We start from the raw sequence: 63,327 nt of genomic DNA on the forward strand, positions 1-63,327 counted from the left end.
GTTGAAGTGTCCAACAAAAATGGTAAAATATCAATTTTTGCTTTCAGCTCTGTTTCTGCTTCATGTTTTTGAAGCTTTGTTGTTAAGTGCGTGTACATTTAGGAATGTCTTTTTGGTGAAATGATCCTTTTATAGGTATGTAATATCCCTCTTTACTCCTGATAATTTTCTTTGTTCCAAATATATATTTACTTCCAGAAAAAGAGTACATATTTTGAGTGTCAGCTGCTGGATTGGGGAGTGTGTGTGGGGGGAAGTGCTGAATCAATCTGGTATGTACTTGTGTCTGGGCTTTGTTGCATCTCAGTTGACTTAGTTCACCACTGCCTTCAAACATTTTGAGGGAAGGATCAGGGCTTTTCCCTCAGCAGGGCCTGGGATCTGAGAATGAAAACGTTCTAGAGATCTGCTTGAGCTCACAGCCAAGCTACCAGCTTTCAGAACTGTGTGAAATCTCTCTGCTTTTAGCTTGACTGTTTTCTGGGTTGCTGGGGAGGTCACTTTGCTTTCCAGGTCTTCCTTCTGATTCCCAAGCTACCAGAGGCTGTGCGGTCCCTGGGTCTCCTGAGTACATTAGCACAGCCCTCTGTGAAGGATGTCATGGAGGGATTTGTCTCAGTTCTCCTAACCTTTCTCCCCTCTTCTGTAGTAGAAAGCCTCAAATGCCTTGGGGTGGTTTTCCAATATGTGTATGGTGGGGCCAGGGACAAAGAGTGGGTTCTCCCAATTCTCTACCCCTTCCTCAGCCTAAAAATAGATTGCTTATAATGATTTCTCTCACGTGTTGTCCTGCCAACCTCCCCCCTTCAGATAGTACCTGACTCGCACTTAGATGAAGACCTAGGCATCTTGGCAGGTTTGTTTTTGTAGATTTCTCTGCTGACATCACACATCATCCTACCTCCAAGCACTGCATAAGGACCTGTGGTAGAGTTGACTGGAAATTACTCTGCAGCAGGGGCTCCTTGGGATTCTAATCTATTATGCCAGTCCACAGGCAACTGTGAAGTTTATCAGCTCGTCTTGTTTCCCCTTACTGTATGTTGAATCTTTTTTCTGTGGTTTCAAGGATAAAAGCAGCAGCAATTCTCTATTCTTATATAAAACATTTCTTACTTTGTACGGTTTTGTTCATTTGGGTTTGTGTTCTCAGTTTTCTATTATGTCGTAGCTTATCCAGCTTATTTAACCAGAAGCAGAACACAACTGATTGTTGCAAATCTGTCATATATCTAGTAAGCTTGCTACTCTATTATTAGCAATTCAAAATATTTGTAGTTTATTTGGTGTTCCCAGAATAGACAATCACAGCTCCAAACAACGGCTGTATGGTTTTTGCCCCCATCCCTAATTTCTTAAATGTTTTGTTTTCACATATTAGCTAGAACTGCCATTACCTTGTACAGTAAGTGATGAGCATCCTTGCAATTTTCTTAACTTCAAGGAATATTTCCATTGTTTTACCATTAAGTATGACATTTGTGCTTTTGGAACACGCTTTTTACCGTTAAAAGAGTTAATTTCTATTCCTAAAGTCTTCTATGAGTATTAAATTTCATCAGATGACTTATCTGCACATAGAGATAATCATATAGCTTTTCTTATCTGGTACTGTGGCTAATTACATTAAAAGATTTCCTAATATTAAATCTTCCAAACATACTAATGTGCTTCAGTTAGTGTCAGGCTCACCTGCATTTAACAGAACCAACTCTCCTCCCACCCAGAAAATAGGAGGCTTAAACAAGATGGTTCAATCCAGATGTAGGCAGGTATCCAGAGCTGGTATGGCAGCTCCACAGTTATGAGAGCCAAGTTTTCACTTTAATCTTTCTGTTGCACCTTCTAGTACATGCTTTCCATCCTCAAGATGACTTTAGGCTCTAAGATGGCTGCTAAATCTCCAACCGTGTGTGTTGCAGATACAAATGAGGAAAAAGGGCTTTCACTAGTTGTGTTTCGCTTTTTAAGGAACCTTCCCAGTAGACCTTCTGCACAACATCCATTTCTCATTAGTCAGAAAATAGTAACATGGTCAAACTTAGCTACAAAGACAGTGTAGAATGTAGTTTAACTGGGCACATTGCCAGTATGAATAACAGTGATTCTGCTGGTGATGAAGATGGAATATTCAGTCTACTACTAGGAGTCTGCTAAACCTAGTTGTCATTTTTGTTGTTAGCTATGTTAGTTTGCTGTAATTCCACTGAAAATTTTAAAATCTATTTGCAAATATGATGTGCAAGTCATATTTCTCCCAAATGTCTATTTGATGGAAAAGCTTGTAAAATGTTGGAATTATCTTTCCTTGGCTTTTCCTTACAATTATTTATTCCCCAAAACTCTCTGAAACCTTTCTTTTCTGGGACTGGGGTAGGGGTAAAGGGATTATTTTTAAGCTAGTGATTCATCTATTTTGTTTACTGGTTGAAGACTGACTCATTTCTGTTAAGTTTCATTTATTTGATAACTTTTTACATTTAAGATTAGGACCTAATCCAACATTATTCTTTCCTATTGTATCTGATTGCTACCCTTGACATTATTTCAACATTTCTGGCTTTTGTTGGGCAAAGTTGCATGTGGACTTCCATCAGATAACACAGCACACTAAAATCTAACTAACCTTGGGCAGTAAAATGAATATAGACTTTCTCTTATGAGTTTATTCTATCTTCCTTGATACATCAGTTTCAAAATACTTTTACAATATTTCCAAGATTTAGGGGATATACTTTAGCAAATATATGAAATTCTTTCTTTATGCAAGCTTTCTCTTCCCTTCTGTGAATCACCATTCTTCACCTCAGGTATCTTGAGATTAGATTCTGTATAATGAGCAAAACACAATAAGGATTAGGCATTCAGAAATCATTAAATTTCTCCCCTTAAGGAAGAAACAATTTATCTGGGTAAGAGATAAGATTCCCTCCTCAAATAAAATACAAAGTGGAAGGTGTTTCAAATATACCTGTAGTGTTGAATCCTCATATTCCTCCAAGATAGCCCTAATTGCCAGGGTCCCACTCCTGCCAGATTAATGCCCATTTACATAAGAAATCTGATGAGGTTGTAAAGAAAACTGACTTTGTGAGTAAGCAACTGGCAGAATGATTTTATCACCCTGACTCTACAGCCACATATAAACATTTCAGCAATATCACTTAAAGTCCACTAGCTTGACATACCATCTTGAATTGAGGTTTTAAGCCCATTATTCTCGAGTTATCCATGACCATCAGGGGCAGTCACCTCTTGACCATAGTCAAGAACTAATATTTGAAATTTTCCAAAGGCAACTATTCCATTTCTACAGAACCTCAGTGAGCACATGATTCTAACAATGGGTTCACTACTTCATATCATGGGTCAATCTCCTGTCACAGAATATAAATAGGGACTTGAAAGTCTTCCATCCTGTCTTTGGAACCATTTCCAAATATCCACAAATCCTTGCAAGCTTCTATCTACACCTTGCTCTCTAGCACCCATTTCTGAGCAGTCTGAGTTATTAAGCTGTTAGCAATAGAAACATGTAATAGCTAACTTAATCAAACAAGAATGTATTAAAAGGGTTACAAATAGCTCAAATTAAAAGAGAGACAAGTGAACTAGGTTAAGAAAATGACAATGACTATAGCTATTCTGGGAAATCCATACAGAAAGAACTAATAATCACATCAAGATGCTACCATAGGACAAAAGCTGTTTGCTTTGCTGTGCTTGAGAAGTCCATCACAAACTTGAAGTTCTGAGCACCTCAGCCAACCTTGGTGATCATGCCAATTCCTTGGGAGGGCATCATGAATAGTGGTCCTATCATGACTGCAGACTGTGGAGGATTATTTCTCTGAAAGGAAATCAAGATGTTCTAACCAATGAGGACAGAATAGATTCCAGGCGACACAAACACAAAAAATGTGCACTATATTGTTTTCCGAGACTATAAAGATAGCTGCCAGAACTGTTTACAAATAGAAAATGGTAAAAAAAAGTCTGTAGCATTAAATTATGTTTTTAATTAGCAATATCAACTAGTAACAAGTTGTATTTGTTAAGAAGCACAGAAACAATGCTGGTATGCAGAGTAAAAATCCCTGGGAGATACTGTATCTATTTAATTTACATTTCATACATGGCACTCACAAATAAAATCTCAAACTATGCAAAATTCATGTTATGTAGTACATACAGGAAGATATCTAAATACCCTTGTAGGTCTCAGAATATATTTCTTGTTGTTATCCTATTACATTTGTTCACACACTAAAAAAATCATTACATTCTATTACCATTTATAGTTGACTATTTTCTCCAATCCTTTCCTAAAAGATTAGAATATTTGGAACATAATTTCCCTTAATATAACTTCTAAAGGAGAATTCTTTTTCCAAACTAATTAAAATTATAGGTATTTTAAAAATGAATCTGATATACAATGAGGTTAACCTTCCTACTGAGGCTTTATTTCATTTGGTACAATCATACATATTCAATCCTACATTATGTTTTTACTAGAGGCTTGTCAACCCTAGATGAACTCCCCTAATTTATAGCATGGTTACTCCATGGTATAAGCTTTCTGAAACCTAAAATGCAATTTTAATAATTCTGCCATTCATTAGTTCTATAATTTCTCATTAAAATCCTATGTTTAATAAACTATGAACTTCAAAGGAGTCTATTCCATATTTATTTAATTCACGGAGTTTCTCAATGTGAATTTTATGTTAATAAAATTACTTCCAATATTCATTTCATTCATATGGTTTTTCACCTGTATAAACTGTTTAAAAAGGTATGACTTGCTGCTGAATTTTTTTTTTTTTTTTTTTTTTTTTTGTCATGACTGGTCAGTACAGGGATCTGAACCCTTGACCTTAGTGTTATAACACTGGGCTTTAACCACTTGAGCTAACCAGCCAGCCCTGAAAACTTTTACAAGATTTGCTAAACTAATCATTTCCTGTGTTTTTGTTTGTGTTTTGCATATAAAACCCAGCTTTCTGTGGAGGTCCTTGCATTTGCTGTGCATTCATAAGGTTTCCATTCACTACAAGTTTTCTGGTGTTCAAGGAGATAATTCTATTTACAAAGTTTCGCTTCTATACGACTTTGTTGTTATCTCCTGTGAATGGACTTTTGAGAGAAAGTTCCTCACATTTAATTCATCAATATGTTTCTCATCTATGTGAGTTCTCTGATGCATAATGAGCTGTGACTTCCAACAAAAGGCCTTCCCACATTCAGTGCATTTACAGGGCTTCTCTCCTGTATGTGTCCTCTGATGTGCACTGAGAATTGATTTTTGAGAGAAGTTTTTTCCACATTCATTGCATGCATAGGGTTTCTCTCCTGAATGAATTCTCTGATGTACAATGAGCTGAGATTTCCTAAAGAAGGCTTTTTCACATTCACTACATCCATAGGGCTTCTCTCTTGTGTGCATTCTCTGATGTACAATGAGCCGTAATTTCCCACTGAAGGATTTCTCACACTGACTACATTTGTAAGGGTTTCCCCCTGCATGAGTTCGCTCATGTACAATGAGTAGTGACTTCCAAATAAAGGCTTTCCCACATTGGGTACATTCATATGGTTTCTCTTCTGAATGAGTTCTCATGTGTATAACGAGGTATGACTTGCTGCTAAAAGCTTTCCCACATTCAGTGCACCCATAAGGTTTTTCCCCAGCATGTGTTCGCTGATGTGAAATAAGCTGGTCTTTCCTATTAAAGGCTTTACTACATTCACTGCACTCATAGGGGTTTTCTCCAGTGTGAATCCTCTGATGCACAATGAGTTGTGAATTGAAACTGAAGGATTTCCCACATTCACGGCATTCATGCGGTTTCTCTCCTGTATGCGTTCTCATGTGTATAATGAGGTATGACTTGCTCCTGAAGGCCTTCCCACACTCACTGCATCCATATGGTTTTACTCCTGTGTGACTTCTCTGATGTACAATGAGCTGAGACTTCAAACTAAAGGCTTTTCCACACTGACTGCATCCATAGGGTTTTATTCCAGTGTGAGCTCCCAGATGTACCATGAGCTGTGATTTGAATGTAAAGGCTTTTCCACATTCACTACAACCATAGGGTTTCTCTCCTGTATGGGTTCTCTGATGTACAATAAGATTTGACTTTGTATTAAAGGCTTTGCAACATTCACTGCATTCAAATGGTTTCTCTCCTGTATGAGTTCTCTGATGTATAATAAGCTGTGATTTCAAACCAAAAGCTTTTCCACAGTCACTGCATGCATAGGGCTTTTCCCCTGCATGAGTTCTCTGGTGTGAAATGAGCTGGTATTTCCGACTGAAGGCTTTCCCACATTCATGACATTCATAGGGGCTCTCTCCTGTGTGAATCCTCTGATGCACAATGAGTTGTGAATTGAAACTAAAGGCTTTCCCACAATCACAACATTCATGAAGTTTCTCTCCTGTATGAGCTCGCATGTGTATAATGAGGTAAGACTTGCTCCTGAAAGCTTTGCCACATTCATCACATACATAAGGTCTCATTCCGGTGTGACTTCTCTGATGTACAATGAGCTGTGACTTTAAACTAAAGGCTTTTCCACACTGACTGCATCCATAGGGTTTTACTCCAGTGTGAGCACCCTGATGTACAATGAGTTGTGACTTGAATGTAAAGGCTTTCCCACATTCACTACAAACATAGGGCTTCTCTCCTGTGTGGGTTCTCTGATGTACCATAAGGTTTGACTTTGTATTAAAGGCTTTTTGACATTCACTGCATTCATATGGTTTCTCTCCTGTATGAATTCGTTGATGTATAATGAGCTGCGACTTCAAACTAAAAGCTTTCCCACATTCATTACACCCATAGGGTTTCTGTCCTGAATGAATTCTCTGGTGTGAACCAAGCTGGTCTCTCCTACTGAAGACTTTCCCACATTCACAGCATTCATAGGGATTCTCACCTGCATGAATTCTTTGATGTATAACAAGTTGTGAACTGAAACCAAATGTTTTCCCACATTCCTTGCACTGATGTAGTTTCTCTCCTGTATGAGTTCTCTGATGTACCATGAGGTATGATTTACTGCTGAAGTCTTTCCCACATTCATTGCATTCATAGGGCTTCCCTTCTGCATGAGTTTGTTGATGGACTACAAGATATGACTTGCTGCTGAAGGCTTTCTCACAGTAACTGCATTCAAAGGGTTTTTCTCCCGTGTGCATTTGTTCGCACATCAGTTGTGACTTCTTGTTGACAGTTTTTCCAGATTCATTAATTTCACAGTGGTTTATTCCAATAACAGTTTCCTCATGTTTAGAATGGAGGAATGATTCCCCATGTACATGAAACCCATTAGTATTCTTTCCAGCATAATTACTAGTGAGATCTGTATTATATTTCAAACTCTTTCTATGCATGCCGCATTTATGAGGGTTTTGTCTTGAAGAAACATAATTTGTACTAAGAAGACATAGTGTTCCAAGTTCAGTGCATTCAAAGCTTTTTGCTATGCTTCCTGGCTTGCCTTGATTTTCCTGATGCCATTCCATATGATCATCAATTTCCCAGACTTTGTCTAGAAATGAAAACAATTAGTCATATATTATTATAGTAACATGATCCTAGTATGGTATAAAATTGCCTTAAAAATACAATGTCATTAGGTTTTTCTTTTAGTTTCAGATATCTGATCTGAATTTAAATACTCTCAAGTGTAAATGCACCCAAACTACTGGGCACTGGGGAAAACAAAGCAAAACAAAAACTGAAGATAGGTATAGGTAACTGACAATAAATAAAGATGGTTTTGAGTTTTAAAAACTTTGTATAATGGCTAAAAAAGAAAAATAGGCACAAGGAACAAAGAGCATAATATAAACAGATTGTAAGGGATTTCTAAGCATTAGATTCATTCAACAAATAATTACTGAATACCTATTATGTGACAAAAACTGTGTTAACCTCTAGAGAAATAGCAGAGAACACTGCAGATTAGTTTCCAGTCCTCTTGGGAATAATTTCCCACTAAATACCTAGACAAATGGATGAAAACAGACTCAAAAAAAAAAACATCACAAAGAACATTATTCAGAACACTTAGGACAAAAAGCAGCTCTTAAAAGCTTCCAGAGGAACCAAAAATACAATGTTTCATATAATGGACCCAAAATTAGAATGGCATCAGACTTCATGTTAGCAACACTAGAAGACAGAAAATAGAGCAATGAGTAAAGTAAGAACACTTTCAGATGCACAGTTCTCAAAACTTATATCACATGTACCCTTTCACAGGTAGCTACTGGAGGAGGTGCTACAACAAAATAAACCCAGAAAAAAAGATGACAGAGGATACAGAAAATAAAATCAGAAAGAAGATCCCAGAATAAAAACTGTACAGCAGGCCTTGAGAAAAACTAAGCTACACTGGAGCATGTCAGAAGGACCTGGGAGTGATGTCACCAGGAAGGTGAAATGAATAGAACTGTTAATTTGGCTGACTATATCAAAAGAATATTTAGACATCAGAAGGCAAGTATGGGGTTATATTAATGATAAACACATTAATAACAATAACAGGTTATTAAACAGTAAATAACTTCAGAAAAAATAAAAATTTATAAACAAAAATGGTTCATTGTATACTTAAATGATTTATCCACAAATAGAAATTACATAGTCACAATAATGTAAAAACTGAACACTGATCTAACCAAAAATATGAAATAACTGTCTTACGATGATGGAGGCCTGGGAAGAAAAGTGTGTATATGGTGAGGAGGCATGGGGGAGAAGCTTGAAAGAGAATTAAATCACTCTTCCATACTGAGTAATCATTAGGGAGAAAAAGTCAAAGTGCAATAGAATATACTAGTTATTTAAAATGCGGAGGCAAATACCATAAGAAAGAGTTCTCTCTGGGGGAAATGAAAAAGAGGGTGCAGGATGAGCAGACTGCTGTTTTAACATAAAAACAAACAAAAAGTCAAAATACAAAGTAGATAGGGAATAAAACACAGGATCAAGTCCTCAGGCACAACAGCAAATGTTCTGAGCTTGAACAGAACAAAGAATACGTTGATTCAGTTAAGATGCCACAAATATGCTGACCAGGGAAATGAACAGAACAGGATATTAAAAAACACGGTAGTAAAACAAAAAAAAATAAGAAAAAACAAACAAAAAAAACCACAGTGGCAATTCAGGTTTGGAGATAGCTGATCAGAGAATCCTAACACCTTATTCCAGGTTTACTGTCATAAAATTATAAGTAGTTTTCCTATCTAACTCTGATTCCTCTTAATCATTTTGTACACAACCACCAAATTATATTTCTCAAATATCAATTCCCAACTGGGGCAATATCTTCACCTGGATGCAGTGAGAAATGAACATCGGCATGACTTGAGAAGGAGTGTTATACTCCTATATGAGACTGTTACATGGTCCTATAGTCTCCATCAAGAAGAAAACAGGCTGCTGAATAATCTTTGCCTTAGAATCAGATTTTCTCCTGTGTTTGGCTGTCCCTATTATCCCTGTGGACTTTCAGAATTCATGGATACTGAAGCTGTCCTAACCACCAAACAACACTTTAGCCTCCCAATCCTTCTGTTGCTGGTACCACATTCATTCCTTATTGTTGCTTGGTTCCCACATCTCTGACTTCCATCACCTGATTTCTAAAAAAATCTAACGCATCTCCTGTTGAACGTTCTTTCTGCATTAATAACAGCAAAAATAAGATTATGGTTGGTACTGCAAGGGAGAGTTCAAAGAATTCAAGAAATTGGGAAAGAATACCAAAGCCAGTGACTAGAAGACAGGAATTCTTAAACTTAAAGACTATTTAAACACATGATTAAAGACAATATTAAACATGATTACTGGCTACTTTCTGAAAGCAATCTATAGGAACCCAAACTTGCAACAACACAATTGAGATTCTGAAGCTACAGAAAAGCAAACTCCCCAATGACCACCTCAACTTCAACCACAGAAGACAGTGCAACACAAAATTGCACCCAAGGAGCAGAAACAAGGTCTCACACCAGGCAGCTTACTTCACTGATGCAGAAGGAATTCCTGGCAAAGCCCACCTGTGAAACACTGGCTACTCAGTGGTGCTCACTGCTGCTGTGCTCATGGAAAGGGGGTTCCTGTTGAACCCACTTGGGACTTCTCTCTACCACTCTGTATTTGGATGGTGTATGTGGATAATTTACCTTTAATTACAGGACTACTACCAGGTCTGACTAGAAGGAGGATCCTAGACTTGCATTAATGTGGTGCAAGAATGAAGACATGGGTTGCAGAATATTTTTGAAGATAGATGGCTGAGTAGAGAAGGGTGTGACTGGGTGCTGCCTAGCCAAGGAAGGAGACGAGGCAGACAGTGCTGCCTGCCCAGCGGTTCTTCTGCCCTTTTCCTGGAGGGCAGAAACCTGACTTTGTCCCCATCCCCATCCCCATCCTTACAGCCATGGGCTTCAGTCAGGGAAATGAGAACCCATCCCTATTCCTACCCCCACCTCCAAAAGGTGAAGAACAATTTATCTGAGCCAACAGTGATAGTCCCTTTTCCCATGCCAGAATCTTCTTTGGACATGTGATAAAAATGCAGCTGATAGGACATAAGTCTGCTGAGGGCTTCCTGGGATAGGTTTTACCACCTGATAGAGTTTGGATGTGTTGTCCCCCCAAAGCTCATGTCAAAATCTGATCCCCAATTTGGCAATATTGGGAGTAGTTTGGATCATGGGGGCAGATCCCTCATGAATAGATTAATGCCCTGGGGGTGGGGGTAGTGAGTGAGTTCTCAGCTCTATTAGTTCCCACGAGAGCTAGTTGTTTAAAGAACCCCTGGCACTTCCTCTCTCTCACTTCCTCTCACCATGTGATCTTGCACCCCCTGGCTGCCTGCCATTTTCTGCCATGAGTAGAAGCAGCCTGAGGCCCATGCCAGATGCAGCTGTCCCAGAATTGTAAGCCAAATAAACCTGTTCTTTATAAATTATCCAGTTTCAGGTATTCTAAGCATCAGAAATGGACTAATACAGAAAATTGGTAGCAATAGTGGGGTGCTGCCATACAGATACCTGAAAATGTGGAAGCAGCTCTGGAACTGGGTAATGGGTGAGGGTTGGAGGAGTTTGGAGGACTCAGAAGGCAAAAAGATAAGGGAAAGTTTGGAACTTCTTAGAGATTAGTTAAATCGTTGTAACCAGAATGCTGACAGAAAAGTGGACAGTAAGAGCCATGGTGATGATAAGGTCTCAGATAAAAATAAGGAACTTATGGGGAATTAGACAAAAGATCACTCTTGCTATACCATAGCAAGGAACTTGGCTGCATTGTGTCCATGCCCTAGAACTTTGTAGAAGGTGGGACTTAAGAGTTGTGAACAAGAATGTTTGGCAGAAGAATTTCCAAACAGCAAAGCATTCAGACAGCTGCATGGCTACTTCCAACAGCCTACGCTCAGTTATGGTGGCGAAGGCATGATATAATGCCAGAATTTATAATTAGAAGGAAAGCAGAGCATAAAGATCTGGAAAATTTGCTGCCAGGCCATATGGTGGAGGATGAGAAAGCACTTGCAGGAGAAGAATGCAAAGGTGCAGTAAGAGGGGCTGACTGCTAAAGACATTAGCATGGCTATGAGGCAGCCAGGTACTAACAGCTAAGACAGCGGGAGGAAGGCCCTGAAGGCATTTCAAAAGTCTGGAAGGGCGCCCTCCTGTTACAGGCCTAGAGGCCAAGGAGGACCGAGTTATTCTGGAGGACAGACCAGGGGAACTGCAGCCCTGCACTGCTTGGGGCACTGCTTTCTGCATCCTGGCTGCTCTAGGCGAAGCAACCCTGCCTCAAGTGGACCCAAGTGTGGTTCCTGCAGCAGCTCTGGAGAGCACAAGATGGAAACCTTGGTGGCATCTACATAGTGTTAAGTCTGCAGGCCAGGAGAAGATGAGAGCAGTGGAGGCGTGGCAGCCTCTTCACAGATTTCAAAGGATGTATTGAAAAGCCTGGTGGCCCAGGTAGAGACCTGCTGCAGGGGTGGAGCCAAGCAAAGGCCATCTACTAGAGCAATGCAGAGCAGAAATGTGGAGTCAGACCCCCCCACAGAGAGCCCCCACCAGGGCAATGTCTAGTGGAGCTAAGGGAACAGGGCCGCCACCAGGACCCCAGAACTGTAGGGTCACCAGCAATGTGCAATGCCTGCCTGGAAAAGCCGCAGGCACCAGTGCAACAGTGGGCTGCACCTGGCAGAGCCAAGGGGGTGGGGCTGCACAAGGCTTCGGGGGCCCAAACCTTCCACTGTGCCCAGGATGCAGGACTTGGAGTCAAAGAAGATTATTTTGGAGCTTTAAGATTTAACATCTGCCCTGCTGTGTTTTGGACTTGTTTGGGGCCTGTTTCTCCTTTCTTGTGGCCTATTCCTCCCTTTTGGAATGGGAATGTGTACCCAAGGTCTGTTCCACTATTGTATCTTGGAAGTAGATAATTTGTGTTTGATTTTTACAGGTTCAAAGCTAGCGGAAGTTTTGCCTTTGGTTTCAGATGAGACTTTGGACTTTGGAATTTTAAGTTGCTGAAACAAGCTAAGACTTTCGGGACTATTGGGATGGAATGATTATATTTTGTATGTTACAGAGACATGAGTTTTGGGAGGCCAGCAATGGAATAATAGAGTTTGGATATATTGTCCCCCAAAAGCTCATGTCAAAATCTGATCCTCAATTTGGCAATGTTGGTAGCGTTTGAGTCATAGGGGCAGATCCCTCATGAATAAATGAATGCTCTGGGGGTGGGGGTGATGAGTGAGTTCTCACTCAATTAGTTCCTACAAGAGCCGGTTGCTTAAAGGACCCTGGCACCCCCCACTCTCTCTCTTGCTTCCCCTCACCATGTGATCTTGCACCTGCTGACTGCCTGCTGTTTTCCACCATAAGTAGAAGCGGCCTGAGGCCCATACCAGATGCAGCTGTCCCAGAATCATAAGCCAGATAAACCTCCATTATTTATAAATTACCCAGTTTCAGGTATTGTTATAAGCAACAGAAATGGACTAATACACTATCTGATAGAAAGAGTCATGTGGGAAGAAACAGCCCTTCTTATTTTAGTGGTAACTGATATATATGCATGTATGGGGTGGAACTGTTACAGCCATGTGATAACCACAGGGGAGGTGGCCTGAGTAATGCTGACAGACTCAGAGCAGCAGAGAGACGAGCCCTTGGCAATTCACTAAGTCAATCACTTAGTCCACCTTGGAGTTGTCCTACTTCAGGACTTTTTGTGATGCACAGTAATAAACCACTTCTGCTTAAATTGGTTAGTTTAGGATTAATCAAAAATTGCAGGTGAAACAATGCTAATGATACAAGGACTAACAGATAATTTATCCTGTCATGCTAGTGAAAAATTAAACAAGATGCTTAGGAAAACATATATGACACTGACATCTAGGATGAATTAGTATAAAGAGTAAAATGAATACATCTGGCTTAAAAGTAAAATAATCCAGATATAAGATGATATTGGCTTCATTTTGGGTGGGAACTGAGAAGATGGGGGCTTTAAAAGACCCCTTTTCAAAGGACCAAAGTACTAACAGACTACAGCAAGACTAATAGGAGAGACCTGCACATAAAGGAGGTTCAAGCTGAATTCCTTTTTCCCCAGCACCAAGAGAAAGAACTAGAAACAGCAGAACAAACAATGAGAGGTGAGAAGGTGGTATGTGGCTATGGAGCAGTGCAAGAGAATTCCAGTTTCTGAAAATGAGGCCAGGGGTGGCACATGCAAAGATGCCAATGGCTCAGTCACATCCAGGACGCCAAAAGGCAGATGAAAGATGGTACATCTGTCAATTATCAGTAGAGGAAAAAAGAACTTACATCTCAAGGATGGAAGCTGCTATGGTTTGAATAAGCCCCCTACAAAATTCATGTTGAAATTTAATCTCCTCTGTGGTGGCGTAAGGGTTAGGACCTTTTGAGAAGTGACTAAATCACAAGAGCTCTGACCTCATGAATGGATTAGTACCTTTTAAAAGGGCTGGAGGGAGCTAGCTTTAGGCTCTTTTTGCCCCTCTTTAAGTCCCACAGCATTCCTCCCCTCTTGGAAGCAGAGACCAGCCCCTCACCAAACACCAAACCTGCCAGCACATTGGTTTTGGACTTCCCAGCCTTTAGAGCTGTAAGAAATAAATGTCTGTTCTTTATAAATGACCCAGACTATGATATTTTGTTATAGCAGCACAAATGGACTAAGAAATATTTTAAAAGTTACAACATACAAGGAAAATAGAGACATAAAAAAGAACCCTTTGGACTGATAAGAGGAAAAGAAGCCAGGAGAGTAGGAGGAGAACAAGCTCTGGGTCATGCAGTGTGACAGTAGGTCCAGTGGGGGTCACTGAAGCAGGGAGAGGGAGCAAAGGCTTCAGGAAGGATAATCAACACTATCAAGTGATGCATGAATGTGCTTAGAAGAAAAAGCAATGACATCAAAGCGATTAGCATGGAGAAGTACAGAAGAGCAGAATCTCCTAACAGGTTTCAAAGAGAAGAAAGGAAGTTGGGACTGTGGTTAAGTTTAAGTACAGTCATGCACCACATAAGGACATTTTGGTCAATGACAGCCCGCATACACAACAATGGTCCCAAAAGATTATAATGGCTGCACCATATAGCCTCAGTGTGTATTAGGCTGTACCATCTAGGTGTGTACAAGTTCACTCTGTGATGTTCACACAATGACAAAATTGCCTATCAACTCATTTCTCAGAAGATATCCCTGTAATTAAGTGTCGTCTGACTGTATACAGGATTTAAAAATATAATTTTTTTAAAAACCAGGAAGTAGAAGGGGCATGAAAGTCACATCAAGTGAGGAAAAGAGGAAAGGCTTGCTTAAATGCATGATAAAATGAGTCTATCACCAAGAAACAGTGAGAGGGAAACTGAGGATGCCAAGCAAGAGAGATTAACTAAGAGAGCATGGTAATAAATGAGACAAAAAAAAGCACAAATAAGAGGAACACATTGCATCAGAATTCACAACAGTTCTGAATAAGGAGGAAAAGAGCTAAATGTCTCCACCACTCACCCGGACACCCCTGACGTGGCATTTGGGCCTGTACCGTCTGCAGCTCTTCTTCTTGTTCTAACTTGACAATGATATCAGGTTTGGTTTGCTGGTAACCTGTACATGGAAAATCACAATCTGGACCCAAACTGCTTGGGATTCAGGGACTCTGAAGAATGGGGAAGATTATGGTTTAGACGTGGCATAAGGAAGCTGCCCTTTTGTACTTTGGCAAAGTAAAGAGACCGTTCAACTGGCATTCTCTGATGCCACTAGGGAAATAAGGGAATCTTGCCTTTAGTCCCAAATCACTAAGTCTTTTACAGAAGTCCCCCCCAGCTCTCAGCAATCAAGGAGGGGAAGCCTGGAGATTGTGCAGAGAGGCAGCACTCACCCAGTGACACCAGGTTGCTGTAGTTCTCCAACATCACACTCCTGTACAGGCACTTCTGTGCTGGGTCCAGCAGCTGCCACTCCTCCCAGGTAAAATCCACAAATACATCCATGAATGACAGTGGTCCCTGAAATAGAATATTCCCATCCAATCTCAAGTTATTTTACTGAGATTGTGGAAAACAACAGGCTGCTTTACGATGTTCATTATTTACATACTACTAAAGAAATGAAATTTGTAGTTAAATTCGTACTGATTAGAAAGGAATAAAATTGTCTTTTCTTGAAGATGACATAATTGTTATGCAGAAATCCCCAAACACTCTAAAAAATATTCCTAGAACCAACAAGGTCACAGGACACAAGGTCAATATTACAAAAGTTGGCTGTATGCCTACATAGCAGCAATGAAATAATTAGAATTTAAAATTTAAAAACTAATAATGTTTACAATAGCAACAACAAAATATAAAAAACTTAAGTAGAAATCTAAAAAATTATGTGCAGGATCTGTACATTCAAAACTACAAACACTGATTTCAAAAAATCAAAGAAGATCTAAATAATTGGGAGATACAGTTTATGGAGTGGAAAACTCAGTACTGTTAAGATGTAATTCTCCCCCATTTGATCTATAGATTCAATACACTTCCAATCAAAATCCCAGCAAGCTTTTTTGTTGCTATAATTTATATAGAAAGGCAAAGAAACTAGAATAGCCAAAACAGTTCTGAAGAAAAGCAAAGGTGGAAAACTCCCACTAATCAATTTTAAGACTTACTATAATATCAAGACAGTGTGCTACCAGATAAAGCTTAGACATATAATCAATGGAACAGAATAGAGAGCTTAGAAATAGAACCACACAGATATTGTCTCCTGATTATACATAGGCAATTCAATGGAGACAGAATAGTCCTTTCAACAAACAGTGCTGGAACACTTAGAAATCTATACACAAAAAAATGAACCTTGATACATACTCCATTCCTATATAAAAATTAACTCAAGGGCCAACCCCATGGCTCACTCGGGAGAGTGCAGCGCTGGGAGCACAGTGGCGCTCCCGCCGCGGGTTTGGATCCTATATAGAAATGGCCGGTGTGCTCACTGGCTGAGCACGGTGCAGATGACACCAAGCCAAGGGTTGTAATCCCCTTACTGGTTTAAAATAAATAAATAAATAAATAACTCAAAATGGATCAAAGACTTAAGTGTGAAAGCGAAAACTATACAAGTTCTAGAAAAACTAAGAGAAAATTCATGTACTTTGGGTTTGAGCAGTGAGATTTAGATATGACACCAAAAGCACAATCCAGTTTTAAAAATTAAAATCAAGAAAATGGACTATATCAAAATTAAAATACTTAATTCTGTGAAATAGGGTGTTACGAGAACGAAGAGAAGCCAGACACTGGAAGAAAATATTTATAAATCACTTTTCTGATGAAGGATTTCAATCCATAATGTTAAGAACTCTTAAAACCCAATGACTAGAAAACAACCCAATTAAAAACACAGGCAATTAATCTGAATAGACTCTTCACCAAAGACATACAAAGAGTAAAAACACATATGAAAAAATGCTCAACAACACCAGCCATTAGGGAAATTCAATTTAAAGCTCCAATCAAATACTACTACACACCTATTAGGAGGGCAAAATAGAAAATACCAAGCACTGGCAAGGACGCAGAGCAACAGGGACTCTCCTTCATTGCTGGTAGGAGTGCAAAATGGTACAGCAACTCTGGAAGATAGTTTCTTATAAAGCTAAACATAGTCTCACCGTATAACGCAGCAATCATACTCCATGTATTTACCAAACTGATTTGAAAACTCACGTCCACACAAAAACCCACATATAATAGTTGACAGCATTTATGATCACTATAAACTGAAAGCGACTGGATACAAAGTAGATCAATGGAACAGAACAAAAAGTCATGAAAGGTGCACCTCACACCAAACTTAACACTCAATCCCAAGTAAATCTAAATGTGAAAGTACAGTAATAAAATAACAAAGGAAAATATCCTTATGAGCTTAGGATAAGAAAAAAGTTATTAAATAGGACACAAAAAGTCTGGCTGGTTAGCTCAGTTGGTTAGAGCACAGTGTTGGTAACACCAAGGTCAAGGGTTTGGATCCCCAGACTGGCCAGCTACCTAAAAAACAAAAAACAAACAAATATTGAACACAAAAATTATTAGCAATAATAAAAGAAAACATTTTTAAACCAGAGTATGTTAAAGTTAGACATATCTGCTCATCAAAAGTAAGCATTAAAAATACTCAGCATCGCTAATCATCAGGGAAATGCAAATCAAAACCACAACGCGATATCTCATGCCAGTTAAGACTGGCCATTATCAAAAAGACAGAGAATAACAAATGCTGGTGAGAATGCAGAGAAAGGGGATCCCTCCTACACTGCTGGTGGGATTGTAAATTAGTGCAGCCATTCTGGAACATAGTATGGAGGTTCATCAAACTGCCATATGATCTAACAATTCCACTGCTGAGTGTACACCCAGAGGAATGGAAATCATGAAGCTGAAGCCCCATGTTTATCACAGTTCTATTTACAACAGCCAAGAGGCGAAACCAACCCAAATGTCCATCGACTGATGACTGGATAAGGAAAATGTGATATATATATATAGAACAGAATACTACTCTGCCATAAATAAGAATGAAATTCTGCCATTCACAGCAACATGGATGAACTTAGAGAAAATTATGTTAAGTGAAATAAGCCAGGCACAGAAAGAAACACCACATGTCCTCACTCATAAATGGGAGCTTAAAAAGTAAACAAATAAGTAAAAAAAAGAAAGAAAAATATAATAATCGTAATAATTCTCTGAACTTTCAAAAGGAGAGAGCAGAACTGGGGCCACCAGAGGAGGGAAAGGAGGAGGGCTAGCGAGAAATTGGTTAAGGGACACAAAAAATGAATACATTATGTAATGATAAATACAGTAATTATCCCGATTTGAGCATCACGTATCGTACACAGGTACTGATATTCAATGCTGTACCCCACAAATATGTACAATCAATTATGTTTCAATTAAAAAAAATAAATAAAGCATTAACAGAGCAAAAAGGTAAGCCAAAAAAAATCTATTAACAAATACTGAACATTAGTCAATGCGATGCATACTAAAGTATTTAAAGAAAGGAGTGCTGATGTCTAAAGTCTACTATGAAATACACCAAAATAGATGGATTAATGGATGCAGAGAAGAATGGAAAGACGATGCTGTGATAAAGCAAATATAATGGTAACAGTAAATTCTAAGTGATGGATGCACAGATGTTTGCTGGTAAAATCCTTTCAACTTTGCCCTGTGTTTGAAAATGTCCATTAACAAAATGTTGGAGGTAAAAGACACCCCAGGGTAAAATTCTAATATGGATTTCATATCAAGTTTATTTTAAATTTTAATGGGCATGAATCACTGAATCTTGTTAAAATGAGGAGTCTGTCAGTAACAGGATTGAGGTGGTGTCTGAGGTTCTGCATTTCTAACAGGCTTCCAGAATGATAAACATTTTATAAACACAAAAACAAGAAAACACATAAGACACAAAATAACTTTTTGGGGGTGGGGGAGGAGATGGAAACCAAGTATGGGGAAATAAGAAAATACATAAATAAAGGTAGATAGGGACCACATGAACCAATGATTATAAAAGGGCCATGAACTAAGGCCCATGATTAACTTAACCCTTTGACCTAAGGATCCCCATGGCCCTCCCCACCAAAAAAAAAAAAAAAAAAAAGTAATAAAGAAAAGAAGTAGGAATGAGCAAATGAGCAACTCACCCAGGATTTGGTAATTTGGGGCTGCTCTGGGGAAATAAACAGCCACTCTAAGAGCTGTTCTGTCCTGTGATTCTTCTGCCTGTGCCCCAGTATTCCAGGGAGAAGTCTCCGGTCGGGGGTCCCTTGGCCCAGGATGGACTCCTGACCTTGTAGCTTTCTGATCTTATCACATGAACTATCTCGTTCCTGGAGAGGTGGAACCTGTGGACTCAAGAGCAAACTCACTTTAGTAAGCATATTTCCAGGCTGGCCCGTGGCTCACTTGGTAGAGTGTGGTGCTGATAACACCAAGGCCACGGGTTCGGATCCTATGTAGGGATGGCTGGTTTGCTCACTGGCTGAGCATGGTGCTGACAACACCAAGCCAAGGGTTGAGATCCCCTTACCAGTCATCTTTTAAAAAAATAAATTAATTAAAAAAAAAAAAAAAGTAAGCATATTTCCTTTGGACCCCAAACTCAGTCTCTTTGGCGGGTGAAATGATTTCTCACACAGAGGCTGGGCTTGGTGTTCTGGAAACTGTGGTCAGTCTCACTGCAGGGCAAAAGTGAGACAAGGTACATGCGTGGAACCCAGCACACTGGTGACAGTTACTCCCTCAGATTCTGCACAGGCATCCAGGAACCTCAAAAGTACAACCACCACACCTGACGTTCATTCCATGTTTAAACAACTTCTGGGCAGCCCCTTAAATTAAATGAGAATATGGTGCTAAATGTGAAGGAGTAAACAACTCCCTGCTTTAGGTGGGGTTACACCAAGGTTTTGAATGAAACAACATTTCAATACAAGTTTCCTTCTCATGGTCTAGATGCCCATGAACAGTTCTAACCTCTCTGATCCTTACTTTTTGTTGTTGTTAAAACACTGAGAGTAGGATGAGATCAGGGCCAGTAAAGCACTTCACAAAATCCTAATGAAAACATAGAGACCTACCAAAATAGTAAAAGAAAAAAACCACAACAGTTATAAAACAAAAACAAACTAGGTGACAGGGTCAGAAGATATGGGCAGATGTGACCCAACTGCAGGAGCTGCACAGGTGGCACAGGTAGCTCCCAGCAGAGGAAGTGGTGGAAGATGAGGGAGATTCTGACAAGTCATGTCGCTGCAGGAAAGCCACCAATAAACGTGCATCCCCAAGAAAAGATGACCCTCCCCTGAGTGGAATCTGAGCAAGCAAATCTCACAACAAACAAGACTGAATTCCTCTCAGGCTCAGAGCGGCAGGCAACTGAAAAAAAAAATTCCTAAGGTCACAGTGCTGTGGCCACCGAAGTCTGACAAATAATCGGCAAATAGAGACCAAACTGATAGGCACAAGAGAGAAAAAAAGACTCAGACAGTGAGAGGGAAGAGAGATAGAAGATTCAGAGTGAGAGGGACAGGAGAAAGACAGAGAGAGAAGGGAGGAGAGAGGGAGGGGAGAAGAGGTTTACATAGCAAGAGGGAAGGATCCAGAGGAAACTTATCCCAGAAATTATTTTAACAACAAAATACAACATGTAAATGTGAGAGAAACACATTAGAAAACAAGGCATGTTGAACTCCAGCAAATACCAGGTTAGAGGCAGAAAAAAAGGCTCCCTGAAGAGGCTTAGCACCAAGAGTCAGCTCACATTCTGAGCCCTTCAATATTAACAACAAAGGCAGTAGCCTCTAACAGTGAAGCTGGAGAAAGACATCCTGGCCCATTCCAGCCCCTACACAGGGTCTTCTTGCCCCCGAACAGAATGGCTTCTTAATAGGCCAGGAAACCCATCTTATTTAAACTGGAAAAAGAACCCCAAAACATACATTATTATGAGGTGTTTTAGTCCATTTTGTGTTGCTATAACAGAAATACCTGAGACTGGGTGAATTACAAAGAAGAGAGGTTTATTTGGCTCACGATTCTGGGACAGCTGCATCTGGCACGGCACTCAGGCTGTTTCTACTCGTGGCGGAAAAGTGGCAGGCGGCCGGTAGGTACAAGCAGATCACATGGCGAGAGGAAGCAAGAGAGAGAAAGAGAGGGGGTGCCAGGGTCCTTTAAACAGTCAGGTCTCGTGGGAACTAATACCTCCAACCCAGGCCCACAGAGCAGAACTCCAGCAGTCATCCCTGGCTTTTCTGGCCCCCTAGCCACCAGTACCCAACTAGTTACCAAATCCAGTTGCTTCTGCCTCTTTACCTCCTCTCTTTTCTCAAAACCACTAGTTTACTTAAACCCTTGTCCTCTCTTGCCTGATGCAAACTGTTCCATCCAAAAATCATTGTGAAAACATTTCATTTCAATAAGTCTCCCTCTCCTACAAAATAAAATGCAAGTTTTTAATGGAGTTCTGAAAGCCCTCTATGATCAGGTCTCTGCCTATGGCTCTAGCTTCATTCTTAGTACACACCTCCACCACCACCATTAAACCTCAAAACTATACATTACAGCAACTCTAAAGTACACAGTTTTCACCAGCATATGAGGTCATTCCAAACCTCTCCAATCTGCATACGTTGCTTCCTTTTCCCAGGCTAGGCTTCAGTCCCTCCTTCACTTCATTCATCTTTCAAACCTCAGTTTAAGAATCTCTTAATCTCTAACGCATTTCTTAGGGTGTCTATTTCCAAAACTGACGCTCTGCTGTGTGTTCTCCATGCATTTCCACAGCTGCTCCCAGAGTATCTATTAACTTGTCATCGGGCTCTTCTTGCCCTCCCCACCAGACTGCTGTTCTTCCCAGGCAGGGACGATGAACAACCCATCTTTGCACTTTCAGCACTTGCCCCGGGGTCCGGCAAACAAAAGACAATAAACAAAACTTGAATAAAAGAAATGCACAATTTCTCAAATGAGCTCAAAAATCTTAGCCATGGAAGACACTCAGTAAATACAGCTGGAAAAAACTGAAAGATGGATGATTATCCCTTGTTAACTCAAAGTTCAGGGTTTAAAGTCGGCAGAAAAGAGACTGAAGAAAGGAAGAAATGAAAAGTCTGATGATAAGAAACATTTCTGGAAAGTCTAACATCCTCCAAAGGAGGCCCAGAGGCATGGAAGAGCAGTGGGGTGAGAGAGCTCAGAGCAAACTCGGACCCTGGAAGAGATGGAGTGCGTACCCGTCCGCGTTCAGGGAGCGCTTTTCAGGAATGAGAGAAAACCCCACTCACCCAGATGGAAGCTGTCCGGACCCTGGTGGCCATCCTCACGGACAGTTCTGCGTGCCTTGAGGGAGATGGCAGGACGCAAGGTCTGCTGGAAGAGAGAGCACCATGAGGGAAGCGGTGTCCTTGTTGCTTTCACCTTTACAGAGATCCGAGGCGCCAGGGCAGCCTGCCCTTCTCGGAAGTGAGACTCCTTCCCTCCCACAGCCCCCACCAACACATACGATTGGGTCAGGCAACCTCCCCGGGTCTGGAGCAGGAGGGAATAAGGCCAGAAGAGTTCTGTACCGTCCCGCCACCTTGAGAAACCGGAGGGATTCGGCGCGTCCCGCTCTTCCATCCCCGGAATGGGCAGCAGGGGAGACTCCTGGGACACTGGCTGCACCCTCCTCCCGGATCTGCAGCCAGAAGGACTCACGCCAGATCGGCTCCGTCCTCTTTACTGTCTCTGCGGCCCGCCCCGGGTGCTTCAGCAACCGCCCTAGGGCCCGACGTGCCCGCGACAGGTAACGGGAGCCTCACGTGAAACCAGGTTCCCCTCACCGGGCAGAGCAATGGCAGCCGTTACCGACGCACAGGAAATACCTCACTAGACCCGAGGGAGGAAGGAACTACAACTCCCAGAAGGCTCTGCGGAGAGTTCCGCGCAGAGCGGGCTCCTACGGGGCCGCCGGGAGGGGGCGTGCTGCGGGCCCGGAAGCTCGGGCTCTCCTGGCCGGGTTCCCGGCTCCGGCACTGGCAGGCTTTAAACCACGCAGAGTTAATATACTTGACAGCAAAGGCACAAGGGCAGAGAGATGTAAATTGAGTTACAAATGTTCTAGTCCCTGTTCTTCCAAAATGATGTCTTAATTTACTTACGCTTTAAAAACACAAAGATTCATAATAATTCCATCGTATGTTAAAATACATACCATTTTAATGAAAATTAAATATATTTTCCAAAACAAACAAAAAAATGTAGTGAGGAGGGGTGACACCATATTACATTTTGGTGGGAATCTTTCTGATGTCTGGTTTAATAGAAAACAGATGAATTCTCATATTTGCTTCTGCCTTCAATTTGATGCATATGTTGTTCTTGTGGAAGTGTATAAAGATAGGACAAGCTGAACAAGGGACAGTTTTGCTGCAGTGCACAATGTGAAACCATACAGATGAACACTTTCTACTCTATTCCACTAAAATCCATCGGTCTACCGATCAGGCACTTTGAATGGATTCTTTCATCCTGCATGATTCTGTAACATCATGCATTAGCCATTTGAAAAAATATTGCTTCACTGAGTTATGCAGATCTTCCAAATGTTGACATATTTCATTACACAAAAAAATAAAAATATCATTAATATTATCATTGATCTTAAGTACTAGGAAGTTGTGAATTTCAGAGTGGCAAAGACAAGTTTCCCAAAATTCTATTTGTCACCTTAAAACTAATTTTATATTGGCAAAAAAATACTGCCATTTGTTTGTCTTGAAGTGACAACCTCACTTAGCTGATTTTTGAGAACATGTCTGCCAAGGTCTCTCAGTCCTTCTTTGATGCAAAATTCAGCTGCCAATTCAAATACAGACGTTCCCCAACTTGTGATGGTTCGACTTACAATTTTTTGACTTTACAATGATGCAAAAGCAATAGGTATTTTGCGTAGAAATCGTACTCCAAATTTTGAATTTTGAATTTCATTTTATTATTATTATTATTTTAAAACAGACTTTGTGTTAGATGATTTTGCTCAACTGTAGGCTAATGTAAGTATTCTGAGAATGCTTAAGGTAGGCTAGATGAAGCTGTGATGTTTGGTACATTAGGTATATTAAATGCATTTTTGACTTACGATATTTTCAAGTTACAATGGGCTCATTGGGATGTCACCCCATTGTAAACTGAGGTGCATTTGTAATCACACAAGTGCTTTTTCATGAGACAACTATGGAACTTCAGTATACAGTGCAGAATATTCATTGCACAGTATTAAAAAGATATGTACTCCAGAGCTGAGATTTAATAAAATTACTTTTTATTGTTTCATTAAGAACATCCTGAAGTGAAACTGGCACCACCACCTCCCTTTTTTATGGAGGCCTTGATGTTATCACCACATTCAAACCAACTGAGCTAAGCAGCCAGCCCTCCTGTTTTTTGGGGTTTTTTTTAACTACAAACGTGTAGTGATGAAGAATACAATGGCTACTAATAAATACTGTTTGGTGCTATTACCCTGATGCATGCTAAAGAGCCAGCAGTTTTATCCACCATTGTTTCTGCACCACCAGTGCAAACGTCAACACAGTAAATAATATCTTAAGTCTGGGAATATCAGTGTTCACTGTAAAATTCTTTCAACATTTCTGTAAGTTTGAAATTTTTCATAATAGAATATTGGGAAAAAGTCATTGTGGAAAAGATAAACTTTCAAATAAATTGTGCAGGGACAATGAGATAGCTTTACAATAATATAAAAAAGATTGTTCTCTCTGCTCTCTCTGCTTCCACCATCTTGCAATGTGAGACCCCTGGGTCACTGTCGCCACCACCAGATGGACTTTAGATTCCCCAGAAACTGTAAGCAATAAATTTCAAAAAAAAAAAAAAAAAAAAGATTGTTCTCCATATACAGTCATGTATTGCTTAATGACAGGGATAGGATAGGTACTGAGAAATGTGTCGTTAGGAAATTTCATCATTGTGCAAACGTCAGAGAGTGTACTTACACAAACCTAGATGGTACAGCCTACTACGCACCTAGACTATGTGGTACAGTCTATGGCTCCTAGGCTACACACCTGTACAGCATGTTACTGTAGTGAATACTGTAGGTAATTGCAACACAATGATAAGTATCTGTGTATCTAAACACGTTCAAACATAGGAAGGTACCGTAAAAATATGGTATAAAAGATTAAAAAATAGTACACCTGTATAGGCCACTTACCATGAATGGAGCTTGCAGGCCTGGAAGTTGCTCTGGGTGAGTCAGTGAGTGAGTGGTGAGTGCATGTGAAGGCCAAGGACATTAGTGTACATGGCTGTAGACTTTATAAACACCATACACTTGCGCTACACTAAATTCATTTAAATATTTTTTTCTTCGATAATAAATTAAACTTAGTTTACTGTAACTTTTTGCTTTATAAACTTTTTAACTTTTTGACTCTTGTAATAATGCTCAGCTGAAAACACAAACACAGCGTACAACTGTACCAAAATATTTTCTTTATAACCTTATTCTACGATCTCTTTTCTATTTTTAGAAATTTGTATTTTTGTTTAATTTTTAAACTTTTTTGTTAAAAGCTAAGGCGCACACACACACACACACACACACACACACACACACACACACACACACACACACACACACTGGCCCACGCCTACATGGGATCATGATCATCAGTATCACTGTCTTCCACCTCCAGAGCTTGTGCCACTGGAAGGGGTTCAGGGGCAATAACACACATGGAGCTGTCATCTCCTGTAACAGTGCCTTCTTCTGAAAGACCTTCTGTAGGACCTGCCTGAGGCTTTTACAGTTAACTTTTTTTCTAATAAGTAGAAGGAATACACTCTAAAATAATGATAAAAGTATAGTGTACAGTAAATACATAAACCAGTAACATAGTCATTTTTTATGCTTATCAAGTATTATGTACTGTGCATAATTGTATGTGCTGTACTTTTATACAACTGGCAGCGCACTAGGTTTGTTTACACCAGTATCACAACAAATACGAGTGATGTGTTGCTCTATGATGTGACCATGGCTAGTCACTAGGCAATAAGAATTCTTCAGCTTTAGTATAATCTTATGGGACCACCATCATATACACACACTGTCCAACGATGACTGAAACGTTGTTACGTGGTGCATGACTGTATTTAAAATAAACTCCAGGTGGATTAAGTACTAAATGCGGAAAGAAAAGTTGTAAAAGTTTTAGACAAAAATATATGAGTGTACTTCAAAAAGTTCATAGAAACACAGAATTAAAAGATGATTTTTTTCCATGAACTTTTTGAAGTACCCTCATAGAGTTAGCATCCTCTGCCCACTGATTTGTTAAACAATCTCTGTTATATACTGAGTTCCCACATTGTGCTAGTTTTCTATGCTGCTGTAACAAATCACCACAAATGTAGTGGCTTACAACAACAAAAATTTATTATCTTGCATTTCTGGATGTCAGAAGTTTGACATAGGTTGAACATGGGAAGTTCTGGGGAGAATCCTTTTTCTTACCTTTTTCAGCTTCTAGAGGTCATGGCCTCTCACGATCCTTTCTTGGCTCATGGCCTCTTTCTCCATCTTTAAACCAGCCACAGAGAGTGTAGTTCTCACATCACATCACTCTCTCTCCTCTCCTCTTCTGCCTCCGATTAGAAAACTTAATTTCCCTTTGCCATGTAAGAGACCACCACATTCATAGGAACCAGGGATTAGCATATAGACATCTTTTAGGATCCATTATTCTGCCTACCACACATAAATGTGTGTCTGTTTCTTGTGTCTGTATTTTGCTCCATAAATATTTGTCTGCAGTTGGTTGGCAATTTTTTTCCAAAAAAGGGCTAGGGCTGCTGTAATGAAGTACCACAGACTGGGAGGCTTAAACAGAAATTTACTTTCTCACAGTTCTGGAGGATAGAAGTCTGAGACCAAGGTGTCAGCAGAGTTGGTTTCTCCTGAGGTCTCTCTCTGTGGCTTGTAGAAGGCTGTCTTCCTCCAGTGTCTTAGCATGGTCTCCATTCTGTGTGCATCTACGTCCTATTTCCTCTTCTTAGAAAGACACCACTCCTACTGGATTAGAGCCCACCCTCCTCATTTCACCTTAATTACCTCTATAAAGACCCTATCTCCATATATATAGTTGCATTCTGAGGTCAGGATGTCAACATATGAACTTGAGGAAGGGGACACAATTTGGCCCATAACAGCCAGTTAGTAAATATTTTAGGTTTTGTGGTCCATACAGTCTATCACAACTGCTGAACTCGGCCACTCTAGCAAAAAGAAGCCACAGAATATATAAATGAATGACCATAGCTGTGTTCCAGTAAAACTTTAATTATAAAAGTAGGAGGCAAGCCAGATTTGGCCTGCACTGCCAGCTCCTGGTCTTCACTGTGCAGTACATCCTTGCTGTTATATAATTACAATAAGCCTTGATCAGCAGTGGGTCAGAGGTTTTATTATTGTTGTTCTTCAAAATGGTCTTTGTTACTTTTATTCCTTGGGTCTTGAATGCACATTTTAGGCTTTAATTGTCAAGTTTAATGTAAAACCCTACCACAATGAATTGTGATATCTGTGAGGATCTGTCTCCATGTATGAGCGTTGCTGCTTCACTATCCTCTCCTCTTCCTCTGCTAAAATGACAACATACAAGTTTAGGTATTGGTTGGCTATAGGTTTACGGCATCCGCCTTTCCAGATTCAGAGGATGAATGCTGATCACTTCATTAGTTCATTAACAAATATTTATTGAACGCCTACTATGAACCAGCCACTGTGATAGGCACAGAAGATCCATCAGTAATTAAAATAAGATCCCTTGTGGAGCGTTCATTCAGGTAGAGGAAAATATAATAAATGATACATAGATAGGTGACAAGTCCTATGAAAAAAATATAAAGAACAGGGTAAAGAGGATTAGCAGAGCCAGTGGGTTGGCTGCAATTTTCAATAAATAAAGCAGTGTTTTAGTTTCCTAGGAATACTGTAATAAAGTACCATAGACTGGGGGACTTAAACAACAGAAATTTCCTGTCTCACGGCTCTGAAGGCTAGAAGCCCAAAATTAGGGTGTTGGTAGGATTGGTTCCTTCTTAGGGCTGTGAGGAAAGGTCGGCTCCAGGTCTCTCTCCATGACTTGTAGAGGCCACTTTCTCTCTATGTCTCTTCACATTATCTTCCCTCTAAATGTATCTCTGTCTCCAAATTTCCCCTTTTCATAAAGACACCAGTCATATCAGATAGAGCTCTCCATAATGACTTCACTTAAACTTGGTTACTTCTGTAAAGACCCTATCTCCAAATGAGGTCACATTCTACAGTCCTGGGGGTTAGGGCCTCAGTTTTGTGGGGGACACAAGTCAACCCATAATAGATAGTCAGGGTAAAACTCATTTGTAAGGTAAACACCCTGTAAGGAAAGTAAAAAAATTTAGTCAGGCTCTCTTGCCTTACATCTGTTACAAATGGGCAAGATTCAGCACATTCACTAGAAACAAGTCATAAAAGTAGTGAAACTGCGTGTGTGTGCCCATTTCCTGATTCAGCATGATTGTTGTAATGCTTGCCTTGTGACTGCTATTGTGTACTAAGAGTATAGAGACAACTGTTCTGAACCACTGGTCGGCAGAGCAGCAGACGGGATGGCAGAGCCTGGAAGGTCGGCAGAGCACAGAGGAATGGCAGAGCATGGAGGGTCAGTGGAGTAGAGCCAGAGCTTGTGTCTGAGAATAAACCATGTCTGTGAAGCTCATATCTGAAGAATAAAGAATGTGTACCTTGCATAAAGCTGCCAGTATCTTGTTTCGATTACCTGACTCATGACCTGCACGGGAAGGGGCAGAAGGATCGTTACAGCCCCACACACCCCAAATCTAATTTTTGACATAGGGCTGTGTGATAAGGGAACTTTGTCACTAAAAAATATCTTAAACTTAATTCCTAATGTATAGAGCCAAAAGCAATTAGATTTTCCAACCCTTCAAAGCCCCAAATCTCTAGAATCTCTATTCACTTTAATTTCTGCTTAATTTGCTAATTATATCCTAAATTTATCTCATTCTTGGAATATCTTGCCAACCTCAACAAATAGTTTTTATAAACACTAAAACTTTTATTCTTTCCAATCAATTCCTGTAGACTTTCTCAGACACAAGGCACATGGTAAGCTTTCATCTTATTTAAGAACAAAGTTAATAAAAGTCAATTTTTTTCACTACTTGTCATGTAACAGGAAAGCCAGCTTCACAGATTTTTGGTTTCTTCTGCAGCAGCTCTGACTTATGGTACCAATCTCAGTATTAGAGGAATTAATAGTAAGTACTGCCTAAACACAAAAATTAATTAAAATGAATCATAGAACTAAGTGGAAGAGCTAAACTACAAAATGCAGAAGAAATAAGAGTAAATCTTCATGACCTTGGGTTAGGCAATGATTTCTTAGATACAATATCAAAAGCACAAAAGATAAAAGAAAAAATTGATAAATTGAACTGCATCAAAATGAAAAACTTCACTTCAAATGACACCATTAAAAAAAGTTAAAACACAACCCACAGAGTGGGAGAAAATTTTTGCAAATCATATACCTGATAAGATATGTGGATCCAGAATATATAAAGAACTCTTACACCTCAATAACAAGAAGAAAAATAACTAATATAAATGATGCAACCATTTTGGGAAACAGTTTGGCAGTACCTCTAAATATTAACCATGATCCAGCCATTCCACTCCTAGCTATGTAGCCAAGACAGATGAAAAGATATATCCACACAAAGACATGTACATAAATGTTCCTAGCAGCATTATTCAAAACATTCAAAAAGTGGAAACAACCAAAATGTCCAAAAACAGATGAATTGATAAACAAAATGAGATACATCCATACCATGTAACACTATTTGGCAAAAAAGAAAAAAAAAAAAAAGGAATGAAGTACTGATACGTACTTCAATGGATAAACCTCAAAACATTATGCTGTGTGAAAGAGGCCAGTCACATAAGACAACATATTATATTATACAATTTACATGAAATGTTTATAGAAGGCAAATCTATAGAAACAGAAAGATTATTGGTTGCATAGGAGTGATTGCTAATGGATATGAAGTTTTCATTGGGGTCATGAAAATGTTCTGAAATTAAATTATGGAGATGGTTGCACAATTCTTTAAAAATAATTTTAAAAATTGAATTATATACTTTAAATCATTACATTTTATATGTAATTTATACCTTATAATGCTGTTAAAAATACACCAGATACTGTAGCAAAAATGAAATGCTTTCACTTCTGTCACAGTGCAATGAGCATTGTTCAGAGACCCACATTTACAGAGGGTCTCCTACTTTCAGTATATGAGGGTACTTCAAAAAATTCATGGAAAATAGAAATAAAAAATAATACGAGTCTTTCCATAAACTTTCTGAGATACCTTGTATAATTCTGAAAGATGCCTTACATGGAAATCCAGCTTGTAAATGGCAATAAGAAAGACACTGGAAGTCATACAGGGTGTTTAAAGGGTGTAAGAACATATTATTTTTTAAAGATAAAGTCATGACTGTCATCTGAACCTAAAATGAACATGTGTCAAATATTTTAATTATCTCCTTAATTAATGAGGGAACCAGCAAAATGTTATAAACAGTTCAAAGAAGAATTAAAAGACCACACATACATAGGTAAGAAATGCTGGAATGAATTTACAAATAGATGCAAAACTAGAGAATTGCATTCAACCAGTCACAATTCATTTGCATTTCTATTGGAAATAATAATTTGCATTATTACCGATGTTCTCTAAAGCACAGGGTTGTTAAATAACCTCAAAGACAATGAAAAGCAGAGACAACCTGGAAGAATGTCTTAGATAATGCCTAGATTTCTATTGAAAACTCCAAGTGATATTTTTATTCATGTCTAATTCTTTTTCAACTTCTCCTGACAGTCCTACCCACCTTGTGTACATAATAATCTACCGAAAGATCATTTTTCATCATATGGGACAGTCCTGGAAATGGCACACCTTGTTTAGCACAAAATCCTCAGCCAGAACTTGATCAGTTGACTCAACATAACTTGAGGTGTGGCTGGAGAGAGTTGTTCATGAAGAAAAAGCAAACAGGTTTGCTGAACACTTTCTACTGCACAAAGCTGTCACAGTAATCCAGGTGGAAAATGATTGTATTTCAAACTGGTTAATCAAACGTTGTTCAAATATTCTCTATTATTTCTTGTATGCTTATTCAATTGGTTATTTAGAGAAGTGTGTTAAAATCTAATAGTAGAAATGTCTACTTCTTTTAGTTCTGTCAAATTTTGCTTTATATTTTTTGAAGCTAACCTATTAGATATATGCAAACTCAGGAGATTTATATTTTCCTGTTGACCATTCCTCATTATGGAATGTTCCTCTCCATCTCTCATAATAATTCTTGCCATTGTCTATTTTGTCTAATGTTAATATAACCAGAAAAGCTTTCTTTTGCCTAATGTCTGCATGATATATATTTTTCCTACCTTTTACAATCAACCTCTATTTATACAATGTCTTTCTTACATCTGTTTTTAAAGATTTTCCATAAATATTATCATAAAAAATTCTGTAATCTACCACCATCAGTAAGTATATATTAAAGATCTGGAAAACTCCCCAACACACACACACACACACACACACACACACACACACACACACACACACACACACACACACACACACACACACACACACACACACACACACACACACACACACACACACACACACCAGTTATAATATAACTATGAAGGGAAATTACTTCGTGTATACCTGAAATCCAAAATTCAGTATATTAAAATTGGTTAGCTTTAACTTTTTCACATGGCTCTTTTCTTAAAAATATTATTTTTACTTTATTTTGGCAATATATAAGATTTGGCATTTTAACCATCTATAAGTGTACAACTTAGCACCATTAATTGTATTCACAATATTGTGCAACCATTGCCACTGTTTCCAAAACTTTTCCATCCCTCCAAACAGAAACTCTGTGCCCATTCACTAATAACTTCCCATTCTCCCTCTCCCACACACCCCTGGACACCTCTATGTTCTATCTATATAGATTTGCCTATTCTATATATGTCATAGAAGTGGAATAATAAAAATATTGTCCTTTTGTGCCTGGCTGATTTCACTTAGTGTAGAGTTTCCAAGGATCATCCATTTTGTAGCATGGATCACAGGGTCATTCCTTTTTATGCCTGAATAATATTCCCTAGTATGTATATACCACATTCATTTATCCATTCATTTGCTGATGGACACTAGGGTTGTTTCCACCTTTTGACTATTGTGAATAATGCTGCAATAGACAATGGCATACGAGTATCTGAGTCCCTATTTTCAATGCTTTGGGATACATACGTAGGAGTGATATTTCTGGGTAATGTGGCAATTCCATCCTTTCTGAGAAACCACCTGTTTTTCACAGTGGCTGACCCATTTTACATTCCCACCAGAAACACACAAGGGTTCCAATTTCTCCAAACCCTTGTTACTTTTTGCTTTAAAAAAAAATTACACCCATCTGAGTAGGTGTGCAGTGATATCTCACTGAGGTTTTGATTTGCATTTCCCAAATGACTAATGATGTTGAACAGCTTTTCACATGCCTATTAGCCATTGGCACATCTTCTCTGGAAAAATGTCTATCCAAGTCCTTTACCCATTTTTTAGTTGGGTTGTTTTGAGTTGTAGTTTTTAAAATATTCTGAATTATAAACTCTTACATGATTTGCAAATATTTTCTCCCATTCTTTAGGTTGTCTCTTCACTTTCATGATAATGTCCTTTAATGCACAAAGGTTTTTAATTTTGATGAAGTTCAATGTATCTGTTTTCTCTTTTGTTGCTGTGCTTTTGGTGTCATAAACTTAAGAATCCATTGCCAAATCTAAGGTCATGAAGATTTACCTTTATGTTTTTTCTAAGTTTTACAGTTTTAGCTCTTATATTTAAGTTGTTAATCCATTTTGAGTTAGTGTTTGTGTATGGTGTGAAAAAGGGGGCCAACTTCCCCCATTTGAACTGAAAATCAAGTTATCCAGCACCATTTGTTGAAGAGATTTTTTTCCACATTAAATATACTTGGAACCCTTATAAAAAAATGAACTGGATATTCCATTGACCTAAATGTCTACCCTCATGCCAGTACCACACTATTTTGATGACTGTAGCTCTGTAGAAAAGACAGACTCCAAAATGATAATAGTTGGGGACCTGAACACCCACCCCTCTCTCAGCATTGGAAAAATCATATAAGCAACAAGAACAAGACAAGGAGGCCTACTTTAGCCACTCCTATTTAATATAGTACTGGAAGTACTAGCCAGAGCAGTCAGCCAAGAGAAAGAAATAAAGGGCATCCAGATCAGAAAAGATGAAATCAAACTGTCCCTGTAGGCAGGACTACAGACAGCACACAATCACTGTGTGCATAATGCATGGACAAATGTTAAGAACACATTTTCTGATTCCTCATATGCCTGCAGCATTAGTTACTGATGATACCAGTGCTTGGCTTAAAATTCCACACAATGCTTTTCCTATTACCCTCAGGATAATGCCAAGATCCTTAGCCAGATGTGGAGGTAAGGAGTAGCTGAAAAAGAGCACACTGGAGCCAGAATGATCTGGGTTTGCAACACAGCTTCTCCATTTCTTATTGTACAACCTTGGACAAGTTACTGAACTCACAAAACAGAAGGGAGTAACATACTTAATAGAGTCGTCATGAAAATTAAATGAGATGGTGCATGTAACTCACATGGCACATATGACTTACTTGGTACAGTTTACTCCCTTCCCTTTAGATTCTAATTTACACTTAGGAGCTGTGTTATTTTTAAGACATCCTCACCATAATGACAGTACAAAGGAGACAGAGGACACTGAGGAGGGAGGTCTAAGTGAATGTCTCTAGAGAGAATAAACATAACAATGGTAGTATGTTTTTTTTTTTAAATATTAGAATAGCCAATTTTATAAGACCCCCTACTATGTGCCAGGCACTATATTAGTTGATCTCTGCCACAAACTTGCTATTTTTCAAATGAAGCTCCACCATTTATAAGCCATGTGAATTTGGGCAAGGTACTTGAAGTTTTCAAATCCTAGTTCCCTTAACTATGGAATGGGGAATATTAATCTTCTCATAGGGTTGATAAATGTAAAATTATCTAATTATTAAAGGTCTCAGCACATTGGCTACCTCATACTAGGCTGTCTATGAATGGAGTTGAGTTACAAAAATCAGCAATTACTACTACTACTACTCCTCCTCCTGCTCCTCCTCCTCCTCCTCCTAGTATTCACTTGGAGCTGCAGATTTTCCCTTCTTTCCTAGCAATTCCTGGTTTTCTGAGCATTTTTTATTTAAAATCAACTGTACTGAGGTAAAATTTACATAAACTAGATCCATTTAAAGTGTACAGTTTGACGAGTGAATATAGTCATGGGATCACCACCACAACCAAGATACAGATCACTCCCAATTGTTCCCTAACAGTCTTCTACCCCCAGCCCCAGGCCACAACTGATCTGCTTTCTGTCATTCTGGATTACATTTTCTAGAAATTTATAAATGAAATCACATGGTGCATACTTTCGTGTCTAATTTCTTTCACTTAACCTGTTTTTGAGGTTTACCCATGCAGCTGGTTACATCACTAGTTACATTTTATTGCTCAGTAGTACTCCATTACATGAACATACTACAATTTGCTTATGCATTCACATATTGTGAATTATTATACACATATATTGTGCTTGTTCCAGTTTGGGACAATAAACATTCGTGTACCTGTTTTTGCACAGACATGTTTTCAATTTTCTTGGGTATATACCTGAGTGGAATTGATGGGTTATATGGTAACTCTACGTTTAACATTTTGAGGACCTGCCGACCTATTCTCCAAAGTGGTTGTACCATTTCACAACCCCATCAACAATGTATGTGTTCTGATCTCTCCCATCTTCACTAATACTTATTATTATGTCTTATTTTTCTCAGCCATGCTACTGGATGTGGAGCACTATCTCCTTGTAGTTTTGATTTGCATTTTCCTAATGACTAATGCTGCTGAGCATCTTTTCATGGGTTTACTGACCATTCATATGTATTCCTTTGTGAAGCATTTGTTAATATCTTTTACATATTTTTAATTGGTTTGTGTTCTTACTGCTAAGAACCCTTAGTTATAAGGGTTCTTTATATTCTGGATACAAGTCTTTGCCAGATAGATGTACTGTGAATACATACTCCTAGTATTGGCTTGCCCTTGTATATTCTTAATGGCGTATTTTTAGAGCTGAAGTTTTAAATTCTGATGTCCAATTTATCTTTTTTTTTTTTAAAGTGATTTGTGTTTTTTGTGCTATAAGAAACCTTTGCCTACCCCAAGGTCACAAACATTTTCTCCTATTTTCTTCTAGATGTTTTAAAGTTTTAGCTTTTGCATTTAGGTCTGTAATACATTTTTAGTTACCTTTTGTATGTAACATGAGGTGAGGGCAGTTCCCCCCCACCACACACACACAAATATCCATTTGTTTCAGCATCATTTGTTGAAAAAATTATCTTTCCACACTGAATTGATTGAGCACATTTGTCAAAATTTAATAGACAACATTTATGAGGAGACTTCAAAAAGTTCATGATAGCAGCCATTTAGTCCATCCCTAAAGAACTGAGGGTCCTGGGAACTTAACCATGTCAATGCAGTCCTTTTTACATCAGTAACTGAAAACAAACAAACAAAAAAAAACCCCTGCTCCTTAAATAGTTTTTAAGATTAGGAAATAAACAACAGCAGCAAAAGTCAGAAGGAGCCAAATCAGATTGGATTCCTAATGATTTCCCATAGAAATTCTTACAAAATTGCCTTTGTTTGATAAGAAGAATGAGCAGGAGCATAACTGTGGTGGAGAAGGACTCTCTGGGGAAGCTTTTCTGGGCATTTTTCTCCTAAAGCTTTGGCTAATTTTCTCAAAACACTCTCATAATAAGCACATGCTGTCATTCTTTGGTCCTCCAGAAAGTCAAGCAAAATGCCTTGAGCATCCCAAAACACTGCTGCCATGACCTTTGTTCCTGACCAGGCCACTTTTGCTTTGACTGGACCATTGCTTTGTGCTTTGTCTTCAGGATGGTAAAGCCATGCTTCATCTCCTGTTACAATTCTTCAAAGAAATGCTTCACGATCTGAATCCCACTTGCTTAAAATTTCCATGAAAAGCTCTGCTCTTGTCTGCAGTTGATCTGGGCACAACAGTTTTGGCACCCATCAAGTGAAAAGTTTGCTCAACTTTAATTTTACAGTCAGAATTCTTTAAGCTGAACCTATTGCGATGTCTATGGTGTTAGCTATCATTTCTGCTGTTAACCATCAGTCCTCTTCAATTAGGGCACAAACAAGATTAATTTTTTCCTCACGAATTGATGTGGATGGTCTGCTGCTGTAGGCTTCATCTTCAACATTGTCTTGTCCCTTCTTAAGACAAGTTATCCATTTGTAAACTGATTTCTTTGGGGCACTGTCTCCATAAACTTTTCATAAAGCATCAGTGATTTCCCCATTCTTCCACCCAAGCTTTACCATCTGTTTGTTCTTGGTTCAATTTTAGCAAAATTCATGCTGCTCTGATAGAGACCCTTCAAATTTATCCTTCTTAGTGCCTCAAACTAAATGCTGTTCAGACATGTTATAACAAACTAGTATGAGTTTATTTTGGTGCAAAAAAATTTGAAATCCATGCATAGTTTTTTTCATAATATCCATTTTCCATGAACTTTTTGGTGACCCCTAGTACGCAGGTCCATTTCTGGACTTTCTATCATGCCTTGTCAATCTAGATCTATCCTCAAGCCAATACCACATAGTCCTTTTTAGTGCAGTTCTATAGTAAGCTTTGAAATTAGACAGTGTTAAGCCCTTCAACTTTGTTCTTTTTAAAATTTTGCTTTGGTTATAGGTTCTTTGCATTTCCATATAAATTCTTTATTAGTTTGTCAATTGCCACACAAATGCCTGTGAATCTAAAGACTAATTTGGGGAGAACTGTGATCTTAAAAATACTGAGTTTTCCCATACTTGATCATGGAATATTTTTCCATTGATTAAGTGTTTATTATGTATTATTATGTGTTCTTTAATTTCTTTCAGCAATGTTTTATAGTTTTCACTGTACGTATTGGGTGTGTTTCATTAAATTTATCTACATATTTCCCATTTTTGTATGATTGTAAATGAAACTGTATTTATCATTTAATTTCCTAATTATTCACTGCTTATACAAAGAAATGAAACTGATTTTTATATACTGACCTTGTACCCTCTGATCTTGCTAAATTCCCTTATTAAGGTTCTAGTAGCTTATTTTGTATATATTAGCTTTTGAAGAGAAAAAAATCCCATCGCTGAAGATATTCTTTTCCTAATTCTAGACATATTATCTGAGACTTTGGCAAGAATAGAAAAGTATAAAAAAATAGAAAAGCAAATTCCAATTCTCCCAATAAGTTAACTGCTATTAATCTTTTGACAAATTTCCTTAGTTTTAAGCAACATTAATTTTTCACAATGCATTTATTTCTACATATTTGAGCTTACTCAACATTTATCATGTTTTTTTCAAAACAGCATTGACATTTTCCTGACATGAAACTTTCTGTGTAATTTTCATATGTGCATAATATTCCATTACATGTATATGCCATAACCATTATGCTGTTGTACATTTTCTATTTAACAAATTGTGCAGTATTAATGATTCAGTGATCACCCACAGACATACATCTGTCCACATTACAGGTTAGGGCTTAGGGGGTTAAAAACAGTAATAGTATCATTAATAGCTCACACATATAGCACCTACTATGTGCCAGGGACTGTTTTATACACATCATCTCACTTCATACACTTAACAACTCTGAGGTAGATACTAGTACCATCCTCATTACACAGTTGAGGAAATTGAGCCCCAGGTTATCAGAAATTTTGAGGCCCAGTTAAGGGGCTATTCTCCTACTCCCATGAGGAGTCACTGCTTATAATAAAAACTATTTGATAGAAATATGTTATACATGTGAATGGCATATAAGCACTGAGGAAACCAGTAGGAAATTAAGAATCTACGACGTAGTTCTGGGTCTGACTTCTCTAAAAATGTGAGACCTGGGCCAACTCACTTTATCTTATCTAAATAACGAAGAGTACCAGTTAAATAATCTCGTGTTCTGTGTATTTCTCAAGTCTGTGAGTAAATGATCCTAACCATCATTTCTAGATTTTCTAGGGAAAGATCAAGATCTCCGTCCCGTTGGTTTCAACAATATTCATTTATCATCCAATAAGCAATCACTGAGCATCTAAATATGTGCTAGAAAATGGCAAATCATGGCTAGTCCCTAAACACATGAGATTCATTTATAGAATGATATGGAAGATGAAAACAGGTCCTCCTCCTGAAACTTTTTTGGATCATGTGTTTACTGGAGAATCTGAAGACTGGAATCTTCTCCCTAGAAGGGAAAGCCTTTGTACAAACAGAACAATGGTGCATACAATATTAAAAATTCTTTATTGATCCTCAGAAATGAAACAATTTCTGACAAATACCCACTATTTGTGATTTTTCCCAGATTGATAAGTTCTGATTTAGGCAAAAGGGAAAAATACATTTGGCTGGAAGGGATGTGAGAAACTGATGAGCTCTTATAAGCACACAAGCAGGTTTAAATTAAATGACAGACACTAGGGTGGGGTACAGCTAATAATTACCGAGAACTTAATATATGTCAGGCACTATTCTAAGCCATTTATGTTTACTCATTTAATACCACAATCCTACAAGGTAAGTACTACTATTATCCCTAATCTACAGAGGAGGATATCTGTAAGCTATCCTTACAGATATCAGATATACTTATAGATATTACAGAGAAGCTAAGCAGTATGCCCAAGATCACCGAGCTAGTTAGGGTCAGAGGTGGAATTTCAACCCTTCTTACTAAGTTTTCTTTATATAGATGAAAGACTACCTTGAGAAGGAGGGTGGCTTTAGGCAGTGTTGTGTTTATCTCACCAGCACATGTGCTCTAAATAATGCCCAGATACCTGCTCCCACTCAAATAAAAACCCTCCCTGATGTGTACCAATGCCCAACATTCCTCTAGGTTCCAACATCCAGAGAATTACTGTTGTTTTTTAAATTCTCAGAAGCCTTAACCACCATGTCTCAAAGACTGGAACTCTATGACCCAAAACAACTTAGAATTAACAGGAAGGTTTGTTAGCAGATGGTCCTCAAGCTTCCTTGATGGTAAAATAGAGAAACTAGATATCCTTTTTAAATATTTTTAAATGTCTTAAAATAATGATTACAGCAACACTGAATAATACACTATAAAACTCACTCATAATCTCATTATCTAACAAATCAAATCTGTTCATTTACCTATAGATACTTTCTTGCCCACAAATATATTTAAAAACTGGTATTACTAGTAGTGTAAATGTGCTGTTTTTAACTGCTTTACATTATAAGCATTTTCTTTGCTGCTAACCAAAACATGGTTAATACTAGACACATGAAACATGCTAAACACTACTAAGTGTCCCAGAAGAGAGGCAGACTCAACAATGGTATACTGCTTCACTAAAATATTATTTTCTAGCTTTTGTTGCAATAACTATATCAGTCTTTATTCTCAGCAACACCTCTCCCTACAGTAGCATACTCATTTGTTTAACTTTTTGCAGAAGGTAATAAAGCTGGGTTACCTCTCAACAACACACCTACTGAATGGGTTCTTCTCAGATTCTAGCTATTAAGGCTTGGTCAAGAATGCTCCCAAGCCAATTACTTTTGTAAGAATTTGTGGAAAGAAGAAAATCTGATGTATTTGTGTACTGAAATGAAATCTGTGGGGTTTTCCCCCTCCAAGACCAAATTCTCTAGTGTGCAATAGGGCAATAACAAGATTGAAAGCATTTCCACATAGATTCCACTTGTACAGTTTCTCTCCAGAAGATGTTCTCCAATGCAATATAGTTATTGCTCTTTGTGAAGAATCTTCCATATTCATTATATTAGTAAGTATTTTCTCTAATATGATTGGTCTGATATCTAATCAGGTTAGGGATATGAACAAGTGCCGTCCCACACTGATTACATGTTAAGAACTGCTCTCCAGTTTGTGCTATCTGATGTACTATAAATGGAGAGTTCTGGCTGAAGATAATGCCACACTGATTACATTTATAGGTCTCTTCTCCAATATGAATTCTCTGATGTTTAATGAGGTCATTCTTCCGGATGAAGGCTTTCGCACACTGACAACATTCATATGGTTTCTCTCCAGTATGAATTCTCTGATGTACAATGAGGGCAGAACTCTGGCTGAAGGACTTCCCACAATCAAGACATTCATATGGTTTCTCTCCAGTGTGGGTTCTCTGATGTGAGAAAAGATGAGAACTCCGACTAAAGCATTTTCCACAATCTTTACACTCAAAAGGTTTCAGTCCAGTGTGAATTCTATGATGCACAACAAGGTGGGATCTCTGGCTGTAAGACTTCCCACATTCATTACATTCATAGGGCCTCACTCTAACATGAGTTCTCTGATGCAGAATGAGATGTGTGCTCTGTCTGAAAGATTTCCCACATTCAGGACATTCATAGGGTTTCTCTCCAGTATGAGTCCTCTGGTGCCTAATAAGCCTGGAGCGATGAACAAAAGATTTCCCACACTGATTACATGTGTACAGTTTGTCTCCTGTATGAGTTCTCTGATGGGTAACAAGGTGTGAGAACCAGCTAAAGGATTTTCCACATTCTTTACATTCATAGGGTTCCTCACCAGTATGAGTCTTTTGATGTCCAATGAGGTGAGAACTACGGCTGAAAGATTTCCCACATTCTTTACATTCATAGGGTTTCTCTCCAGTATGAATAAGCTGGTGTCTAGTAAGATTAGACCGCCAGCTGAAGAATTTTCCACATTCCTTACATTCATAGGGTTTCTCTCTATGTGTGCCCTTTGATATGCCAAGGGATGTATCATGAGTAAGAGAGTTGTCATTATTAGGACATTTGTAGGATTTATCTCCTATGTGAGTTCTTGCAAATTGAATAAGGTGAATGTTTTGGCAGAAGGTTTGACCACATTCATTACTGTTACTTGTACAACTTTTCTGATGACCACTAAAAACTAAATCATGTTTTAAACTTTTAGTATGTGAGTCACGTTTATGGAAATACTCTTTCAGTACTAGCTGAGCAGGAAGAAGACAGTCCCCTGCAAATTTACCACTTTCACAGACTGTCTCCTGAGTAAGTACTTTCTTTTGGGTGAATGCCACTTGCCTCAAATGTCTCTCCCGGTTTTTCTGATATTTGTCCAACTGGTCTTCGCATTTCCAAACCTCTTCTAATGACAAATACCAGAGATCATTCCTTGCTATTCCTTCCATTTTAATGTCACAGGTCTGTTTATCTTTAGAAAAGCTCTTACTGGAAACTGATGATTTAATGTCAACTGCAGTCTCTGAATCTGAAAGAAATGAAAAAGTTTGCATAACTAAAGAAAATATTAAGGTGAGAATGGTGGGATGTACATGGAGACAAAGTATTTAAGACATGAGTAGAGTTGCTTTCAAATATGGTTTTATAAGCTTGCTAGAGAATAAGAAAAGGAAGGGCGGAGAGGGAAACAGTAAAAGCGTAAAAGACTTAGCCAGTTTTTATTCACATCACACTCGGCACCTGAGAAGCAGGGAAATATCTGACAAGTGAGTCCATTAGGCATAAAAGGAACAGACAGAAATGACTGTGGTCCATTTTGATGTGACTAGATTGCACTGGGCTTGGGAAGCTACATGTCCCATATGAGCCTACATGGGGTCACTGGCAAGTGTCCTACTATTCTACATGATAAATTACTTGCAGTATGATTCAGACAGCAGTATCTAAATGACGGAGAAGTATATCAGAGTACCGAGCTTAGAAACAAAGGTCAGAGAAAAGACCACTCACAGAGAATAATGGAATGGGAAGCTGAAAGACAACTTTCTATTTTTTAACCTAGAAAGCTGACTTTCCCTGTGCACAGGGTATATATACACGGGGACAATGGAAAAGGAATTACATTTGGAAGCTGCATAATAACCTGCATTTTAGAGACACCAACATTAAAATGAAAAAATAATAAATTTTAAAAACATTAAATAGAGTGTAGTAAGAAAAACAGGTGTTTCTGAAAGAAGCAATTATGGAAAGGGAGGAGAGTTAAGCCAACAGGAATTTGTGAGCCCTCTGCAGCAGCAGTTTTCTAACTGACAAAAAACAAACACTCAGAATAGTGGCAGGTGATAAAAGTCCCACTGCAGAGCTTACGCAGAGAAAAGAACTGAGCTATGAGAAGGGGCCATGTGAAAGAGAGAAGAGAGGCAAAGATGTAAGAAATGATCCTATGAAATCTGAGAGAATGGGGATGCCAGCTAGTGGTAACAGAAGAGCAACAGGAACAGGGCTGAAACCAAGCATATCAACAATTTTAACAAAGACACCCTTCTCTCTGCAAATAGAAGAATGACAAAAATGCAGAAAGAACACTGGCAGTGGGGAAACAGAAAGTAGATAAACTCAGTCTTCTCAGAAAAGAGGACCAGTGAGGAGAACTAGTGACCACTATCTCCAGAGGTTCTAGCCCCTCATGGGTCATCTGGGCTGATGCCTGTGATGTGTCATCTGGTCCTCACCTGGATGCGTCTCTCGGTGACTCTCTCTCTCCAGTAGCCAGGGCACTTCCCCTTTCTCCAACCAGAGGATCACGTCTGGCTTACAAAGCTGATGTCCTGCTCATAGTGAAGAAAAAAAATTGGGTAAGAGTAGGTGGAGCTCTGAGGCAGACACAAAGAAGCATCCCAGATTCTTCCCGACTCCCAATCCCTTCACAGTGCTGAGGGGACTCTGCAGAGCTGACAACATGAGGATGGAGATACAACAAAAGAAATATGCATTTTTAAAAATTCAATAAACTAAGTCAATTTTTCCACAAAAGCAAGAGTGCAAAAATACTGTTCTATGCCGCAAAGAAATTAGGTCCCTGAACCCCAAGTCCATGCTCTGGTATATGCTTCAGGATCTCTGTATCTTTCGACCTATTAAAAACTCAAATCACCACAGTGAGTATATCTTCAAAAACAGAGGTTAATCTTACCCAAAGAAACCAGGTTCTTGTAGTTCTCCAACATCACATCTTTGTACATGACCTGCTGAGAAGTGTCCAGCAGCTGCCACTCTTCCCTGGTGAAGTCGACAAGGACGTCCTTGAAGGTCACCAGTGTCTACAATGTCAAACAAATCTGTACTGAGCCAGATGTATGTCTTTGCCATCCCTTTCCTGAATCCTGACAGGAAGCGAGACTAAGATGATAGGACTGGATTGGAGAAAGAGGATTTAAACCAGAATTTATTCTAGGAATGAACAGTATTTATTTTGAGATCTTAAAAAGGAATGGGTATTACGTAACTACTGTCCAAAAACAAGTTCCATATTGTGCATTAAGTTAAGGAACTGTAAAAGGGGGGTGGGGATGGGGAGGAAGTATTGAGTTCAAGTATAATATACCCTAATGCTTAAGAGACTTACAACACCAGCCATGTTTTATGACCTAAAATAATTATCTTAAACACTTGGGATATTGGTAGGGATAAAAAAAGGAGAAGTTAAGAGATTATATTTAGTAGTAGCAAAACAATTTGACAAAGAAACAAGAGATATAGATGCAAGGTCTTTATTAGCCAGAAAAAAACCTAGGATGAGTGACTGAGGATTTCTCCTCAAAGACCATGAAGGTCAGAAGACAGGAGAATACTGTTTTTAAATGTTGAAAGAAAAGAACTGGCCAGCCAGAATTTGTATATCCAGTGAAAATATCTTTCAGAAATCATGTAGAATAAGGACAGTCTTAAATGAAATAAAAATCAAATTTGTTGATGAAGATATGCCCTAAAAGATATGATAAAGGAAGTTTTTCTGGCAGAAGGGAAATCATACCAGAACAACAAAAACAGTACATATCTGGGTAAATATAATAGATTAGTCTTCTTCTCTTAAATTCTTCAAAAATATATACAACAGTTGAAAGCAAAAACTGCAACATTTTCTGGTGGAGTTTTTCAATGTATGTATAGGATACACACACACACACACACACACACACACATCTTTAATATAAAGGGAGGAAAGTAAAGAGACACATATGTTGCAAGGCTTCTAGATTTTATTGGACTAGTAAAAATTAACTCTAAGTAGACTATAAAAAATTATGTATGTTGCTATAGCAACCATTTAAAAAATATAAAAGTATACAACTAAAAAGCTGAGATATAAGTTAAAATAAAATACAAAAAAACCCCCCAAAAAACAAATAATCCAAATAAAGGCAGTGAAATGAGAAGGGAGGAGGATATACAGAAAATACATAATAAAAATGACACCTAAATTCAATCATATTAATAACATTAAACATAAATGGTCTAAACATACCAATTAAAAAACAGATTGCCAAACTGGATTTAAAAAAAAAAAAAGCCCACAGCCTCAACTATCTGTTACCTTAAAAAAACAACCATGTTAAATTTAACAACATAGAGAGGTTAAAAGTAAAAGAACAGAAACAGATATACCATGGAAACACTAATATGAAAGCTGGAGTGGCTATATCAGACAACGTAAGACTTCAGAACAAAGAACATTACCAGAGATTAAACAGGGGATACTACCTAATGATAAATGAATCAATGCATTAAAAAAAAAAAAAGATCCTAAAACATAAATCTATAAAACTTCTACAAAAAACAGCAGAAAATCTTTATGACCTTGGGTTATTTAGAGGGTTCTTAGCTATAACACCAAAAGTATGATCCTTAAAAGAACACATTATTGAGAAAGCGGACTTCAGAATTAAAGTCTGCTTTCTTCTCTTCAAAAGGCATTGCAAAGAGAATGAAACAACAAGCCAGATACTGGGAGATAATATTTGCAAATCACGTATCTGACAAAGGACTTTTATGCATGATGTAGAAAGAACTCTCAAAACTCAACAGTAAGAAAAGAGACTAGGTAAAAATTGAGCAAAAGACTAAAATAAACATTTCACCAAAGAAGACACACAGGTGGTAAATAAGCACAGAAAAAGAAACTCAGTGTAATTATTTACTAGGGAAATGCAAGTTAAAAACCACAGTGAGATACTATTAGACACCTACTAGTAAGGATAAACTTAAAATTTGATAACACCAAGTGCTGATGAGGATGTAGAATAACTGCTACTCTCACCCATTACTGTGGGAATGCAAAATGTTACAGCCACTTTGAAAAATACATGCAAAATTTGGAAAGATTTCCATAAAGTTAAACATACCCTTACCACATGACCTATCATTCTCTTGGCTAAACGTTCAAGTATGAAAACTTATGTTTACACAAAAACCTGTATGCAAATGTATAAAACAGATAAAGGGCTTTATTTATAATTGCCAGAAATTGGAAAGAACCCAAATATCATTCAACAGCAAATGCATAACTAAAGTGTGGTACATCCATACAATGGAAATCTGCTCGGCAATAAAAACAAACTATTGACTAGTGCAACAACAGATCAATCTCAAATGCATACACTATAGGAAAGAAGACAATGGCTACATACTATATGATTCCATCTATATGACATTTTTTGAAAAGGCAAAATCTAGGGATGGAGAATAGACCTGTGGTTGTAGGGGTGGGAGAGGGGAGGAGGAATTACTGACAACGGGGTGGCCCATGGGGAAGGCTGGAGTGATGTATATTTCTGTATCTGTATCTTGATTTAAGTGGTAGTTACATAGCTACATGTGTTTGTCAAAAATCATAGAACTATACTCCAAAAAGAGAATTTTACTATATGTAAATTTTTAAATAAATACAAAAATTTTAGAAGGAATGCTCTGTGAGGTTTTCTGGGCTACCTTCTGTTTTTCCTTCCAGGTCCTCTCCACCCTGTTCTGTTCCCAGGAAGGGTGACCTATATGAACTACCTCAAAGGGTTCTCTTGCCCACCCCCCTGACTTACTTTACCAATGGGATCACCAGCTGGATACGGGAAGAAAGTTGCCCTGGTGTGGGGGGCAGGGAGGGCACACCTTCCCTTGATGGAGGGTAATAGCCTCATGAATCATGTCTGGTTTTTAGAATGTGTCCCTCTCCTCAAGCCTTCAGGCCTAGCAGTGATGACACCTTTCCCCACCGCACTCTTGCATCACTCAATATTAACTGTGCCTGCTGCTTTCTACTAGTCCTTGGCTCATTTGCTGGTGTCAATTCTCTCTAAAAATCTTGCCCATTTTTAATTTAACTGGTCATCTGATTTCTGGCCTGGTGCTTTTAGCATTCACTGGAAACACCAGTCATGTGGACAAAGCAAGTCATGTGGACACCACTGAAAGACAGGTGTGTGAGAAGGTAGCTGAGAACTGGATCTGAATTCAGGCAGACCTGGGGCTTCAGCTTGGATACCTTAAATTCTGGAATGGATAATGCTTGTTTGATTTATTTAACTTCAAAAAGAGTTAGTTCTCCTAGCTGTAAAATATTACCTAACTCGTGTAGAATATATACTACTGCCCCAGGGCTGTGCCGAAGACAATGGAGTGAGAAGCACAATCCATTGAAGACACCACACGTGGACACAAGAACGTGCAAAGCCTAACAAAGCCTAAGTATACTGTGAATCATCATAATATTTTTGAAACCTCTTGTGTGCTCATCCTTCTTTGCTGGAAGTAAGCACTATCCTGAATTGTGTTACTTTTCTTTATAAATATATTTTTACCTCATATATAAATATAGCTGTAAAACAGTATATTGTTTTCAGTTTATCTGATTCTATTTTTTTTTTTGATCAGCAAGAGTTGCTTATTATTGATATTAGGCACCAGTCCATTTTAGATATAACATTATCTGCTTCCACTCTGTCACAAACTGTTTTTCTACCTTTGTATATATGAGAAATTTTCAAACAAGGGAAAGACCAAAGCCCGCAGTGATTTCTCTTCTCACTAATTCATTTTTCAGTCACTGTAGCCTAGCTTCTCAGCAGCATGTTATAATTTAGTCATATTATCATTCCTGAAAAACTGTCTTCCTTGACACTGCACACACGTGGTTTACAATCTTACCTCATGGAAGACTTGCTCAGCCTTCTTTGCAAGCCCGTCAATGAGCTCATGGTATCTGCTTCAATTCTGCTTTGCCCTGTTATCACTGTGCACACTCCTCCCAGGGAATCTCATTGGCCCCGTGCAAACACAGCATCCGTGCTACAGTTGGAGTCAAACAGGCCCAGAAGGTCTGAACTGCCCACGCGCCCCTCGGTTCTGTGTTTGGACTGCACCAAACTGCTTTTTACTCTTCAAACAGGCCATGAGCTCTCAAAATTTGGGGCCTTCATAAATACCTTCTCTTGTATTTATCTGGACAATCACAAGTCATCCTTAAAGTTTTCGCATAAATGTCATTTCAGCAAGTTTTCTCCTGAACCTGTAAACTATTGAAATCTCCTTGTGTAAATGTACACACCAACCACACCAGGGAACCTCAGCTCCACTCTCAACCTGCCTCCCCAGATCACCTGTCCAGACCTGCATGAAGGATCCTCCAAAGGAAGAAGCTGAACAGGCTCAAAGAGCCGAGTTTCCCCTCCCTGGGTGTTCCAGGAGGTTCCGTCCTCCCCTGAGTTCTTTGCCCCTTGGCTGCAGTTACCCTTTGATAATTACGTAACTTGTCCCTGAGCTCTTCCAAACAGGGGCTCCCCATGGAGGAATTAACACCGCCAGCACCACATCCACGACAGCCAGGAACCAGAGCAACCCTCGAGAGGCACCAGCGTTCTCAGTTTTCTCATCATCTTTAGGGGAGGAAACCTGCTGAGGGCTTAATTCCTTAGTATGGATGAAACAGCATCTCAGTACAGTCCTTGATCTCACCTCATTCAACTCCTGCCCATATTACTGCTACACTTGTGCTGTGTTTCTTTTGTATTAAAGGAAATAAAACTACAACTACAAATAAAGCAAAACAAAATAGTCCTAGTCCCCTGGAGAGTGTCTGAGATACAATTTCTGAAGTGCCTGGACAAAGGAACTTCAAAACTTAAGCAAAAGGGTATTCTCAGCTGGAAAACAAAGAAGAAAGCAACCCGACTTACCCGGGACTGGGCAGTTAGCGACTCAGCTTCCATGCCCTCCTGGTTCTTGATGATATTTTCTTGAGTAACAAGAGTCTTGAGAAGGTGAAGCTGGGGAAAAGAAAGAAACATGAGGAAAACTTGCCATGCCTGGGAGGCTTCCTGAACTGTCAACCTAAACTCTCTCATACCAGCTAGGTATGATGCAAACACCCACTATACAGAGCAACTATAAAGATATTCCATAAATAAATCTACAATGCCTGAAACTCCCCAAGATTAGGAAGGAAAGAGCTTTGTATGTTTCACTTTTACCCCTCAATCTCTGGGGTTCCATGCTAAATTTCATTTAGAATTGAATGATTCTACCTAGCACTACAAATCCTCTTTTTTGAAAGAAAAAACCAAAATACAAACCTAACCTACTATAATATCCTCACTTCACAGATAAGAAAACAAGTGTTTTCTCCAGTGGCCACAGAAGAGAAGTCAGAGATTTGAGGCACAAGAAAAATGTGACGTGCCATTACTAGCTTCAAGGTGGATGGTACAACCGTGACAAGCAACGTGGGCTAAGAGCAGCACCCAGCTGACAGGCAGCAGAAGCAGGGACCTCAGGCCTGCAGCTATAGAAACCGACTTCTGACAAGAAAAGGAGTGTGCTTGGAAGTGAATTTTTCCCCAGAGTCTCCAGATGAGAACTCTGTCCAGCCCACATCAGCCTTTGATGTGCTGAGCAGAGAAGCCAGTTGTGCTGTGCAAGACACCAGACCTACAGAACTATAAGCCAGCGAGTGATGTTACACAGCAACAGAAAACTAGTACTGTCACTTATTTTTTTAAGATAATGTAAATATTACATATTTACCTATGTAGTTACCATTGCCAGTACTGCTCATTCCTTTGTGTAGATCCAGACTTCCATTTGGTTTCCTTTCTCCCTGAAAGACATTCTTTAACATTTCTTGTCACACTGCTGGTGATAAATTCTTGCAGCTTTTGTACATCTGACAGTGTCTTTATTGTGCCTTTGGGTTTTTTTTAAACAGCTTTATTGAGATATAGCTCACTATTTAAACTGTGAAATTCAATGGTTTTTGCATATTACATAATTTTTAAAATTACGTCAATGTAAATAACATAAAATTTGCCATTTTAACCATTTTTAAGTACACAATTCAGTGGCATTATTTATGTTCACAATGTTATGCAACCATAATCACTTTCTATGTCCAAAACTTTTTCAACACTCCAATAAGAAACTCTGTAACCATTAAGCAATAACACCCTACTCCTCTCTCCCCCTAGCCCCTGAAGATCTTTATTCTGCCTCTATGAACTTGCCTAGATATTTCATATAAGTGGAACCATACAATATTTGTCCTTTTGTTTCTGACTTATTGCACTTAGCATAAGGTTTTCAAGTTTCATTCATGTTCTAACACGTATCAGAACTGCATTCCTTTTTAATGACTAAATAATATTCCATTTATGTACACAGCACATTTTGTTTACCATTCATTTGTTGACGCACACTTGGGTTGTTTCTACTGTTTGGCTTCAATGGACACTGACATACAAGTATCTGTTCGAGAGCTGGTGGGTTAGCTCAGGTGGTTAGAGTGCAGCCTTGTAACACCAAGGTCATAGGTTCAGATCCCCATACCGGCCACCAAAACAAAATAAGTAATCTATTCGAGTCCCTACTTTCAATACCTTTGGGTATATACCTAGGAGTGAGATAGCTGGGTCATATGGTTTTACATGTCACTTCAGGAGGAACCACCAACCTGTTTTCTATAGCAGCTGCATCATTTTTACATTTACACTAGCAAAGTATGAGGGTTCCAATTTCTCCACATCCTCACCAAACACTTGTTATTCCACTTTAAAAATTATTATACACATCCTAGTAGCTGTGAAGTGATATTTCATTGTGGTTTTGATTTGCATTTCCCTAATGACTAATAATGTTGAGCGTACTTTCATGTCCTTATTGGTCATTTGTACATCTTCTTTGCAGAAATGTCTATTCAAGACCTTTGCCCATTTTTAAATTGGGTTGTTTCTATTGTTGTTGAGCTGTAGGAGTTCTTTACATATTCCAGATATTAAACCTGTACCAGATGTATGATTTGTAAATATTTAATCCCATTTTCTAGGTTGTCTTGTCTTTGTTGTTGAAAGATGCTTTTGCTGAGTATGAAATTCTAGATAGACTGTTATTTTCTTTTTCTCTTTTATTGATTTGGAGTAACTGATTATAATTTTCCTTGGTGTATTTTTCTTCATGTTTCCTGAGTTTTGGGTTCCTTGAGCTTCTTGGATCTGTGAGTTTATAGTTTCATTAAGTTTTGAAGGTTTTCAGCCACTATCTTCATATATCTTTCCTATTTCTGCCTTACTCTCCTCTCTTCCAGGGACTCCAGTTACTCATATAGTAAGTCACTTATTAAAATTGTCCACAGCTCACTAAAGATCTTTTCATTTTTTTGGTTTCTTTTTTCTCTCTGCATTTCATTTTAGATAGTTTTATTGCTATGCTTTCAAGTTCACTCATCTTTTCTCTGCAAGTCTGATCTGTAAAATCTGGTGTATTTTCATCTCAGACAATGCAGTTTTTCTCTCTAGAATCTCAATTTGGTTCTTTACACCTTCTATTGCTCTACTTAACTTCTTGACAGTATGAAATACAGTCATAATAACTGTTTTACCGATTTCCTTTGCTAATTCTAATATCCGTGTAAGTTTTGAATCAGTTTCAATTCATTATTACTGTCTTCATTATGAGTCATGTTTTCCTGCCTCTCTGCATGCTTGGTAGTGTTTTATTGGATGGCAGATACCACTGTGAATTTTATAAGGTTGGATGCTGGATATTTCTGTATTCCTATAAGTCTTGAACTTTGTTTTATAATGCAGTTAGGTTACTGGGAAACAGCCTGACCCCTCTGGGTTTTACTTTTCCAATTTGTTAGGTGAATTTAGCAGTGCGTAGTATAGGTCTAATTATTCTGCATTACTGTAGCAAGACCTTCCTGAAAGGCCCTGATTGGGTAGACAAGACCTACCCAATGCTCCAGGAACTAGAAGAGTTTTCCATTCTGGCTATTAGAAATGGGCACTGTTGTCAGCCCCACGTAAACATCAGGTACTGTTCCCTCTAATCCTTTACAGGATCTTTCCCTCCCTCAGGCAGTCTCCTCACATATTGATTTGTGTGTGCTCTACTGAATATTCAAGGAGACCCTCTGCAGGTCTCCAGGGTTCTCTCTCTGTAAGAGTCTCTCCTCTCTGGTATTCTGTCCTGTGAGCTCTAGCTGCTTTGCTCTCCCCAGAGTCGCAGCTCCACGTCCTTGACTCAGGGAGTTCTGCTGGGCTCCACCTCAGTTCCTGGATACGCTTTCAAGGCAATAAACTGGGGTAATCAGAGAGCTTACCTCACTGGTTTCCCACCTCTCAGGAATCACTGTCCTTTGTTGCCTAATATCCAGGGTCTTGGAAACCACTGTTTCATGTATTTTGTCTGTTTTGTTGTTGCTGCTCTTGTTTGGGAAGGAGAGCAAATCTTCTCCCTCTTACTCCATCTTGGCTGGAATCAGAAGTGTATAAGCATTGCACTTTTAACTTATTTTAAACTTAGACTCTTTTAATTTCCATTTTTTAAATTCTAGGTTTGACTATTTCCCATATATTTATATTTACAGCTCTTTTATACTTTGTTCTTTCACACTGTTTGTTCTTTGTCTTCTGGAGACTTAAGGGTTTCAATTTTATTTATTTACATAAATAAAAGCAATGCAGCTTCTGCCTTGCCACACCGGTTAAAAGGTTCTCTCTCACCAATGACATCCACTACAGAGTATGCTGTTGGTCTCTCAATTCTTCTTGAGCTTATTTACTTTGTTTCCTTCCTCACCTGGTTTTCCTCTTTGTATCTTGGTACTTAGTCCTCCATAATGATTTCAAAACACAAATTTAGCTTAAATGTAGGTTTCCTCTGTTGCATACCCTGCCTTTTTCAAGTCTTCCTTTTCAATGACCCCCTGGGCCCTACTTGCTTTATCTCCACTGTCTATCCCATTGCATGGCACACAACAGGGCTACTAAGTATTTAGGCTGGAATGAGTAAACCTCTCTGTCTGCTGTCCCAACTTCTTTCTCTAACCTCAACTGCATATTTCAAACTGGGGTTAAGAGCATGGATTATGCATCCAGACTGCCTGGGTTCAATTCCCTGCTCCTTTACTTACTACCTAGTTTCTTAACCTCTCAGTACCTCTGTCTCTTCATCTGTATAATGGGGATAAAATAGTACCCTACCTCATAGGGCTATTGTGAGAATTAAATGAGTTAATATTTGTAGGACACAGAACAGTGCCTAACACATGATAAGGATTATTTGTTAATTAAAAAAAAAGACATGTAGTGACCCAGTAATGCAAGGGTCTTTCTAGACTGTCCTCTTGACATCCAATCAGTCACTACAACCTGTAAATTCCCACTCCTAAAGGTCTCTCCCATCTTTCTCTTCCTCTAAACTCCAACTGCCATGGCCTTGGCTCGGGCCCTCACAGTTCTTGACCTAGAAACCTCCTACTTGGCTTCCCTGCCCCTGGTCTCTCCCACTCCAATGAGTGTCCACAGCAGCAGCATCTCTATACAACACAAAAGTCTCACTACCCAATTAAAATTCCCTGTTGGTCTCCCAGTACTTACAGAAAATTGGACCAAGTCTTTAGCTTGTATTTAAGATCCTCTGTGACCAGGCCCTTTTCTACCTCCCTAGCCTTAAGGGTTCCATCATACCACCACCTTTTCCCTACAATCATGCTGAATCAGTACAACTGCCTCTATATCTTTACCTATGCTATTCCTCTGCCAGGAATGTTCTTTCCTTTCTTATCTCTTGGCAGAACTCTATCTATTCTACCAGATCAAACATCATCCCTTTTTGTATCATTCTCTAACTTCTCCAGGAAGGTTTAGTATTTCTTCCTCTTTGTTCCCACAGCTTCTAATACAAGAAGCAACATGGACTGAACAAAAGTACAGCAAGAGAAATCCACAACTAGTTGACAAGGGGAGAGAGGTTTCTGATGCCAGGCATGGGTCTCTGTCCTTACCATGTTTTTTAACCCTTTCACCAGAAATATGAGTAAATATCAGTTATAAATTTTGGCTGACAATATAGTGAACAACAGTGAACATACTAGATTTGGGAATTAAGATACAAAAGCAAACGCTAAATATGCTTTACGTGGATATTATCAGAGGAGTACAAGGTTCATTTTAAGGAGTCAGGATGCCATAGTTAGCATGATAAAGAGATGGAATAAACCCATACGGTTCCTTTATTCATACCTTTTTGCAATAGACATTATCTGAGTGCTTACAATATGCCAAGTACTATTCCAGGGGCTAAGAACAGAGGAGTGGCCATTCAGACCTAGGCCCCTCCCTCAGGGAGCTTACGTTTCAAGATGAGCAAGGCTGGTGTAACCAGGGATGGTCAGTTGGCACAGTTACTCAAAGGGAGCAAGAGAATGGTCTTCACACACTTGCAGGTCCTGTGGAACAGGTGTATTTATTCAGAGTTGTTCCACAGAGGAGAATTAATCAAATATGGGAAGTCACAAAGAAGTCAATCACAAGTCAATATAATGACACTGTTAAAAATAACATATCTGGAAATAAAACAGGCTGCCTAAGAAGGCAGGAAGTTTCTGGTCACTAATAAATTTTCAATTGGATATTATTTAAATAGACATGATTGATTAAATTATTTGCCACTGGTGATCAACTTAAACTTCATCCCCTCTACCCTCCCCAGAAGTTGGGGGGTAGGACTGAAAGTACCAACCCTCTGATCCTGCCTTGGTCTTTCTCCCATGACCAGTCTCCATCCTGAAGCTACCTAGGGGCTGCCAGCCATCAGTCAACTCAATAGCAAATCACCACTTTGGAGATTCTAAGGATTTTAAGAGTTATGTGCCAGGAGACAGGGATGAAGACCAAATATCCACTGTATTTTAAAATATCACAATAATACACATGCACTCTGAAGTTTTGGGGGAAATTGTACCAACGTCTGCAGTTTACTTTGAAATGCATCAAAAAATACAATGGAGAGGGGGTTTGTAAATATTCACTGTGAAATTCTTTTCATTTAGTGGTTATTTTCAAAATTTTTCATAATAAAATGCTGGACAGAAAATGTCAGGATCGGGCAGCAGAGAGGTATTTGGTGGAAAGAGGCAAAAATAATGCTCTTGGATGCTGGTTCCAAGTCAAAGAGATACACATACAGTCCTGGCCTTGCCTTATAGCTGGAAGACTTAAGAGCCCTGGATACCATGAGACATCTAGAAAGAGTACTGTGGGTGAAAGTAAAAGAGCACTGTAAGCAGAACAGAGATGTTAACCATATGAAACTTCTTTTTCCTTAAAACAATGTTTTTAAAAACCTAAAATGTTATTTAAACTATATGCTACTAAGTCTTTGGTGCTTAAATTACTATTTGATAAGAACCAAGGAAAACCATCATTTCTAGGAGTATTTCTCCTTTAACAGAAACTTTTTCTGGTCAAACTATGAAGAAAAGGAATGAGCCACTTCCATAACATTTTTAAGCATACAGATATAAGGGAAAGAACAAGGTACATGCGGGTTCCTAAAAAAAATTCCCAGACAGACTTTCTTGACATTTGAATTTAATCTATACAGAACTGTTCTCATTCTTATCCATGCTTTATTCTTACTTCACAACTCCTAGTAAGGTTTTGAAGTTTTTCTCATATGGTTGACACACATTTCTAGTTAAAATTAATATTAGGCATTCTCTCCTGTTGTGAATAGCTTTTTGGTTTTTTTGTTTGTTTTGGGAGGCTTTGTTTGTTTTTACAAAGTGATGAAGAAGAAAAGAGGCCTGGAAAGGAGAATAAAAGACAAGAACTACAGCGACTCAGTTTGTTTTAAATTAATTGACTCCTTTTTTTCTAACCCAAGAAGCTGACCATTGATAAGAATTTACTGCTTGACAGACTCTTTTCTGGGAAATTTGTTATCACCAAGAAACCCATTGTGTATAGGTAACATTGTTTAGAGAAATCCTGGCAAGACAGGATGTGTCAACCTGTTAAGCATATGGGAGTTACTTACTAATTGAATAGCCTAGATCTGAGTAGCCATAAATATTGTAAAAGGCCTGAGAAACCATTTGTTCTATATTCTGTCTTCACACAACGAATGTTTGGAATTGGAATTCGTTTACTGTTTAGGCTTTCCTGAATTTAGTCTATAAAACCTCCTTTTTCTGCGTGTAGGCAGACTTATTGCTCAGGCTGAGAGGTGGTCTCCCCTGTTTGCAAACCTAAATAAAAGCCTCATTTAAATTTTCTCACAGACTAAAGTGTTTGCTTCTACAAAAGGTATGTGCTAACTTGTTACTGAGGAGTTAGGCAATCTTACATATTTCCTTTTCAATCACTTTACTATAATAACTTACTGATGGTAACTGAATCTCTTGTACATGTTAGGGATTTGTTAATTAATACGGATAATTTTGTAATCTCTTTTCCAGAAGGTAAATCTCTTACCTATTTAAATATTGCCTTAAGCAGAATTTTGAGACAATGCTCATATAAAATACTAGTAAGCAAATACCCCCATTTAATTTATGATGTATATCTCAAATCCCTGCCCTTGTGACTAGCACCTGCTAAGAGCTCAAGAATAGTACTGAAGGAATAAAAGAACAAATGAGCAATTGTCAAAAAGAGGAGTGTGTGAAATTCACCACCCAGGAGGCTTTGCAAGATGAAGGGACATTTTTAACAAAACAGGAGGAGTAGATTAGTTATGGTCATAGAGAAAAGTTAGTGTAGTGCTGTGGTGGTTGAGAAAGGGGTAGAGAAGAGTTGGGTTATGTAATTCTCAAAGAGCTAACTTCAGTCAACATCTCTAACCTAACACTCGTTGGCTGGCATTGTGGGTACATCCTGCCTTCCCTTTTACTTCCTTTTTAAAAAAATTTTAACAGTCTCCTTCTGCTATTAACGTATAGATAAGAGTAAAAATTGTTCATCTTCATACACTTTGGGTGGGATCTATATTCACAACCTTGATGTAACCTTATCTTTGGCACTCACTTTAGGTGTTAGATAACACATAAATTTATAATAAGTTTAACAAATCTAGTGTCAAGGGAAAATGAAAATATATGGATTAAATTTATGAGCTGTCCGTGAAAATAAAAGTAGATTAAATACACACACACGCTTTCAGTTAATCTATTAGACTGAAAAACCTGGAGATGAGGAACCTAGGAGATGGAGATGCAGAATTTTTTGTTTAAAAACCACAAACAAACCTGCTTAAACAACTGAAAATACTGAGGACAACTGTGAGAAAAATACTGCCAAAATAACCTTAATAGGAAGCAAAAAGTTTTAAAAATTGAATATTAGACCAGAAATAGAAATCTAACTTGCTCGTTCTGCCACCAAACTCATTAAAAGTAGACCTATTCCATCAATGAATGTGGTGTATAACCATCAATAGAATGCAATAGCGTATATCTCTAAAACCTTTATGACCACGTTGGATTTCTCCCAGGAACGTTAAAACTTTTCCTATTAAGAAATGTCCTCCTCTAACAAAGAGCATGATTATTTAACAGATGCTAGAAATGCCACACGCAAAATTTTAAACATCTATTCCCAGTTGGAAAAAAAACTATAAAGGAGAACAGGGAAAAAACCTTATTTTGTATTACTCAGAATATTTGGTTCAGACTTAGCACCATCACCACCACCCTACACGTTCAATCACTAAAGGCACTGTCATTATTATCAAGACAAGAACGCTTGTTATTTACGCCACGACGGAGTTCAGGGAAGCACCGCGCTAGGGGAACAGGAGCGATCCATACAAGGGGTAAAAATCACCGTTCCCAGGAAAGACAAAATTATGCACTGATGAAATTACCTCCTACCTAGCAAGCTGAAGTTAATACACTGCAATATTACTAAAAGGATCAGTATTTGTCTGGTTTGCAAATACACAAAACTCAGCACTTTGACATATACCTGCAATGAGCACCTAGAAGGTTCGTTCCCGTCACAAAGGCTGCAGCGTCTGCAAAGTCAGCTCGGAGCCCCGACTCCGCTAACACGCAACTTGCTGGGCGGCTAGCCTGGGGCGCGCGAGGGCGGGGCTACGAGGCCCGGCGCGGCAGATTCCGACCCCCCCGCCCCCCGCCCCCCTCGACGCACCCCGCACCCCGCCCAGCACCCGCCGGCCTCCCGCCTCGCCCCGCCCCGCGCCCGGCGCCAGCTTCGCCTCCGCAGCCGGCTCAGTGCGGCCTGACGTCACGCACGCGCCCCGGCCCCTCGCGCACAAGCGGATCGCGGCGCGCTTCCCAGCGGCCACCGCGCCCGCGAGCCTCAGCCGTAACGCGAGCGCGGCGCGGGGGCTCGCGGGAAGTGTAGTACCGGTTCGCCACCTTCCCTGGCCGCCGATGCCGAGACCGGAGTCCCCGGGACAGGTGAGCGAGAGCGAGGCGGGGCGTTCCCCGTGGGGTCTCCCTCCTGTTCTGCGTGCGGGAGCCCGCCTTGAAGGGAAACGGTGCATGGGGGCCGGAAGAAGGGCAGCCAGCGTCTCAGTGCAGGGCCTGCGTCTAAGCGCTCCGGCCGGGGAAAGGACGCCGCAAGGCGGGGTCCGGGCGGGGCTGGGCCGCGGTCAGTGTCGGGCCGGCGAGGGAGATGGTCATGTTCTGTTAGCAAGACAAGCAGGGCTGTCCTTTGCACTTTTCACTTGATCCAGTAGCTTTTCCTGAGTCCCTTTTAACCGGTCCATCTACTAATGGGTTGAATCGCAGTAATAGTTTTTCTGCTTTCCAACTATTCTTGCATTCCTAGTTAAACTCTGCTTAAGATGATGTTATTTCTTTAATGCTCTGCTGTATTCGGTTTGCTAGTATTTTACTTTGGACTTTTTCACCTGTGCTCACAATTAAGCCAGCACTTCAATCTTTCTTTGTGTTATCCTTCTCCAGATTTTACAAGGTTCGTCAGTAATTTGGACAACACAGCTTTTCTCTTTCTTCTATCTTATAAAACACTTTCCCCCTTGAAAGTTGGGTACAATTAGTATGTAGAACCTTTGGGCTCAAAATCTTTAGTACATATTTAACTTGTGATTCAATTTTTTAATGGTCGTTTGTTAATTTAGGTTTTGTAGCTTATACTGAGTCAATTTTGGACACGTTTCTAGAAAATGGTTTTTGGGGTTTTTTGTGTATGTGTGGCAGCTGGCTAGAAAATTGTTTTTTTAATCTGAATTTCCAAATTTGTTGGCATAATGTTGTCCATACTGTTTTATCACTATAAGCGATTTTTATGGTGACTTTTAAAATAACTGCTTTTTAATGATATTTTTAAACTACTGCTGTAGTTATTTTTTCCTTATTGAACATTACTAATACTTTTCTGCAAAATATATGAGTATATCTGCATTAGTCTTTTCAAAGACTCAGATTTGAGTGGTTTTTGTGATTCGGTTTTGTCTTATGTCTTTTTTTTTTTTTTTTTTTTGGTCTTCTTTTTCTTTTTTTCTTTTTCGGTGGCTGGCTGGTATGGGGATCTGAATCCTTGACCTTGGTGTTATAACACAGAGCTCTAACCAACTGAGCTAACCGGCCATCTCTTATACTCTGGTTTTCTGTTCCAGTAATTTTTTCCCCCTAATTTTTAAATTTTCTCTTCGTTACTGTTTTTCTTCTTGATATGATTATGTAATTCATATATTTTCTCTTTACTTACTCTCCAAGAAATGTGTGCATACATTTTTAAAAGTTAAATACGTTAGAAGGCTCAAAAAACCACGAACCGCCTTCCCCCATCTTCCCAGAAGTAATCACTTTCAATTATGTTTAGAAGTTCTGACTTCAGACTACCCTCAGTATTTTTTTATTCATCAGTTTGAGACATTATTTTTAAAGTTTTTATTGGATTAAATGAGAATTTTTCCTACCTTTCTTTTTTCTACATCCTTAAATCACAATGTAGTTCTCTCACAAATTTTGATTGAATATGATCAGTGTTTTCATTGTGACGACTACGTAGTCTTTACTATTGAGCCACAATAAGTTTCTTTCTTGCAGAAATTTTACTTTTCTCTTGTTTTCAATTGCCTTATTATTCATTTGCTTAATTTTCTTTAACCCTACATAAAATGCCTTTCGATTCCATTTTCTTCAAGGTCTAATTTGTCATGCAATATTACAATTTTTCTCTTTTCCTGGACATCCTCCTATGGTCTAGACTGATAAGTTATTCTGTAGGCATTCAGCACACTGACACACCAGGACTTTCCTTTACCCTCATCCGTTTCCACATCTCATTTCTGTGTTAGAGCTCCTGTTTCCTGGAAGCTGCTTCTGTTTATTTTGGTGGATTACAATCTTATCACTTTCCTGAAAAAGCATCCATTACATAAATTAAGGTTGTGTATGACTAGAAATTATTTTGTCCTTGCAATTGTGTGGTATTTTGCCCTAATACAGAAGTCCTGGGTATGAAAATATTTTCCATTAACATTTTGAAAGCCGGCAAAACACAGCACTGTTATAGTTGAGAAGTCCTATCTATTTCATGCCTGTTACTGATTCTTTGTATGTAACCTACTTATCTCTTGGAACTTTAAAGTTCACCAGTTTATCTTTGGTATTTAAACATTTCATGGTGATATGGTTTACTGCCAGTTATTTTAAGAACTTACCACTTTGATCCATCAATTCTTAAATACTCTATTATTTTTAGGAATTTTCCCTGTTTTTGTTTGATTCTCACTTCCTCCCATTTTCTCTTTTCTTTCTGAAACTGAATAATCTGGTGTTGGACCTTGGAAATTGATAATACAGTAGTCTTACCTTTTTCACTCATTGCTTATCTTTTTCTTTTGGATCTTCTTTCTGAAAGAGTTCCTTAAAGTTATCTTCTATCCCCTTTTACCTTTTTTTATTATAATTTTTAATTTCTTAAGACTTTCTTGGGGGCCGGCCCGTGGCTCACTCGGGAGAGTGCGGTGCTAATAACACCAAGGCCCCGGGTTCGGATCCCATATACGGATGGCCGGTTCGCTCACTGGGTGAGCGTGGTGCTGACCACACCAAGTCAAGGGTTAAGATCCCCTTACTGGTCATCTTTAGGAAAAAAAAAAAAAAAAAGACTTTCTTACTTTGTGATTTTATAAACAAACAAAAAACCCATAGCATCCTATTGTTTCATGGATGGAATATCTGTCTGATGATTTTTAAAATATACGATGAATGTTTTAAACATATACAAAAATGTAATAGTTTCATGAACATCCTTGATCCTGTCACTCTACTTTGAAAAAGATCTTGGACATCATTAGTTATTTGAAAATATTACAGAATTTATCTCTAAATGATAAGGACTTTAAAACTCATAAGGAGGATGTCATCACACGTATAATATTAACAATAATTTCTTCATATCAAATCAAAAGTGTTCAAATTTTTGTTTTTTCATAAATTTTTAAACAATTTATCTGACTGATGGTCCAAGTAAGTTTCATACAATTTCAAGTCTCTCTTAATATAAGATTTCCCCTAGAGAAATCATATCTCAATGTTGTTTTAATTCACATTTCTCTTACATTATGAGCACCTTTGAAGATGTTATTCTTGCTTGGAATTTTGTTTTTTTCTGTACTTTACATTGTTTCTCCTGAATTCCTCCTTTGTCTTTGCTTTAATCTTACACCCTACTACTGCTTTCTTCTGAGTTCTGTTTCCTTCTTGTTGATCCTTTTAGTAGTTCCTTCAGGAACTGTCTGTGAGTGGTAAACTCTCAGGCTTATATATGTTGTCTTTCATGCTGCTCTCACTTTTTAGCACACTACTGAATTCTAGATCAATGTTGTTTTCCTTTAATACTTTCAAGACATTATTGCATTGTCTTCTGACCTTTATCTTTGCAGCTGAGAAGTCTGTAGTTGGTATAATTGATATTCCTTTGTAGATAATTAGACGTTTCTCTCCCATAACTTTAAAATTTTGCTCATTATCTTTGATATTCTACAGTTTACCTTCAGTGTAGCTGGTGGCTGGTGGATTTTAAAAATTTATCCTGCATGGCATGTAGTATATACACTTTCAGATGAAGAACTTATATATCTTTCTTTTGGCTTGGGATAAAAACACTTATTGTATCTAACATTGCTTCTGTTCTATTCTCTGTGTCCTCCTCTTCTGGAATTCCTGTTAGGCACATATTAAGGTCTCTAATCCATCCGGAGTTTGTGAATATGTGAGGTAGGACTTGTGTTTTTCCCAGACAGCCATTTGTCCAGATACCATTTATTGACTAGTTCATCCTTTCTGACACTGATTTAAAGTCCTGCCTTTATCAGGTACTAGTAGTCTAGCTATGCAAGAATCTGTTTCTGAAGATACTCTGTTTTATTTTCTATTATTGCCCCACTATCATACTGGTTAAGGTACTAGATATTTGTAATGTATTTTGAAGTATAACAGGGTAAGGTTTTAAAAAAATAATTCCCTTTATTATTCACATACCTTAATTTTTCTATAAAACCTTTAAAATCAACTTATCATATTTCAGGAACTCACTAAGTACGTAGATTAATCAAAATCCCATGGTGATTCACCTGGTGAATCTCTTCATTTTTTCAGGTTTTTTTTTCCTGTTGTTTGGTAAAGTTGTTTAGTTTTTGTCATCATTTCTGTAACTGGAAAAGAAACAAAACTACAGGAAATGGAGGATTAAACCCACAGTATAATTCTTAGCTTAACCTCTTTAACCAGAAGGCAAACAGATTTCCTTTCTTGAAAAAGGAAGCCTAACTTTATGATTTTGTTTTTCTTCTAAAAAAAAGGGTGTGGATGTGAAAAATACCTCCCCCACAGACGTTAATTATCACAGATTCATTCAGTTTATTCGGTGCATAAATTGTTGAGTTTCTGCCATGTGCTGGGAACTCTTCTAGGTAGGAATACAGCAATGAACAAATCAGACAAAAATCTGTTTCTGTATGACTTCCACTAAAGTGACAGACCTCTGTACACTTCTTGCTTAGGGACATAGAATCTACCTGTCAAAATAAAAAATGCCAAGTCTGTAATTTTGTCCATTAAAACTGAGCTCAATGAAGCACAATACTGAGAGAAAAGACTTGGATTTGACGGTTATCACCTAATCTTCAAAATGTGAGACCTTTAAAAATATTAGTGTAATTATCTTGTGATTTGTGGTAATCCTTAAAGTCCCCAAGCATGTGTCTTTTGTATTCACACTATGTATTATTTGTTTTGTTTTTCGTTTTAAGGCCATTATAAAAATTTTTCAGAAAAGTACAATATCCAGTGTTAACATTGTTAAGGCCCTCCTTCCCAAAGCTTAGAACATAGTTCATGTTCCTTCCTTTGTCTCTTGATCCCATTCAAGTTTTAGATAGAATAAATTATCATAGGAAAATATGAAATTCGGGGAGTGAGACTGAATTAGACATAATCAAGTGAACATTTGTTTCAAAGTCCCATATACCTTTAACAAGTCTAATAAAATTCTTTAGTAGGGCAACAGCCACTCGTCAGTCTTTTTCATCATATGTAAGGTTATTCAGATAAACACCAAGTTATAGAACAGAAATTTACCTAAAACAGTTGTATTTAGCAGGAAAATTATTTTTCTTTTCCAAAACTTTAACTAAAGAGGTAGCAAATTATACTTGAAATTTGATTAAACAACCATGCCTTTTTGAGTGGTTCTCTTGAGGCTTACCTATTTTTTAAGCATATATTCAAT

General features: G+C 38.5%; 2 protein-coding genes across 6 annotated transcripts; both read right to left on the reverse strand.

Moving 5' to 3' along the window:
• Window positions 1-4,867: 4,867 nt before the first annotated feature.
• LOC134369411 (zinc finger protein 268) lies at window positions 4,868-22,982 on the reverse strand. Of its 3 annotated transcripts, none has more exons than XM_063085880.1 (6): window positions 22,749-22,982; window positions 22,456-22,537; window positions 19,312-19,512; window positions 15,478-15,604; window positions 15,105-15,200; window positions 4,868-7,566 (listed from the first exon to the last, which is right to left on the reverse strand). In XM_063085880.1, the coding sequence occupies exons 1-6, from the start codon at window positions 22,787-22,789 to the stop codon at window positions 5,090-5,092; spliced, it is 3,024 nt and encodes a 1,007-aa protein (XP_062941950.1). In that variant the 5' UTR covers window positions 22,790-22,982; the 3' UTR covers window positions 4,868-5,089. The 3 variants fall into 3 exon arrangements, with proteins under 3 accessions (XP_062941950.1, XP_062941952.1, XP_062941951.1); XM_063085882.1 differs by having other exon boundaries at window positions 22,738-22,982; XM_063085881.1 differs by having other exon boundaries at window positions 22,456-22,540; window positions 22,738-22,982.
• Window positions 22,983-39,664: 16,682 nt separating this feature from the next.
• Window positions 39,665-57,686, reverse strand: ZNF10 (zinc finger protein 10). 3 transcript variants are annotated; one of them, XM_063087018.1, is made up of 8 exons: window positions 57,562-57,686; window positions 53,947-54,041; window positions 51,912-52,063; window positions 49,340-49,424; window positions 48,493-48,582; window positions 43,461-43,587; window positions 43,000-43,095; window positions 39,665-41,792 (listed from the first exon to the last, which is right to left on the reverse strand). In XM_063087018.1, exons 5-8 carry the CDS (start codon window positions 48,523-48,525, stop codon window positions 40,327-40,329), a joined length of 1,722 nt encoding a protein of 573 aa, XP_062943088.1. In that variant the 5' UTR covers window positions 48,526-48,582; window positions 49,340-49,424; window positions 51,912-52,063; window positions 53,947-54,041; window positions 57,562-57,686; the 3' UTR covers window positions 39,665-40,326. The 3 variants fall into 3 exon arrangements, with proteins under 3 accessions (XP_062943088.1, XP_062943090.1, XP_062943091.1); XM_063087020.1 differs by lacking the exons at window positions 51,912-52,063; window positions 53,947-54,041 and having other exon boundaries at window positions 49,340-49,412; XM_063087021.1 differs by lacking the exons at window positions 51,912-52,063; window positions 53,947-54,041.
• Window positions 57,687-63,327: the final 5,641 nt, after the last annotated feature.

The sequence above is a fragment of the Cynocephalus volans genome, chromosome 2 (assembly GCF_027409185.1).
Source record: "Cynocephalus volans isolate mCynVol1 chromosome 2, mCynVol1.pri, whole genome shotgun sequence".
NCBI lineage: Eukaryota > Metazoa > Chordata > Mammalia > Dermoptera > Cynocephalidae > Cynocephalus > Cynocephalus volans.

What these genes read in the sequence shown, in the direction of transcription:
- ZNF10 (XM_063087020.1), bottom strand. Translation starts at nt 48,525, where the DNA reads ATGGAAGCTGAGTCGCTAACTGCCCAGTCCCGG. An exon ending in CAAGAACCTGGTTTCTTTGG is followed by an intron (nt 43,096 to 43,460) that starts GTAAGATTAACC and finishes CACTATGAGCAG; the next exon opens with GACATCAGCTTTGTAAGCCA. An exon ending in TCACCGAGAGACGCATCCAG is followed by an intron (nt 41,793 to 42,999) that starts GTGAGGACCAGA and finishes CATTTCTTTCAG; the next exon opens with ATTCAGAGACTGCAGTTGAC.
- LOC134369411 (XM_063085880.1), bottom strand. Translation starts at nt 22,789, where the DNA reads ATGGAAGAGCGGGACGCGCCGAATCCCTCCGGTTTCTCAAG. An exon ending in TCCGGACAGCTTCCATCTGG is followed by an intron (nt 19,513 to 22,455) that starts GTGAGTGGGGTT and finishes TTGAGTCCACAG; the next exon opens with GTTCCACCTCTCCAGGAACG. An exon ending in CAGCAACCTGGTGTCACTGG is followed by an intron (nt 15,201 to 15,477) that starts GTGAGTGCTGCC and finishes TTCCATGTACAG; the next exon opens with GTTACCAGCAAACCAAACCT.